Raw genomic sequence first — 72089 nt, 5'->3', positions numbered from 1 at the left:
CAAAGAGAAACCAACAACACTTCCTTGCAAATTACAAAATTCCAGCCCCTGGATCTCTTGGATGAGGGATCCATATATAGATGTTTACAGGAGAGTGAGTCAGCTTCCGGGATTTTGATTAGTGTCATTTCGCTGATAGTTCTTGGTTCCACTTAGAGATTTCAGATCTCTTACTCATCCCTGGGTGATTTCAGAGAGGCAAGTGTCATATGAGCAGTTTCTAGAAGATTCTCTGGGTTTCCACCTAGCACACTGCTTTTGCCATTTGTCTGCTCTCGCTCATCGTACCCTATAGAAGGGCTTTCCAGTATGCATCGCACCCCCCGTGTGTAATAGGTGAGATGCATCGCACCCTATGCATGGAGCAATCTGTATGGTCCAGTTTTGACCAGTTTTGAGTAGCTTTTCATGGAAAACTTTTGGGAGATGATGTAATCAGCTGACCTTGTTCCTTTAGGGTATGAAACAAAACTTTTAGGGGTTTAGAAGCCCTTGGTTTATGGACATATGTGATTGGGGTTGCAGTGCCCAAATATGTCTATAACACCTATAACGTTCATAAATCACTAACATCAACCAGATCGGTCTCTACCCATGTTTTCCAGGGCTCCTAGAACTAGTATCTCAACCCACAGCCTCCAGGGAACCTAAATTGTTCAAGGGCTCCAGAGCATTTGTCCCAACCCCAAGGCTCCAGGGACTATTAACTCAACCCATAGACTCTAGGGAAACCCAAGTTGTTCCAGGGATCCAGAGCCTTTGTTCCAACCCACGGCCACAGGGAACCTAAGAACCAATAAGAAAATCCAATAATTGGGAACCCACTACACCATGGCTATCTAGGAAATCGAAAGGAAAGGCTAGAACCAATGTCAATCTAGGAAAATCTCCATGCCAATGAAAACACATAACCAATGAAACATGTGCATATACCATGCATCCAAAAAATCAACAAGGAAATCACACATGCAACCTATTACTTGTAAAGTATCCTTGTTGTAGTAGCTAATCCAATTTCCCCCTTGCGCTCAACTCCTGTAATGGTGTAGAAACTGGCACATTCTGAAGGATTGCCATTGATTCACTATTAACCTGTGTCTCCCCATTTTCTTTTTTGTATTCTTCAATGTTTCTTCTTCTTCATTTTTTGGGAGATTTGGGTCTACACACTGCCACCTCTTTACTTTAAGTTACTTTTCTTTCTTTTATTCTTTTTAACCTATGGACAAGTATTCTCAAGATGACCTTTTTGGAAGCATAAACAACATCTAATGTTGTATTCTCGTAGTCAATAATTTGTGATCATTGGAGGTTGTTATGTTTCAGAATAATGTGATCAAGTAAACCTTTGCTAAGGTCTATTTCCACACAGATTCTAGCAAAGTTAAAGATACCTTTCTCTTGTTTTCATATCCCTATTTTTAAACTTGCCCAAAGTATTTCCAATACCTTCAAGGGCATGAGGGTGCCAAAAATGTAGTGGGATATTTGAGAGTCGCACCCAAACCGGTAGTGTTCTAACTACCATGTTTGTTGCATCGAATTTAGGGAACCATGGGGTAGTAAAAAGCCTCACTCTTCCCCAAAACCATGGCCCTTCATTTAGAGCAAAATCTAAATCCTTTTGTGTATCGAATTGTATAATAAAAAACCATTTAGAGCATAAATATATGTCACAATTGGTTGTCCATGTAGAAAAGACCCATTGATGTAAGGCATCTGATTTGGGCCAAAATACATTAAATCTACATATAATTGCTTTGGAAAGAAGGGATGAAAAAAGTGTATATACCCTAGGCAGGTCAACTTCGAAAGTTGGGGGTTGCTCCATCTATTCAACAATATAGGGGTCAGGTCACTTTGTGATTGCTCACTTGGAGAGGAAAACTTCCCCTTCACTGCATCTTTGAAGGATGCAAATTTTCCTTTTGCATTCCCAAGCCCTGAAGCTCCAGTGCTTGATGATCCTCCTCTCAATCTTGTGTTCATAACAAGGGTTGAGTTCCTTAAAATGTTGTAATTTTGAAGATGAGAAGAATCATATAGAGCTTTCCCTTCAAATTGTAAACTAAAACAGTTTGTTGGAATCCCCCAAAAAAAAATGAATTGATGGTTTTGAAAGGATAATAAGTTGGGAGCTACAAGACCAAATAATGAGTCTTCCCACAAAAACTGTAAACGCCTCCTCCCACACTTACCCACTTTTACAAGCTCTCCATGATAAACATGAGATGAGTGTCACTATGATATGACCTGACCTCCAAGTTCCAGTTATGGAAGTGGGGCCTACAAATCAATGATAACTTGACATCTTACAAGGACTACAAACCACTAAGGAGCTTGCAAACCACCCCAAGTGATCAATCCCCAAGTTGGAACTTTTTTTCACTAGGCTTATCCTCCAACCGCACCCATAAGACTACATGCATGCGATTATGAGACTCCAACCATACCCATAAGCTTGTCTTCATGTGGTTATGACCGAAATTTCTTAGTTAAGTGCATGCAGTCACGAGATATATGCCAATTTTTCTAGCAAGGCTCTAGACCACTGCCCAAAACTACCTATAACTTCCTATAATCATGATTAAGATGACAACAATGCCAAACATTCAAACTTGAATAAGATATTGACCAGGACATTTCTAATACACAACAGACATTTCGTCAAACATATGGTAAACATGAAAGCTACAAGTCATGAATGCATATATGATCATAAACTTCTGAATTTCATATAAGAATCACCAAGAAGGCTCCAAGCCCTCTTTAACTAGCTACAACAACACTTGTTATTCCATGCATTCATCGACCATTTGGTAACTTAACAGATCATGAACAAGAGCCATAGTTAAAGCACATCATATAACGAACATATAACCATAATAGAAGCCATAACAAATCATTCATGATGTCAACATGATAACCAGTACAAGTGCTCATAGATCACAGTAAAAAAATAGCTTACATTAACATATGAAAATGCAACTTCCACGTACCACTTGACCATAGATTGGGCTGAACTAAATCTCTCTTTCAACCAATCACTCCCATGCCATCTTTGAAGCATGAATGTGGGATCATATGGGTTAAACCAAAATAAAACCAACTAGGGCTTCCAGAGGCCAAACCATCGCAAACCTCAAGCATAGTGATTTCACCTATAACGTTCATAAATCACTAAAATCAACCAGATCGGTCTCTACCCATGTTTTCCAGGGCTCCAAGAACTAGTATCTCAACCCACAGCCTCCAGGGAACCTAAGTTGTTCAAGGGTTCCAGAGCGCTTGTCCCAACCCCATGGCTCCAGAGACTATTAACTCAACCCACAGACTCTAGGGAAACCCAAGTTGTTCCAGGGCTCCAGAGCCTTTGTTCCAACCCACAGCCATAGGGAACCTAAGAACCAATTAGAAAATCCAATAATTGGGAACCCACTACACCATGGCTAGCTAGGAAATGGAAAGGAAAGGCTAGAACTAATGTCAATCTAGGAAAATATCCATGCCAATGACAACACATAACCAAGGAAACATGTGCATATACCATGCATCCAAAAAATCAACAAGGAAATCACACATGCAACCTATTACTTGTAAAGTATCCTTGTTGTAGTAGCTAATCCAATTTCCCCCTTGCGCTCAACTCCTGTAATGGTGTAGAAACTGGCACATTCTGAAGGATTGCCATTGATTCATTATTAACCTGTGTCTCCCCATTTTATTTTTTTTATTCTTCAATGTTTCTTCTTCTTCATTTTTCGGGAGATTTGGGTCTACACACTGCCACTCCTTTAGTTTAAGTTAATTTTCCTTTTTTGATTCTTTTTAACCTATGGACAAGTATTCTCAAGGTGACCTTTTTGGAAGCATGAACGACATCTAATGTTGTATTCTCGTAATCAATAATTTGTGACCGTTGGAGGTTGTTATGTTTCAGAATAATGTGATCAAGTAAACCTTTGCTAAGGTCTATTTCCACACAGATTCTAGCAAAGTTAAAGATACCTTTCTCTTGTTTTCATATCCATCTTTTTAAACTTGCCCAAAGTATTGCCAATACCTTCAAGGGCATGAGGGTGCCAAAAATGTAGTGGGAGATTTGGGAGTCGAACCCAAACCAATAGTGCTATGACTACCATTTTGTTGCATCGAATTTAGGGAACCATGGGGTAGTAAAGAGCCTCACTCTTCCCCAAAACCATGGCCCTTCATTTAGAGAAAAATCTAAATCCTTTTGTGTATCGAATTGTATAATAAAAAACCATTTAGAGCATAAATATATGTCACAATTGGTTGTCCATGTAGAAAATACCCATTGATGTAAGGCATTTGATTTGGGCCAAAATACATTAAATCTACATATAATTGCTTTGGAAAGAAGAGATGAAAAAAGTGTATATACCCTAGGCAGGTCATCTTCGAAAGTTGGGGGTTGCTCCATCTATTCAACAATATAGGGGTCAGGTCACTTGTGATTGCTCACTTGGAGAGGAGAACTTCCCCTTCACTGCATTTTTGAAGGATGCAAATTTTCCTTTTGCATTCCCATGCCCTGAAGCTCCAACACTTGATGATCCTCCTCTCAATCTTGTGTTCATAACAAGGGTTGAGTTCCTTAAAATGTTGTAATTTTGAAGATGAGAAGAATCATATAGAGCCTTCCCTTCAAATTGTAAATTAAAAAAGTTTGTTGGAATCCCCAAAAAAAAATTGAATTGATTTTTTTGAAAGGATAACAAGTGCGGAGCTACAAGCCCAAATAATGAGTGTCTTCCCACAAAAACTGTAAATGCCTCCTCTCACATTTACCCACTTTTACAAGCTCTCCAGGATAAACATGAGATGAGTGTCACTATGATATGACCTGACCTCCAAGTTCCAGTTATGGAAGTGGGGCCTACAAATAAACAATAACTTGACATCCTACAGGGACTACAAACCACTAAGGAGCCTGCAAACCACCCCAAGTGATCAATCCTCGAGTTGGAACTCTTTTTCACTAGGCTTATCCTCCAACCGCACCCATAAGACTACATGCATGTGCTTTTGAGACTCCAACCATACCCATAAGCTTGTCTTCATGCGGTTATGACTGAAATTTATCAGTTAAGTGCACGCGGTCACGAGATATATGCCACTTTTTCTGGCAAGGCTCTAGATCACTGTCCAGAACTACCTGTAACTTCCTAGAATCATGATTAAGATGACAACAATGCCAAACATTCAAACTTGAACAAGATATTGACCAGGACATGCCTAGTACACAACAAACATTTCGTCAAACATATGGTAAACATGAAAGCTACAAGTCATGAATGCATATATGATCATAAACTTCTGAATTTCATCTGAGAATCACCAAGAAGGCTCCAAGCCCTCTCTAACTAGCTGCAACAACACTTGTTAGTCCATGCATTCATCAACCATTTGGTAACTTAACAGATCATGAACAAGAGCCATAGTTAAAGCACATCATATAATGAACATATAACCATAATAGAAACCATAACAAATCAATCATGATGTCAACATGATAACCAGTACAAGTGCTCATAGATCATAGTAGAAAAATAGCTCATATTAACATATGAAAATGCAACTTCCACATACCACTTGACCATAGATTGGGTTGAACTAAATTTCTCTTTCAGCTAATCACCCCCATGCCATATTCAAAGCATGAATGTGTGATCATATGGGTTAAACCAAAATAAAACCAACTAGGGCTTCCAGAGGCCAAACCACTTCAAACCTCAAGCATAGTGATCTCACCTATAACGTTCATAAATCACTAACATCAACCAAATCGGTCTCTACCCATGTTTTCTAGGGCTCCAAGAACTAGTATCTCAACCCACAGCCTCCAGGGAACTTAAGTTGTTCAAGGGCTCTAGAGCGTTTGTCCCAACCCCAAGGCTCCAGGGACTAGTAACTCAACCCACAGACTCTAGGGAAACCCAAGTTGTTCTAGGGCTCCAGAGCCTTTGTTCCAACCCACAGCCATAGGGAACCTAAGAACCAATTAGAAAATCCAATAACTGGGAACCCACTACACCATGGCTATCTAGGAAATGGAAAGGAAAGGCTAGAACCAGTGTCAATCTAGGAAAATCTCCATGCCAATGACAACACATAACCGAGGAAACATGTGCATATCCCATGCATCGAAAAAATCAGCAAGGAAATCACACATGCAACCTATTACTTGTAAAGTATCCTTGTTGTAGTAGCTAATCCAATTGCCCCCTTGTCTCACTTGCTTTCCTTCGCTTTCTTTCCCCAATCCAAGTGAATGATAGAGTGCTTCCAGCATGCTCCAATAATGCTCTAAGTGTGCAAGAGTATGAGAGAAAAATGAACAAGAGCTAGGCTCAAAACTATCAAAAGTTAGAATTGTAAAAAATAAAAATAAAAAAATAAAAATAAACACCATCAATTGTTTCTCTTATGCCTTTTTATTATTGATATTTCCTTTTTTCTTCATTTTCCGTCATTTTTCCTCTAATTTCCCTTGCATGTAGATTTGTGTCTCTTCATCTTCCTTTTCTCACATTTTCCTTTATTTTCATACTTAAATGTCATTTATTGTCTCTTTGCCTTTGGCAATTTCCATAGCCATCAATTAATCACAAGTGATGCCCACTATAATGTTTGCCCACCATTCAACTTGGAATACATGTCCCATGACCTTGGTATTTTTTTATCTACGTGGAAAATCAACCAGGGGTTGTTACAAAAACATCTCACAAAAATTTGAAAATTTCCCGACACCAAACCGTCCATGTGCACATTTTGGGCAGATCCCAACTATTGGATAGAAACACACAGAGGGAAAATCTTCTAGTTGGATACGAAGATGTGTTGCACAAACAACTGGATAAACCATGGACCAAAGCAGAGTAAGCGATCAACATTTGTTGGCCAAAGAAAAAAAGCCACCTTAAGCAGTAGAACACAACGATTCATGACTTTTAGCAGTAAAATAAGGGATAGATAGTGCACCGACCCCTATGCATTCGATGCAAACCGCCGTGATCTCCTCAATGTAGATGATTCGTCCATACACTCTAAAAGCAGTCCTATTTCTCTTTTGTGAAACCAGGCATTAGAGATGGATGATCCTCGTGAGAGAAAAGAGCTCGCAAAACGCATGCTTCCATGAGCTACAAAGACCCTTGATAGAGAATAAAGGAGGGAAGATTTTTGATCCTCTAAAATCGTGAAGGTAGAGGAGTAATTATCGGCCTCCAAATCGAGCTAGTTCAAAGCCTCATTCCATGGGCCCAAGTGAATACCAAAGGTCGACCAAGTGAGACAACAACTCGAAACTCTGTTCGACAACATAAACCTAACTAATGCCATCTCCTCAAGTAACTTTTGTGAATAATTAGTATTAGTTTGTTAGGTCCCTATAATACTAGTGTATTCCCTCATTGTTATTAGTGTATCCCCCTTATTGTTATTGTTGTGCCCCATAGAAGCCCACTATTCCCTCATTGTTATTAGTGTAGCCCCCTTATTGTTATTGTTGTGCCCCATAGAAGCCCACTATTGTTATTGTGGTGCCCTTACATTATTATTGTTATGTCGGCTCTGATTATATTGTGACCCCTTAGACTCCTATATATAGAAAGGAGGTTGTGTCATTTGAATCATCCAAGAATTGTTCATTTGTGTAATGTAAAGGAGGTTGCCCCCTTGAAGAGGCTTATTTCTAAGTCGTTGATCTATCTTTTATATCTTTTTGTGAGCTGGTTTCATAACATTTGGTATCAGAGCTTTGGATTCTAGGGTTTCGTTGCTCCGAACTAGTCATCGTGGAATTTTTTCTATAACTTTTTCTCTACGAATTTTTAGAAGCTAAAAGAAAAATCCATTTGAGCTGAAATCACTCTGAACCTCGGGTCCAAATTTCAAATCTTTTCTCACTATATTTTCGGAGATATGATTTGAGGAAGGTAGGGTTTTTGAAAGCCACAGAATTCCATCACAAACAGATTATCATGGCATTTTCACTATAATTTTTTTCTACGAAGGTTTAGACTCTGAAATTAAAACCTATTTGAGCTGAAATATTGGTGAAGCTTAGGGCTGAATTTCATATCTTGTCTCACTATATTTTCGAAGCTATGATCCAAGGAAGTTAGGGTTTTTGCAGGATCCCAAATTACATCCCAAACAGGTGACCTTGGGAAAATCGTCATAACTTTCTCTCTAAGTATCAGATTGAAATTTCATAAGAAGCCAGAAAGAGGATGAACTGTAGTTTTCGTTGTAGTATTTTCAGGTCTGAAGGTGGAAACAGTGATACGTGGCACTTCGTACAAGTATGCTCTACTGAAGAAGTCTATAATCAGGCCAGTGTGGGAGATTTGGCCTAACTCTTTCTTGAAGACTCCAATCTTGATCAGACCTATGGGGATGGAAAGAGGTTTCAGAGGGCTACCATAGGACGAAATTGCAAATATTGAGCTCCTACGAAGCAAAAAAAAAGCAAAAAGAAAAGTGTAGTCTTTTTAAAAATTTGCATAAGTTTGGTTTGAAAAATTAGTTTGAAGTGATTCAAAAGGGCATAATGAAGCATAATTATCATTAATTGATGCCCCAAAGAAAGAAAATGGAAACACATATTAAGAAACCCACAAGCTCCACTATGACACATGAAGAAGAGGTAGAAATGCAACATGGTATATCAAAATTGCAAGACCAAATGCTACAAATTTCGCTCTCGCAAAAAGTAACAAAAAATGAATTGGAAGCCATAATGAATGTTAAGATAAATGGTATAAAAAGGGACATGGTTGTTTTGAATGATGGTTTAAAATCAGACATGGAAGAAATGGTGAATGTCAAGATATAAGGATTGAAAGAAAGTTTGGCAAAGTTGCTAGAAGAAAGGTGTCCCATTGGTGACAAGGCAATCCATGAAAATAATGATGAAGACCAAAGAAATATCAATCATGGTTTTAGAGACTCCCATGTGGGGTTTAAGAACCACAACATTCCAAAGATAGAGATGAGGAATTTTGATGACAAGGATCTGGTAACTTGGATAATACAGATGGAGAAATATTTTGATCTACAGGATGTGAAATCCTCACAAAAGGTACGTATTGCATCTTTATATTTGGAACCCAATTAGTTTGTATGGTATAGATAACTTTGTTCTCGTAAACCACTTGTCACCTGGTCAATTTTTACAGAAGAAATAATAGCACATTATGAAGATACAAAGAGCAACACCTTCTTTAGTCAATTGATAAATCTCAAACAAAAGGGTTCAATGGCGGAGCACATTGAAGACTTCCAAAAATTGAATATTAGGGTAACCGATATTCTAGAGCAGCATAGGATTGATGTCTTCATAGGGACTTTAAAAGATAACATCCAACATGAGGTTCACCTTTGGGAACCTGATTCCTTGGAGAAGGCATTCAGGGTGGAAAGAAAAGTTGAAAGAAAAATTATGGCAACAAGGAAGTCTACCAATCACAACTATAAAGATGGAAGTGTTGCTGGTCCTAGTATTCCACAACCTACAAGGTTGACACCACAACAATTGGAGGAAAAAAGAGCAAAAGGGCTTTGTTACAGTTGTGATAGAAAATACACTAAAGGTCATAAGTGTGCTGAGAAGAAATTATTCTACATAGATTGTGAAGAGGAGGAAGAAAAGGAACAAGAAACATTAAAAGAGGAGGATATACACTAGGAATCAACCCCAGAGAAAGAAGAAATGAATCCGAACATATCTTGTAATGCATTGGTAAGAATTACCACTCCTCAAACTCTCAAGATAGAAGGACATATCAAGAAGAAAAAGGTAATATTTTTGATTGATTCGAGTAGTACCAATAATTTTATTCATTGTAAGATAGCAAAGGAATTAAATTGCTTCCTATATCTAGCACTAGAGTGTCAAGTGATGGTTGCAAATGGAGGAACCATAAATTGCTCTGGAAAGTGCCATAATATCAAGCTATCCATGGGAGAATATGTATTGAATAGTCCAATGCTTTCCATTCCAATGGGTGGTGTTGATGTTGTACTAGGAGTCCAATGGTTACAATATTTGGGTACGATAACTTTTAATTTTCAAAATTTTCTTGAATTTTTTTTGGGAAGGAAAGGAAGTTGAATTAAGGGGTATCGCAGGGAAACCAGGAAAGATAATCAACTCTAATAGCATGACAAAGCTTCTAAAGAAAGAACAACGGGGCGTAATTACACAATTATGTTCTTTATAGGTTCAAACATCGAAATCATTTATTTCTACAGACCTCCAAAAAGTCTTGGACAATCATTCCAAGGTATTTGAGACTCCAAAAGGCCTCCCACCTATTCATGATCATGATCATGCTATTCATTTGATTCCAGGAAGTATTCCTCCAAAAATTAGGCCTTACAGATATCCCTATGCCTAAAAGAGTGAAATTGAACGTATGGTTGCATAAATGCTAGAGGCGGGTATAATTCAACCTAGTCAAAGTTCTTTCTCTGCTCCAATAGTATTGGTGCACAAGAAGGATGGATCATGGCGCATGTGTCTGGATTATATGGAGTTCAACAAGGTCACTATTAAAGATAAATTTCCCATTCTTGTTATTGATGAATTATTGGATGAATTGCATGGAGCAATTTACTTCACCAAGTTGGATCTTCATTCAGGGTATCCTCAAATAAGAATGAAGACTGAAGACATTCCAAAACCAACATTTAGAACTCATGAAGGTCATTATGAATTTTTGGTCATGCCTTTTGGCCTTACCAATCCACCTTCTACATTTCAAGGTTTGATGAATTCCATTTTCAAACCCTTCCTTAGAAAATTTGTTTTAGTATTTTTTGATGATATTCTAATCTACGACGAGTCTTGGAAGGATCACGTTGACCATGTTGACAGGGTGCTCAAGCTATTAGAGGAGAAACAATTACATGCAAAAACCTCCAAATGTTCTTTAGAGTACAAGAGGTGGAATATATGGGTCATATTCCATCTCATGAGGGTGTTAAGGTAGACCATAACAAAATTAAAGCCATTAAGGAATGGAAAATCCCCACATCCATAATGCATTTGTGAGGATTTCTCGGGTTGACAGGGTATTATCGCAAGTTTGTTAAGAATTATGGAAGAATAGCAACACCTCTAACAACATTACTGAAGAAAGATGCATTTTCTTGGACTCCAGAAGCAACTAAGGCCTTTGAACATCTTAAAGAGGCAATGTGTCAAGCACTAGTCTTAGCTATATCAGACTTCACAAAAACCTTTATTGTGGAATGTGATGCCTCAGGAAATGGAATTTGTGTTGTTTTGATGCAAGAAGGAAGATCCAATGATTTTGAAAGTCGTCCAATCAAAGGAAAGTATTTACACAAAGCTATTTATGAGAAGGAAATGTTGGCAATTCTACATGCACTTAAGAAATGGTGACCTTACCTAATGGGAAGACACTTCAAGGTAAAAACAAATCATGATAGCCTTAAATACTTTTTAGAACAAAGATTATCTTCAGAGGAACAACAAAAATGGGTCACAAAGATGTTGGGTTATGACTTTGAAATCATCTACAAAAAAGGGAAGAAAAATGTTGTTGCAAATTCATGCAGGAGCATTCAACCCAAGAGAAAATCATTGTAATTAAGTAGACATAGGGGGTAATGTGTTTTAGGGAAATTAGTTTCCTAAGTCTCAAGTTAATGTAATATTTAGGCTTGTAAGTGATTTAATTAGATAATGTGAGATGTTTGTAAATGCTCTCAAATAAATGAGAACATGAGTGGGCAATAATGAAAAAAGAGTCTAAAGTCAATTAGAACTCTTTAAGCAGTTCCATGATTCGAGGAACTAAGGAGAGCTCTTAGGAATTAAATGAAGATTAGAAGTGGACGTAGAGGATAGAGGATTTAGGAGTCAGTTCAGTAGATTTAGGAGTCGAACCAGGATTAGTTCAACGAACCTTTCTGGTATAAATGTAAGCCTACGGGCAGAGTGCAAGAGGAGGCCACTGATAATTGAAGAACAAGCCTGTGAGAGACAAAGAAGTCTCGTTTGTAATCAGTTGTTCATATTTATATATACAGAGGTTCATTCCGGAACTATGTAATGTGTGAAATAAGTATGTAATGATTGATTTATGCATGAATTCGTAGGTTCTGTAACAGAAGGCTACAGGTAGAGTTATGTGGATACGTAGAGGAGGGTATGATTCAGAGGAATCATAAGGGATCTTTGAATCCAGCTGAAGGAACAGAGTAAGCTCTGTATAGGTAGTGAAGTAAGAATTCACAAAGTTAAGCTCAGAGGAAGCGGAAGAGCGAAAAGAATGAAACCTTGAAGAAATAACCAAAACCATAGAGAAACGATGAAGAGATAGCGTAAAAGAAAGGAAAAGGGTTGAGTGGAGAAGTAAAGAGGTGATACACAAGAACCATTAGATCTTATAGATCAATGGTCCAGATCAACCCGTGGAGAATCAGTGAAGAGCAGTTCTCAAAGGCAGAGAAGTGGATTTCGGGCGAAAGGAAATCCTTAAGCAGTTTTTACCGTTTGGCTCCGATTCCACTAATCAGAGGACACATAGCAGTGGAGGAGCGAGGGGAAACCACTTTATCAAGTGGTTAAACCCCGTGCCCGTTATCTTTCCGAATTCATGTTAGACCGTTGGATCTACTAAGTGTATATCAACGACAGAGGATTTTCGGGCAACTTTGCATCGGGAAAGAATATCGACCGTTGGATTGAGAAGCGATCAACAGTTGCGATCTAATCGAGATCGCATTAGACAGAGGTAAAAGGTTGGTGTACTGTGAAATGCCGATGCGTTGATAGCGATAAAGCATTGATCGGTGATCGGAGGTAGTTGGAGATTGGCAGAGCGCTAAAGGTAAGGTTTGAAAGTGCCGACCCGATGGAGTTATAGTGGCGAGTGTCTAATATTTGAGATCCGCTATATGTATGTTTAGAGCGATTTTCCCTTGTATTCCTTTGTATTGTGTTAAAGAGTTGTGCCAAGTCTTTTAAGACTAAAATGTTATTCAAATGCTCCCGATAGTCGCATATCGGAGGGGAAGGGGTGATGAGGCACATATGTAATGTGACCGCGGAAGAGCCGATACCTGATTGCGATAAAGGTGAAACCTCGATAACTATGCAAAAGCCTTATAAAGGAAAAAAGGTATGCTTTGGGGGGTTTTCATTTGTAAATGGTTTATAAAGGAAAAGAGATTTTATGCGCTAAAATATATGTAACCAATGGTTAAAGAGGAAAGGTTATATATGTGTGGTATAAGGGTTAATGAAGGTTATGAAGGGTTTTAAAGTATCGATAGGAAGGATTTAACGAAAGGCTTTAATAAAGTCTTATATGAAGACTCGAGGGTTGATAATAATTCTGATAAGTATATATGGGCTAGGGATTAGCCTATGTTGGGTTTTATAATCATTCCACATTGGAATGGATTAATGGGGCCTTAACCATTAGAGGTTGTAGATTTGACTCCTTTGAGAGTTAAAAACCTGGGACAAATGTGTGGATGCATTTTACATGCATACTGTGGGTGTAAGCGGAGGTAACCCTGCATCATTAGTGGTATTAGATCAAAATTGTAATCAGAGCAGGGAAAGATTTCCTATGAAAAGGTAATGTGCATAAGTTAAGTGAATGAATGGTAGAGACTACAACAGAAGATTGTAAGGGGAACTTTTGAAGTTCTTGGAAGATTGTAGTAGTTCCAGCAGAGGCTTGGAGTAGATAGGAACAGATGATTCCTTGAAGAAAAGTGAGAGCAAGATTGCTTAGTACAAGTTCTGAAGGAAAGAGGACTTGGAGACCAAACAGAGGACAATCCATTCAAAGTGCAGAAGAATGGGAGAACAAGATCATACATAGATATTGGAGGTAAGATAGTGTGTTTTGTTTCAAATTGAAATCGAAGATTGTGGTTGTAGATGAAACATCTCAGCAAAGGACAACAAGAGAAGTTGTGAGAGGAGAAGTAGATGTGTTCTTGAAGGCAGAGTAAGGAAAACACTCTGAAGAAAAAGTGGCAGTGAACCTGAAGAATCCAATAAGAGATTGGACAGAGAGGACAACTGAAGTGTTCTCAAGAGAGAGTGAGAGATTGCAGAAGCCTAGAAGGAGAAAAGGTGTTTCTCAAGAGGAGGTTCCGGACAGAGAACCCGTGCTTACCAAAAGATTGAGTGAGGAGAGCTTAGTGAGGTAAGATTATAGTGAGGAGGACTAGCTATTGCAGAGGCTTGTTGCAGATGAGTGAGGAGGTCATGAAGAAAGAGGAGAAGAAGATGACTACTGATAGTCATAGCAAAGGTTCAGAGAGAAGCCACAGCAGAAGATATGAAAAGAAGAATGCCAAAGCAAATTTCAAGAGGATGAGTCAAGTGGAAATTGAAAAAGAGATTGTATAGTTAAAAGAACAACTCGATGCATTAAGGAAAATACTTGAGGAAAGCTAGAGACTAGGTTGGGTCTTGAGGAAGAAGCCAATGAAGTGGCATGAGATGCAGAGAAGGCTACAACAAAAGCAAGTAAGGTAGCTGATGGAAAAACTTAAAGAAGCTGAGTTGGAAATAGAAATGGAAGAGTCCATTTGTAAACCAGAACAAGGAGAAATTCTGGGAGAAAGTGAAGATGGAGACTTGAAGGCTGAAACTTCAAGTGAGGCCAAAGGGTCACATGATTTTAAATCTGAAAAATTGTGTATGTTTGCAGGTGAAACATGTAAAGAAAGACAATTTGCTGATATTGTCATAAAGGAGGAAGAAGACAAGCAAAATCTAAATTCTATTCTGGAAGAAGATGAGATAGATAGGTCTCATATATAGTTGGGGAAAGATATCAAGCAACCAAGTGAAGGGCTTGAGGAGATTGAAGAGGAGACCACTGAAGAATTTCTGAGTCATAAAGAGAACTTGGAACAACAAAGAGATATGATGGCTGAAGCATCCAGTGAGACCATAAGGTCTTATGTTTTTAAAACTGATAGTTTGTGTATGATGGCAGGTATTGCAGGAGAAAAGCAACCTTTTGAAGATATCTTCAAAGTAGATGAAGATTTAGAAGTAAAAGGTGACAAAGAAAACTTCTCAGAAGAAGAAGAATTTGACTGCATACAGAAGAAAAAGTCTATGGATGAGTCTATAGAAGCTGTCATAGAGATGAAGAATCAGGATCTTATTCTGATGAAGAATGAAGGAATATTGTCTCAGAAAGGTAATCAAATGAGTTTGATTAATGTTATTGATGAAAACCAAATGCAGGAGAATGTTAATGCAGATGGTGAGACAAGGATAACTCTGGGAGAAGAGTTACAGAGGGACAACAAGGCAAAATGTACTGAAGAAAAAGAGACTATGTTAGCTGAAAACATAGTAAAAGATCATCAATTCACCATGATGATAGGCACAGTGGAAATAGCCATGGAAACTGTTGAGACAATCAGAAAAAGAGAAGGACATCTACTGAAAGATGTTAAGGAAGAAGAAGTCTATGCAAAAGACTTAGCAAAGGAAAAAGGGACATCTGATGATTTATCAGTAACAAAGGAAGGTATGGAGAATTGTGTAAAATTTTCAAAATCTACTCCAATTGAAATTATTGAGTTATATAGAAAATTAGATTTTCAAAGAAGGGAGTTGGAAAAACAAAGAATAGATGTTTAAGAGAGATTGCTGAAAAAGGGAAAACAAAACATTGTCATGAACTACAATCATAATAAAAAGGAGATGGATATGAAAGTTCAGCAGATTGACACTGCAAAGGAAGGAGTTCACTACAGTTGACAAGAACAGGAAGACATCATTAGAGCAGATGATGTGGAAGAGAGACTAGTTGACAGTCTCTTGAGTTCTTTTGAGAATTCAACACAACATACTGATGTGCTGACAAAGAAGAAAGAAACAGAGCAGCAAACTGAATTGTTGCCAAAGGGAGAACATGGACTAGTCCAAGGATGTGCTGGAAAAAGAAATAGAAGAATTGTGATAGTTGATGCTGAAATAGGCCATATGGAGGAAAATGGCAGCAGCAGGAAGAAAGATCAATCAAAACTTGAACCTGATTAACAAAGAGAAGATGTTGGAATAGAAGACAGCAGAAGTATAACAACAACAAAGGAACAAGATATTTGGACAGTTACAAAACAAAGTATGGGTTCCAGGAAGACAAAGACCAGAAGACACATGATCAGGAGATCATGAATATTTTCTACTTTGGGAGTATGATGCAGGAGCATTCAACCCAAGAGAAAATAATTGTAATTAAGTAGACATAGGGGGTAATTTGTTTTAGGGAAATTAGTTTCCTAAGTCTCAAGTTAATGTAATATTTAGGCTTTTAAGTGATTTAATTAGATAATGTGAGATGTTTGTAAATGCTCTCAAATAAATGAGAACGTGAGTGGGCAATAACGAAAAAGAGTCTAAAGTCAATTAGGACTCTTTAAGTAGTTCCATGATTCGAGGAACTAAGGAGAGCTCTTAGGAATTAAATGGAGATTAGAAGTGGACGTAGAGGATAGAGGATTTAGGAGTCAGTTCAGTAGATTTAGGAGTCGAACCAGGATTAGTTCAACGAACCTTTCTAGTATAAATGTAAGCCTACGGGCAGAGTGCAAGAGAGAGGCTACTGATAGTTGAAAAACAAGCCTGTGAGAGACAAAGAAGTCTCGTTTGTAATCAGTTATTCATATTTATATATACAGAGGTTCATTCCGGAACTATGTAATGTGTGAAATAAGTATGTAATGATTGATTTATGCGTGAATTCGTAGGTTCTGTAACAGAAGGTTACAGGTAGAGTTCTGTGGATATGTAGAGGAGGGTATGATTCAGAGGAATCATAAGGGATCTTTGAATCCAGCTGAAGGAACAAAGTAATATCTGTAGAGGTAGCGAAGTAAGAATACGCAGAGTTAAGCTCAGAGGAAATGGAAGAGTCAAAAGAATGAAACCTTGAAGAAATAACCAAAACCATAGAGAAACGCTGAAGAGATAGCGTAAAACAAAGGAAAAGGGCCAAGTGGAGAAGTAAAGAGGTGATACACAAGAACCGTTAGATCTTATAGATCAACGGTCCAGATTAACCCGCAGAGAATTTGCAAAGAGCAGTTCTCAAAGGCAGAGAAGTGGATTTTGGGCGGAAGGAAAGCCGTAAGCAGTTTTTACCATTTGGCTCCGATTCCACTAATCGGAGGACACGTAGCAGTGGAGGAGTGAGGGGAAACTGCTTTATAGGGCGGTTAAACCCTGTGCCTATTATCTATCCAAATTCATGGTAGACCGTTGGATCTACTAAGTGTAGATCAATGATGGAGGACTGTTGAGCAACTTTGCATCGGGAAAGGATATCGACCGTTGGATTGAGAAGTGATCAACGGTCACGATCTAATCGCAATCGCATTAGACAAAGGTCAAAGGTTGGTGGACTGTGAAATGTCAATGTGCTGATAGCGATAGAGTACTGATTGGCGATTGGAAGTAGATCGGCGGAGCGCTGAAGGGAAGGTCTGAAAGTGCGGACCCGATGGAGTTATAGTGGCGAGTGTATAATATTTGAGATCTGCTATATGTGTGTTCGGAGCGGTTTTCCCTTGTATTCCTTTGTATTGTGTTAAAGTGTTGTGCCAAGTCTTTTAAGACTAAAACGTTATTCAAATGCTTCCGATAGTCACATATCGAAGGGGAAGGGGTGATGAGGCACATATGTAATGTGACCGCGGAAGAGCCAATACCCGATTGCGATAAAGGTGAAACCTCGATAACTGTGTAGAAGCCGTATAAAGGCAAAAAGGTATGTTTTGCGGGGTTTTCCTTTGTAAATGGTTTATAAAGGAAAACAACGTTTATGCGTTAAAATATATGTAACCAATGGTTAAAGAGGAAAGGTTATATATGTGTGGTATAAGGGTTAATGAAGGTTATGAAGGGTTTTAAAGTCCCGATATGAAGGATTTAATGAAAGGCTTTAATAAAGTCTTATATGAAGACTCGAGGGTTGATAATAGTTCCGATAAGTATATATGGGCTAGGGATTAGCCTGTGTTGGGTTTTTATAAAGCATTCCACATAGGAATGGATTAATGGGGCTTTAACCATTAGAGGTTGTAGATTTGACTCCTTTGAGAGTTAAAAACCTGGGACAAATGTGTGGATGCATTTTACATGCATACTGTGGGTGTAAGCAGGGGTAACCTTGCGTCACAGATGCACTCTCAAGAAATCATGAGGATGTGGAAGCATTGCTTTGTGCCATTTATATTATCCAACTAGATTGGATAACCGAAGCAAGGGATGAATGGAAGAATGACGAATAAGTGTGGGCACTCATTCAAAAGTTGCAGCAAGATACTAGTACATCTGATACATTTAGTTGGAAAAATGATGCATTATGGTGCAAAGATCGCTTAAACCTTTGTAAGAATTCCCAACTCAAACAAAAGATTCTTCTGGAATTACACACCTCTCCCTTAGGAGGGCACTCAAGATTCTTAAAAACTTACCACAAGATAAAGAAGGAATTTTTTTGGGATGACCTTAAAGCCGATATTCAAAAGTTTGTTGGCAGAATGTTTGGTTTGCCAACAAAATAAAGTTGAGACAATTAAGACCCTAGGTCTGTTACAACCTTTATCCATTCCAAGTCAACGTTGGGAGGAGGTTTCAATGGATTTTATCACGGGTTTACCCAAGTCTGAAGGAAAGAGTGTTGGGTCCCTATAATACTAGTGATTACCCCATTACTATTGTAGTTATACCCCTTATTTATATTGTTGTGCCCCTATTACCCCCATATTGTTATTTCTGTGCCCCATAGAATCCCTCTATTGTTATTTTTGTGGCTTTATATTATTATTGTTAGGTCGGCTGGATTATATTGTGACTCCTTAGACTCCTATATATAGAAAGGAGGTTTTGTCATTTGAATCATCCAAGAATTGTTCATTTATGTAATGTAAAGGAGGTTTCCCCCTCGAAGAGGCTGAATTCTAAGGCGTTGATCTATCTTTTCTATCTTTTCTTGAGCTGGTTTCATAACATTTGGTATCAGAGCTTTGGATTCTAGGGTTTCGCTGCTCCAAACAGGTCATCGTGGCATTTTCGCTATAACTTTTTTTCTGTGACGTTTCAGAAGTCGCAAAAAAAACCCATTTGAGAAGAAATCGCGCTGAACCTTGGGTCCGAATTTCAGAGCTTTTCGCGCGATATTTTCGGAGATATGATCTGAGGAAGTTGGTCTTTTTGCAGACTCCTGAATTACATTCAAAACAGGTGACCTGGGGAAAATCGTCATAACTTTCTCTCTGGGAATCGGATTGAAATTTCGTAAGAAGGTACAGAAAGAGGACGGACTGTAGTTTCTTGTATATCATTTTCAGATCCAAAGGTCGAAAAGTGACTCGTGGCACGTCGTACAAGTTCGCTCTACTGAAAGTCTATAATAAGTCACTGTGGGAGATTTGCATAACTCTTTCTTGGAGAATCCAATTTGGATCAGACTTGTGGCATTGGAAAGAGGACACAGAGAGCTACTACAGGTCACAATTCAGAACTAGATGATTGGAAAGTACAGAGATACATCAGAGGCAATATCAAGCTCCTACAAAGTGAAAAAAGGTGTGTAGATTTTTTAAAATTTTTGCTTAAGCTTGGTTTGAAAATTTATTTTGAAGGAATTCAAAGGGCATAGTAGAGCATTATTATCGGTAACTGATGCCCCGAGGAAAGAAAATGCAAACACCTAGTAAGGAACCTGAAAGCTCTAGCATGACTCATGAAGAAGAGGAAGAAATGCTACATGATATATCAAAATTACAAGAACAAGTGCAACAAATGTCACGCTCACAAAAGCTAACAGATGCTAAGATAAATGGCGTGGAAGCTAAGATGGACAATTTGAAGATAGATTTGAACACAAATTTGAAGACAGGCATGGCAGATTTGAAGACAGATTTGACAAATTTTCTACAAGAAATACTTACTAATGGTGAAAAGGTAGTAAAGGAAACTCATGATGAGAACAAAAGAAATGTTAATCATGATTCCATAGATCTAATGTTGGATCGAAGAATCACCATATTCCAAAAATCGATATGAGGAAGTTTGATGGCAAGGATCCCGCCACATGGATATTACAGATGGAGCAATTCTTCGATCTCAATAATGTGCAAAACACACAAAAGGTACGTATGGCAACTTTATATTTGGAACCAAATCAGTTTGTATGGTATCAATGGCTTTGTTCTCGTAAACAATTTATCACTTGGGCAATTTTTACGGAAGAATTGATAGCACATTATGAGGATACAAAAAGCAACACTTTTTTTAGCCAATTGATAAGTCTCAAACAAAAGGGTTCAATAATGGAGCACATTGAGGAGTTCCAAAAATTGAACATAAGGGTAAAAGATATTCCAGAGGAGCATAGGATTGATGTGTTCATAGGGTCTTTAAAGGATAATATCCAACATGATGTTCGCCTTTGGGAACCTGATTCATTAGAGAAGGCATTCAGGTTAGCAAGAAAAATGGAAAGCAAAATTATGGCAACCAGGAAGCATACCACTCACAACTATAAAGACGGAAGTGTTGTTGCCCCTAGTCTTCCACAACCTATAAGGTTGACACCACAACAATTGGAAGAAAAAAGAGCAAAAGGGCTTTGTTACAATTGTGATAGCAAATACACAAAAGGTCATAAGTGTGCTGAGAAGAAATTATTCTACATAGATTGTGAAGAGGAAGAAGAAAAGGAGCAAGAAAGGTCAAAAGAAGAGGATATACTCCAGGAACAAAGCCTAGATGAAGAACAAATAAATCCGACCATATCTTGTAATGCATTGGCGGGAATTACCACTCCTCAAACCATCAAGATAGAAGGACAAATCAAGAAGAAAAAGGTAATAGTGTTGATTGATTCAGGAAGCACCCACAATTTTATTCATTGTAGGGTAGCAAAAGAATTGAATTGCTTCCTATATCCAGCACCAGAGTGTCAAGTGATGATTGCAAATGGAGGAACAATAAATTGCTCTGGAAAGTGCCATAATATCAAGCTATCCATGGGAGAATATGTATTGACTAGCCCAATGCTTTCCATTCCAATGGGAGGTGCTGATGTTGTACTAGGAGTCCAATGGCTACAATCCTTGGGTACAATAGCTTTTAATTTTCAAGAACTTTTCATGAAATTTTCTGTGGAAGGAAAGGAAGTTGAATTAAGGGGTATTGCAGGGAAACCAGGAAAGATAATCAGCTCTAATGGCATGACAAAGCTTCTAAAAAAGGAGCAAAGAGGTGTAATTGCACAATTATGTTCGCTAGATGTTTCCACATTGGAATCATCTATTTCTCCAGATCTCCAAAAAGTCCTGGACAATCATTCCAAGGTATTTGAGACTCCCAAAGGTCTCCCACCTATGCGTGATCATGATCATGCTATTCATCTGATTCCAGGAAGTGTTCCTCCAAACATCAGGCCGTACAGATATCCCTATGTCCAAAAAAGTGAAATTGAACGTATGGTTGCAGAAATGCTAGAGGCTGGTATAATTCAACCGAGTCAAAGTTCTTTCTCAGCTCCAGTAGTATTGGTGCACAAGAAGGATGGATCATGGCGCATGTGTCCGGATTATAGGGAGCTCAACAAGCTCACTATTAAAGATAAGTTCCCCATTCCTGTCATTGATGAATTACTGGATGAATTGCATGGATCAATTTACTTCACCAAGTTGGATCTTCGTTCAGGATATCATCAAATCAGAATGAAGATTGAAGACATTCCGAAAACGGCATTTAGAACTCATGAGGGTCATTATGAATTTTTGGTCATGCCTTTTGGCCTTACCAATGCACCTTCAACATTTCAAGGTTTGATGAATTCAATTTTCAAACCATTCCTTAGAAAATTTGTGTTAGTATTTTTTGATGATATACTAATCTACAGCAAGTCTTGGAAGGATCATGTTGAACATGTTGACAGGGTGCTACAACTATTGGAGGAGAAACAATTATATGCAAAAAGATCCAAATGTTTCTTTGGAGTCCAGGAGGTGGAATATTTGGGTCATATTGTATCTCATGAAGGAGTTAAGGTAGACCCTAGCAAAATTAAAGCCATTAAGGAATGGAAAATCCCCACATCCATAAAGCATCTGCGAGGATTTCTTGGGTTGACAGGGTATTATCGCAAGTTTGTTAAGAATTATGGGAGAATAGCAGCACCTCTAACAACATTATTGAAGAAAGATTCATTTTCATGGACTCCGGAAGCAACAAAGGCCTTTGAACATCTTAAAGAGGCAATGTGCCAAGCACCGGTCTTAGCTACACCGGACTTCACAAAAACCTTTATTGTGGAATGTGATGCTTCAGGAAATGGAATTGGTGTTGTTCTAATGCAAGATGAAAGACCCATTGCTTTTGAAAGTCGTCCAATCAAGGGAAAGTTTTTAAGCAAAGCTATTTATGAGAAGGAAATGTTGGCAATACTCCATGCACTTAAGAAATGGCGACCCTACCTAATGGGAAGACACTTCAAGGTAAAAACGGATCATGATAGCCTTAAATACTTTTTAGAACAAAGATTATCCTCTGAAGAGCAACAAAAGTGGGTCACAAAGATGTTGGGTTATGACTTTGAAATCATCTACAAAAAAGGGAAGCAAAATGTGGTGGCAGATGCACTCTCAAGAAAGGATGAGGATGTGGAAGCATTGTTGTGTGCCATTTCTATTATCCAACCAGATTGGATAAACGAAGCAAGGGAGGAATGGAAGAATGACGAAGAAGTGTGGGCACTTATTCGAAAGCTACAACAAGATTCCAGTACTTCTGATACATTTAGCTGGCAAAATGATTCGTTATGGTACAAAGATCGCTTATACCTCTGTAAGAATTCCCAGCTAAAACAAAAGATTCTTATGGAATTGCACACTTCTCCCTTAGGAGGGCACTCAGGATTTTTAAAAACTTACCACAGGGTTAAGAAGGAATTTTTTTGGGATGGCCTTAAATCAGATATTCAAAAGTTTGTGGCGGAATGTTTGGTTTGCCAACAAAATAAAGTTGAAACAATTAAGACACCGGGTCTATTACAACCTTTATCCATTCCAAGCCAACGTTGGGAGGAGGTTTCAATGGATTTTATCACAGGTTTACCCAAGTCTGAGGGAAAGAGTGTCATCATGGTGGTAGTTGACAGACTTACCAAGTATGCACACTTTTGTGCATTATCACATCCATTTAAAGCCAGTACAGTTTCTACTGCATTTATGGAAACAATTCAAAAGCTACATGGAAACCCAAAGATTATTGTAAGTGACAGAGATCCCATTTTCACTGGAAATTTTTGGACAGAATTATTTTCTTGTCTTGGTACTCAGTTAGCTCATAGCTCATCTTATCATCCTCAATCTGATGGGCAAACTGAGATAGTAAACAAATGTTTGGAAGGATATCTTCGTTGCTTTGTATCTGATAAACAGACACAATGGGTCAAATGGTTGCCTCTGGCTGAATGGTGGTATAACACTTCCTTCCATACAGCAACAAAAATGACCCCATTTATGGCACTTTATGGGTATCAACCACCATCCATCACATCATATTTAAGAGAAAATTCTAAGGTTCAGGCAGTGGAACATCACATCGAACATCAACAACAAGTCCTCCAACTCTTAAAGGATAACCTCGTGTTGGCACAAAATAGAATGAAACAACAGGCAGATCAACATCGCAGTGAAAGAAGTTTTGATGTAGGTGATTGGGTATTCCTACGGCTACAACCATATAAGCAAATGTCCCTAAAGCAAGCTAAGAAGGATAATAAATTATCACCAAAGTATTATGGTCCGTACAAGGTGTTGCAAAAGATTGGTACTATGGCATACAAATTGGAGCTTCCTGCAGCTTCTCGATTGCACCCAGTTTTCCATGTTTCATGTTTAAAGAAGGTTATAGGCGACAAGCTCCCAATTCAAACAATATTGCCAGAACTTGACGAGGAAGGAAAAATTATATTGGAACCGGAAGCAGTCACAGAAACAAGAACTCGACAGCTACGAAATCGATCAATTTCAGAGTATCTTATCAAGTGGAAGAACTTATCCGCTGAAGATTCCACATGGGAGGATGAGAATTTTATGCAGAAGTATCCAGAACTACTCAAGCGTTGAGGACAACACTTTTTTGAAGGAGAGGGGCATGTTGGGTCCCTATAATACTAGTGATTACCCCATTACTATTGTAGTTATACCCCTTATTTATATTGTTGTGCCCCTATTACCCCCATATTGTTATTTCTGTGCCCCATAGAATCCCTCTATTGTTATTTTTGTGGCTTTATATTATTATTGTTAGGTCGGCTGGATTATATTGTGACTCCTTAGACTCCTATATATAGAAAGGAGGTTTTGTCATTTGAATCATCCAAGAATTGTTCATTTATGTAATGTAAAGGAGGTTGCCCCCTCGAAGAGGCTGAATTCTAAGGCGTTGATCTATCTTTTCTATCTTTTCTTGAGCTGGTTTCATAACAAAGAGTGTCATCATGGTGGTAGTTCATAGACTTACCAAGTATGCACACTTTTGTGCATTATCTCATCCATTTAAAGCCAATACAGTTGCTACTGCATTTATGGAAACAATTTAAAAGCTACATGGAAACCCAAAGATTATTGTAAGTGACAGAGATCCTATTTTCACTGGAAATTTTTGGATGGAATTATTTTCTTGTCTGGGTACTCAATTAGCTCATAGCTCATCTTATCATCCTCAATCAGATGGGCAAACTGAGATAGTAAACAAATGTTTGGAAGGATATCTTCGTTGCTTTGTATCTGATAAACAAACACAATGGGTCAAATGGTTACCTCTGGTTGAATGGTGGTATAACACTTCCTTCCATACTGTAGCAAAAATGATCCCATTTATGGCACTTTATGGATATCATCCACCATCCATCACATCATCTTTAAGAGAAAATTCTAAGGTTCAAGTAGTGGAAGATCACATAGAGCATCAACAACAAGTTCTCTAACTCTTAAAGGATAACCTCACTTTGGCGCAGAATAGAATGAAACAACAGGTGGATCAACATCGCAGCGAAAGAAGTTTTGATGTAGGAAACTGGGTATTTTTACAGCTACAACCATACAAACAAATGTCCCTCAAGCAAGCTAAGAAGGATAATAAATTATCACCAAAGTATTATGGTCCTTACAAGGTGTTGCAAAAAATTGGTACTATGGCATAAAAATTGGAGCTTCCTACATCTTCCAAAGTGCACCTAGTTTTCCATGTTTCATGCTTAAAGAAGTTTATAGGTGACAAGCTCCCAATTCAAACAATATTACCGGAACTTGACGAGGAAGGAAAAATCATATTGGAACCTGAAGAAGTCATGGAAACAAGAACTCGACAGTTATGAAATTGATCATTTTGGAGTATCTCATTAAGTGGAAGAACTTACCCGCGGAATATTCCACACGGGAGGATGAAAATTTTATACAAAAGCATCCAGAACTACTCAAACATTGAGGACAACGTTTTTTTTTAAGGAGAAGAGCATGTTAGGTCCCTATAATACTAGTGTATTCTTTCATTGTTATTAGTGTAGCCCCTTATTGTTATTGTTGTGCCCCATAGAAGCCCACTATTCCCTCATTGTTATTAGTGTAGCCCCCTTATTGTTATTGTTGTGCTCCATAGAAGCCCACTATTGTTATTGTGGTGCCCTTACATTATTATTGTTATGTCAGCTCTAATTATATTGTGACCCCTTAGACTCCTATATATAGAAATGAGGTTGTGTCATTTGAATCATCCAAGAATTTTTCATTTATGTAATGTAAAAGAGGTTGCCCCCTCGAAGAGGCTTATTTCTAAGTCGTTGATCTATCTTTTCTATCTTTTTGCAAGCTGGTTTCATAACATAGTTACTATTTGTGAAGGTAAATTGATTTCATTTTTATGTTTCTCAATATTTAGTTATTAATTTATTTCATTACATTAAAAAAACAAACTCTCTAATATATATACATTTATTTTATCTTATTCTTTTTATATATGAATAATTTGAATGATTTTCATTATTCTTTTATATATATGAATAATTTGAATATATATATATATATATATATATATATATATCCAACTGTGGTTCATAGTGATTGAGTGGCCACTACATCCACGGGAAATAATCTAGATAGATCCATCTAAAGGGATCTACCTGGCGGCCTAAAATTTTGGGCCTAACCCCAAAAGTGTCGAGGAGATTTGACCCCGTGACCTCCCAATTGGCAAAATACTTGGCAATAGGAATTCGACCAACTAAACTATAAAATTATAATTTGAGTTATATAATTCATATTTTAAATATATATATATATATATATATATAAAATTCAAATTATATATAAAATATTTTATTAGAAAAATAAATTTAAATAATCTTAATAATTCAAAATATATACATATATATATTATTCAATATATATATATTATTAAAAAAACATAATTTCCAAAAAATAATAATAATAAAATAATTCTAATTAATTTAATTATAAATTTATTAAAAATCATAGCCATTTTCATAAATACTCGAAAAACCTATGTTAACATCGAGCCGAGTTTATTGTAAATTTGATTTTTTTACCTCTAACTTAACTATAACATCAAACATATAGCGTCCAATTTCAAAAATAAAATGGGAATAGGATATTTTGTTTTGTCCATGGAGAAGAAAATGGGATTTATTAGAAGTTTATTATATTAAAATATTGGTTAAGAATTTATTTGTATTTGTGAGAATTAATGGGATTTATTAAAAGTTTATTATATTAAAATATTGGTTAAGAATTTATTGATTAAGAAGTTGATTTTGTCTTTACGATAAATCACACTTGTTGGTTCGAAATGGGATCACAAATGGCTAAAAACTTGGCTCAAAGTGAAAATTAAAGTTATATAAAAATAAATTGTTAATATTATATTAGTGTATATTATCTATTAAATTAAATATTATATAAACATAAATATGTTAATTTATAAAATTTAAATATAGATAGGAAAATAAAAATTATTTTATTCAACCATCTAAATTAAATTTAAACATATGAACTATAACGTGAGTGGGAAGAATTACCACTATTATACTCAATAACCCAAGTTAAATTCAATTGTTTTTTTTTTCTATGTTAAGACTAACCTAAGTACCCACGGGGGATTTGAACCGGTGACCTATCGCAAGGAGTGTCTTAACAAGGCACCCATTCACCGTCAATCCAAAGCCCCGTTGGCAAGTTAAATTCAATTGTTATAATTACTAGCTTTATATTAATTTTTTGAGAATCTTTTAAAAAAATAATTAGATTATGATTTATTTGATTATTTTGAAGGTACAAATAGTTGAATTAACATAGACGATCATAGACTTCCTAAGCTAGCTTTAAATTCCAGCGAAAACCACCTAAGGCTCAATCGAGGGTGGCATAAAGACAAAGGGCCTGGTTAAACTATTGGGAGATCAACGAAAATGATGCATTGCAAAACATAAATAACATTAAAGATATTGTTACTTCTAAGTTCAAAGAAAAAATGTGGTGTGAGAAAGATTTAGCGGCTAAAAGAAAATTAAGTTATTATAAGAAGGTCATCAACCCCACCCTAGAAGATCAAAAGTATCTCTCTATTTTAACTAGCTCAAAAAAGAAAATTAATATAGCAAAGATTAGAACGAATTCTCATGAGCTCCATAGTGAAACAGATCGTTGGGCGGTTCCTAAAACGCCATGGATGGAAAGGATCTGCCATATATGTGGGAATAGGAACGTCGAGGATGAAAACCACTTCCTCTTAGAGTGCCCCGCGTACAACCACATTAAATCTCAGTTTCACAATCTTTGTTACAATATTGACCTTCTTAGCCTTTTACAATGTCAAAATTATAGTGAGCTCGGGAGGCTTCTCTCCAAGCTTTTTGAGCATAGGAATAAAATCTTAAATCAAAATAAATAATTTGTTTCTTTAGGTCCGATAGATCATTGTTTGGTCTCAGCAGACGTTAACCACCACCATCATCATCATCATAAATATCAACAAATAAGAACAAATTAATATATACCAAAAATTACTTTTTGAGATTACAGTTTTTTAATTTAATTTTAATAAAAAAATATAATGCTTTATTATTTTAGAATATATTTTGTTGAAAAAATTTCAAATATTTTTATACATTTATGGATAATATCTAATATAGAGTCCATATTAATTACAACGCTTAATTTGACATGGAAAATGAATAATTATAGATAAATTTAAAATGAATAATTATAGATAAATTTAAAATGGAAACTAAATATATTTCAGTAAAATGAATAATTATAGATAAATTTAAAATTAATCTTTTAAGTATTTGTACTCTATATAATAATCCGCCAAAATATTATTTTATGTTTAACACCAAGGTTGTCGGTGAAAGCTCGGAGGCATATAAGCTATCCTTGCGGGGCAGACCTGTCGCTCACTAGGTATGCAAGTTGTGTTGGAGTGGGGGACAAGATGTGGTGAGGAGATATGCAAGGAACGCTGTGAAGATAGAGGTGAAGCTCGTTCATTGCACTTCACCATTTATGTTTGTCCCTTAAAATAAGAAGTGGTTCCCTCGCTCCATCATAACATTTATTTATTATACCTTTCCTTCTAGAATGGGAATATAATCCCTCACTCCATCATAACATTTATTTATTATACCTTTCCTTCTAGAATGGGAATATAATTTTAAAATAGTGGGCAAATTGTTTGTCTTTTATTATTATTTGGTGGTGGGGCTTTATGTTTCTTGACTTTCATATAGGACAAGTAAGAGGGAAATGCATTGTATGGTATATTCATAACATATGAAAAAGAGGATTTAATATTTAATTTTCATACTCTCATTATTAGAGTATATGCATCATGTAAAAATAAGGATTAAAAAATATATTTTTTCATTATTAGGTTTACAGTGTGATGTATGGAAATTATATATGTATATATATTTGTTTCTCCACTTTCATGTCAAGATAAGTGAGGGGCAAATGCATCGTACTCTAATTATGAGAGTATATGTATATGCATGATGTAAAAATAAGGATTACAAAAATATTTTCATTATTAGATTTTCAGGGAGATGTATGGAAATTATAATTTTATGTATAAAAGTTAGATTGGAGATATATAAATATTAATTTAAATGAAATTGAATTATAATTATATTGAGTTGGTTTATTAATTAAATAGTGATTGTGTTGTTATTAATTAGTCTAAATGATGGTTTTGTATATAGTTTTGATACATGGGGTAATAGAAGAGGAGTTAGTAGATTTTTCGAAGGGTTTTTAGATTTGGTCGCTCTCTCTAAAGCTAGTTATTTTTAATGATATGAGCGACATGTCTCTGGTTTATCATCCCTTCCTCATTTGCATGCAACACATGTTACTTTGTCAGATGAAACAATCGAGGTGGCAGCTCTACTAACAATTTTTTTACTTTCCTTCATCATCATTCCCTCTTTCTTTTCTCATACCCTAGAGGGACCCCCCACCCCTTTACCGCCTTTGTAAATACATCGCTTCCACAAGGTTTCTATTTGGGATTGGTTTTAACTCATCCTCCATCTCCATGATCCCCCATTGAACATGTTGTGAGGGAGGACCCAACAACCCTTCTTTTTTCTCGTTAGTAAACAACCCTGATAGTGATACACTTGCCTCACTCATTGGTTTCCTCGATGAATTACTCACACTCGAGTTGCATAGTGGCGGTATGTCCTCCCATAGTCGGTTGCCTTCCCTCTAGTTGGCAGGCAAAGATGCTCTCAAAAGTAGTAAAAAATGTGTGAAGAAGAAAATTGAGGAGCCAAATGTTATTCTAGGGGAAAACATAAAGTTAAATGATATTTCAAAAATAGAGGAAATGGTGGTTGTTAGGTGACTTGCTAGTAAGCGCATGGTTATGGCAATGATGTGTCTTGGACGATGAAGCATTTCACTCCTATTTTGGGATATGAACCACGATGTTTGATACTAGTGAAACACTCAATGGGATAAATCATAGCCTTAAAGGAATATGTGGACAAACTTTTGTAGAGGAGGTGGCAATGGGGCACCTAAGACCTATATCTGAAGAAATGGTAAGTAGATTTCAATGCAAGAATCGAGCGACTTTCTGCAGTATTGGTCTAATTACATTTTTCGGGAAATGGGAAATCTTCTTGGCCTTTTCTATGAGGTGGGCATTACATTCAAAGTTTCTGATTATATGGAAATGGAAAGGATCTTGGTTGGGCTTAATCTAGCCTCGAGGCTACCTTACTCCATCACTATTCAAGCAGGGGAAAAAACCCACAAAGTATTGTTGGATTATGAGGGTATACCCTATAAGTGTTGCCGTTGTCATTCTTATGGTCATTTGGGGAACGAATGCCCATAAAAAAGATTAATAAAAAGGTGGGTAATAAAATATCTTTGGGGAAAGGAATCACAAAGCTCACCTCTTCATGAATCTAATAGAGCTACTCACAATCTGAATGCAAAAGAGAATGCTCATTCATTAAACTCAAATATTCGTGGACTAGATATATCTAAAAGACTTGTTGATCCTCCTGAGGCTTCTGCACCACCAATCACAAAGCATGTTGAATCTCCTCTTACAATGATAATAATGATATCCTTAGTGGGTATGCAATATGAACAAGCCCCCTCCCCTTCTTTTGCCTTTGAAAATTTGATATCATGTGTTTCTCCTAAAGGCTTTTCAATTCAACACTCACTTTACAAAATTCCCATTGTGAATCTCCCTTGCCTTTCAGTTTCACTTCCCTCATCTACTCTCTCCTTCGGCCCCCCTCTTATGCCAGTTAAGCCCTCCCCCCTACCTCACTTTCCTTCATCTCAGAATATAATTTCCCCTTTCCACCCTTAGAACATCCCCTGCACCCTTACAATTTTCATTCTCCCTCCCGAAATCAGACAGACTCTCTAACGATCCACTCAGAAATGTTTGCACCAAAACCAACATGGGGACTAGATTTGATTGAAGATTCAGGACCTTTAGGTTTTGACAGAGGTTGCAAGTCTTATATTTCCATAGCAATGAGGTAATTTTGTTTTAAGGTTTGTCAAGGGAAGCAAATGTCCATTCTCGGTGCCCTTAGAGTGACAACCCCTCCCAAGAATTCTAAATGAGATTTATGTCTTATAACATCAAGGGATTAGCCAACATTATAAAAAACTTGGCCTTGAAAACGTTAATTTCTTTACACTCCCCACAAATTATCTTCATCCAGGAAAGTATGTTAGAAGGCTCCAAGGAAACTGCTATCTTATCCTCTCTGTTGTAGGACTAGTCTATCCTTTATACAAATGCAAATGGATGCTCTTGGGGGAATTACCACAAGTTGGAAAGGCCCCCTATTGTGTTTTATGTCAACTTGGACCCCACTAAGATAGGAAAAACTTATGGAAAAACACCTTCAAACTTCCCTATTTACAAATGAACATATCATTATTGGAGGAGATCTAAGCTTCACTGTAGATCTCTCTAAAATTGGGGGTTTTTCAGCACACTTAGATCCCTTGGAATATTATTTTATGGATAATATATATTTGGTAGAGTTGGTGGATGTTCTCCCCGCAAAAATATTTCCAACTTGGTCGAACAACCATCCTAGAGATGCATATATTTCTAAGTGACTAGACCATTTTCTTATATTAAAAACCTTGTTGGATATGAAATTTTAGAACATACAATGGGTTTCCCCCCAAGGGTGATTCTGATCACAGAATAATTCTCCTAGACATAGGCCTAGCTACTCAAAAACATTTTGGGCCCTTCAAATTAAACGTGCATTAGTTAGAACACCTAACTCTTATAGAGAAGATAAAGGATGGGTGGATTCCCTGCAACCCATATCGTAGGGAATTATCTCCTATTCAATTTTGAGGAAACTTGAAAAGGGCCAAAAAATCCATCATATAGAGGGCCAATAAAAAAAGAGACAAGATGAAATTCTCCTTGAAATTGAAGCTAAATTACAAGAGTTGTTAGTCTCATCATATTACACTGCTTTTTTTGAGGATCAAAAATCGGTACTAAAGTCTCTTGAGGAGAAATAAAACTCCTTGTTGTTAGACACAGAAAGAGAGTGGAGACTAAATACTAGGTCTCTATGGCTTCAAATTTGAGATGAGAACTCAAAAATATTTTCGTAGAATTTCCAACCACAGGAAAGCCATCAATGTTTTTTTTCCGAGGAAATAGAGTTCGTAATTTCTATTAAGAAGATAACAGAGATTACATGTTGTTGATGCCGAAGCATATGCTGTAATGTGGTATAAACCACTGATCAAAAGGTTACAAAATAACATCCAGAAATGTCCAATACTGTAGATACTGTGTTTAGTATCCATCACAAAAAGAAACCAAAAAAACAGTGTATCAAGTATCGGTAAATAGACAGGTAACTGAGGCATAACATCCTCCATCAAAGAAAAGATAGATATAGTGCTGAAATAGTGCATAGCTGATATATACAAGAATTATGAACATGTAGATCAAAAATTTCTAAGTAGAGGGGGGGTCCCCCTGCTGAAGGCCGTCGATGTATGGTTGGTGGTAGAATCTGTGCATGCCTTCTGGAGTGTACTCTTCAATCTGCCAGTCTCCTATAGGCCGATCCAACGCCTCTTTCGAGAGCCGGTCAGCAAGCGCATTTCTTTCCCTGTAGATGTGAGAAACAGTGATCTGGTCAAAATGTGTTTTTAGAAAAACAATTTCTTCCAAGATATGTTTCAAAGAATATGCATGGCATAAAGTTTTATTGTTTGCCCAATCAATCACATTCTTTGAATCCCCAAAAATTTGTATTTGTCTGCAATGTTTGGTAAGAGCAAAGTAGAGAAGATGTCTCAGAGTGATTAGCTCAGCATAGTTATTTGAGCCTGTCCCTAAACCCAATCTCAGGTGAAAATAATGAGAATCTGTTAGATGAAAAACAATACCCCCCCCACATCCTTGTAGGGGCGCAGCCTCGTCAAAAAAAGCCCAAGGAAGTTCCTTGTTGATGGTTTCAGGCTGGATGTTCCGAGGAACATTAGCTTTATGCTCAAAAGGAATTTCAGTGTAGGCCGCGCAGATAGATGGCGGAAGATGATTCCAGTTTACTCTATAATCCTCAAATATAATGGCATTGCGGTTGTTCCAAATGAACCAGGACACCACCGGAGGGAGGTTCCTAGCCTTTTTGGAGGACACCGCAGACCACCATTGATCCCAGGCAGAAGGCATATCAGCACCCTGCCAGACAGTGTTAATATTGAGCGCCTGTGTGACTTGAAACCATATGTTCTTTGTAACTTCGCAGTGAAGGAAAAGATGGGCCGTCGATTCCTCCTCATTTTTACAGAGGACGCACCAAGAAGGTCCTGAGAAATTCCGCTTCCTGAGAGTGACACCTGTTGGAAGCTTATCAGCTATGATGTTCCACATCAACAGTCTGGCACGGGGCTGTGCTTGTAGCTGCCAGACATCTCTCCACCAGCTTTTGAGAATGTCCAGCTTATTCTCTTCGATTAACTTTAAGTAGCTGAGCTTTGGTGCATATGAACCGGATTTGGCTGGTGCCCAGATTAGTTCATCTTCCTCGTCCTGTAACTTGATGTGAGTTTCGGTAAGAGCCTGAATGTAACCTTGCCAAAGTGAAGACCAAGCCTCTGGTAGATGCCATTGCCGATCCGTAACCCAAGCTTGTGTAAATATGGTTGATCGATGTGGGTCACCGATCTGTGCCAAATATTTGATGCCTCTGTTGTTGAGATGTTGGATTAATCCTTCAGGCATTAGATGAGCATTCCCAGAGCCAGGCCATGGATCTAAACCAATGCGAACCTGTGCACCATTCCCTATTTTCCATAGCAGGTTATCGCGAATTAGAGGCATAGCTTTTAGAGTGGCCCTCCAGATTGAGGATATGCCTAGGTGGTTCCAATTAGGCCTGCGGAGCCATTCCGTAATGCTGGAAGGCCATATGTATTTGTGGTGTACAACTTCTGCCCATAAACTGTCCATCTTAATGAGTGACCAACCCTGCTTTGCAGTTAAGGCTTGTGCAAAAGCTGACAGTGTTTTAATCCCCCATCCTCCCCATCTCTTTGGCATGGAAACAAGAGACCATCTGGTCCATGCGAAAATCTTACCCTTTTTGTTGCCATTCCACAGGAATCTATTGCAGATTTGTTGAATTTTTTGTAGTATTCCTTTTGGAATCCAAGTAAGCGACATCCAATAGACAGGTGTAGCCTCGAGCACAGATTTAATCAATAGAAGTCTGCCCGCTTTTGACAGTAGACGGTGTTGCCAGCCAATAATCCTCTTTTCAATTTTATTTACGAGCCATGTCCAGTGCGCCACTTTGTAACCATCCGACCTTAATCTGAAGCCAAGGTATTTTATGCCATCCATCAACTGGCTTTCCAAGAAGGGAAAGTGCTGTGCAGCCAGCAGAGTTTCCTGTTGAGAGCAATGCATCAAAGATCTAGTGGATTTGTCCTTGTTTATTTCCATGCCCGTGGCTTTACAAAAGAGCAGCAGAATATCATTTAAAGCAATAATGTCTCAGACACTTCCATTAAGGAAGATTAATATGTCATCAACAAATAATAAATGGGTAAGTGAAAACTGTTCAGTGATTTTGAGACCGCTGATATCACCATTCCTTTTAGCTTCCGCTATGAGCCTACTCAATCCCTCCATGACAATGAGAAAGAGTAGAGGGGAGAGGGGGCATCCTTGCCTGATCCCCCTACTGATATTAAATTTGTCCGAGGCTGCACCATTGATAAGAATAGCAAAGGAAACAGAGGAGACACATCCCATAATCCAGTTAATAAGAAGGTGAGGGAATCCCAGATGTGTAAGGATCATCTTGAGATAGAGCCAATTAACTTTATCAAATGCCTTTGAAAGATCAATCTTTAATGAGATACCTTTGAGATTCTTCAGTTTTATGGAGTGTAAGGCTTCCTGGGCAGTGCCAATGGCCTCGTGGATGTGCCGGTTGCGGAGAAAAGCAAATTGTTCAGCCGAAATATGCGAGGATAGGATAGGTTTGATGCGATTAGCAATGATTTTGGCGATAATTTTATAGAGGCAGTTGCATAGGGAGATAGGGCGAAAGTCATTAAAGGATGTGGGGTCATCTGATTTAGGTATCAAGGCAATGAAGGTCTGGTTCATAGGAGGATGAATGTGCCCTGAGATCCTGCTTTCCTCGACAACAGCCAAGAAGTCATCTCCCAATAGATCATAAAAGGCCAGGTAGAACTCCACTGGCCATCCATCTGGCCCTGGACTCTTATCCTTCTTAAACCATTTGAGAGTACTTTCCAGCTCTTGAGTTGTGACCGGTTGACTGAGATCTTCTCTGTCTTCCTGCCCTACAAATCTAGGGAACTTTCCAGCAAGTCTGATAATATCTGGCAGGTTGACAATGTTTGGGGCCGTGAAGAGTCTCTTGAAGTGATCAACCCCCAATCTAGCAAGTTGTTGGTGTGTGGTAGCCCATCCATTTGGTTACTTTGGTAGCTTCCAAATGGTATTGGATGCCTTTCTGCCGTTTGCAAGATTATGAAAATACTTTGTATTACTGTCCCCGACTTTGAGCCAGATGGCCCTGCTTTTGAGTCTCCATAGTTCCTCCTTTTCTTGCAATAATTTCGATTTTTGCTCAAACAACTGGCATAGAAGTGTTTTTGTGGCATCGGATTGAAATCCAGCGCCTCTCTCATCAGTCAGTTTAGCAATCTGTTCTTCCGTATCCTTCAGAATCTGATCATCTCTATTCCGTTTTGACCTTGCCCATATCTCAGTCATAGATTTGAGATTCTTTAGCCTTTCGCAAAAATCCATCGCTTTCCTCTGCTCTCTCAATGGGGGTTGAGATGCCCAGAAATCCGTAACCAGCTTGATATATTCTGGTTCTTGGAGATAACCAGCAAAAAATTTGAAAGGAGAGCGCGGCTTAGGATTGTTGTCACTAATCTGAAGAAGAATCGGGTGGTGATCAGAGAGGCCCCCAGTGCAGACCCACTGTCTGTATAGGGGGAACATCTGTATCAGAGCTTCATGCATCATATATCTGTCCAGTCTCCTTCCAAGAGCAGCCTCTCCAGTTCTTTGGTTGTGCCAAGTGGGAAGCTTCTTATTCATGGGGATATCCACAAGGTGGTGAGCATCAAGTAACATGCTCATCTGCACCGCAAGAGGATCACTCTGCGCCTGATGACCCCAAGTTTCCCCAGCCCCCAGAGAGAAATTGAAATCGCCCCCAATTACAGTGTTCTGAGTGATATGGTGGCCGGATAGGAAATGTTGCCAGAAAGTTAATCTGTTCTGGTTTGGCCCATAAATATTAATTATTCGGATTGGGATGTCGAGCTCACCCATAATAATGTCCATCCCAAGAAATCCACAGCCCCCCATGCCGAGAGAGGCCTGCTTTTTCTAGGGTTTAAACCGATAAGCAGTCCACCAGATCTTCCACAGGCGTCCATCCCATGTAAGACCCATCCAGGGAGCATAGCTTGAAGAGTTTTCACTGCCAGCTCAGCAGTGCAGAGGGTTTCCTGAAGGAAGATAATGTCACATCTAGATTCATGAATAAGCCGCTTTAGAGCCAGTCGCTTTTTGGGGTTGGCTAGTCCCCTGCAGTTGAAGGAGAGCCAGATCATGGGGTAACACAGATCAGGGGCTCATTTGCTCTAAGTGCCCGTTCAATAGTAGACTGTCGTCCCATGGCGACATCCGCAACCGCATTAAGCTTTGCTGAAGAGATATGTGAAGGCCGACCGCGCTTCTGCTTGCGGTGACGGCCAGGGGAAGATCCCAGGCCCAGAACTCTGGTGCGTGCCCGGGACCGCAGGTGGTAATGATGAGCTCCGGAGACGACCGGGGAGGGAGGGGAATCAGGCCAATCCAAGGCAGGATTGTGGGAGGGGGGGGTAGTAGAGAAGGTGGGCAGAGGAGGGGCAATGGTACACAGAATAGAGGGAAGGGAGACATTTTCAGTGAAGGAGGTCCGAAAGGAAGAGTGCATAAAAGATTGCAATTCATCTGAAAAAAAGGATTACAGATAGGGGTGGAAGCATTACCCGAATGAGTAGGTGCTGCCTCCGCCGACTTTGGTGCAGCCTCTGTAGTCTTAGAGCGAGTACGCGGCGGCTCTGATGAAGATAATGCCTTTCTTCGAGAACTCTTTTTTGCACTATCACCCGGCTGTTTTGTTGGAATCTCCTGATGAGCCTGTCCACCTTCAGAAGGTATGTTTTCTCCGGCATTTCGGTCCACAGAAGCCTGCTGACGAGGTCCTTTGGGTTCCTCCGATTTCACCCCTGTAACCAATGGGCAATCCTTATACAGATGGCCAATTTTATGGCATCTGCGACAGCGGAAGGGGACGCCTTCATAATCCAGTAGCTGTTTCCGGGAAACATGGCCGTGGTGCAGAGTAATTTTCTCTGCTAGGCCAGGTTTGGTATCCAGGTGTACAAGTATTCGAGCCAAGGTCCTTTTGCCCGTATTCTCATATGAGCGGTCGTGCTCCAAATATGTGCCCAGAGTGTTCCCTATCCTTTTGAATGCATACGTGCTCCAAAATTGCCATGGCAGTCCAGGTAGTCGAACCCAGATGGGGCCGGCCCCCAATTGTTCTCGTTCAGGATCAAATAAAGGATCCCATCGCTTGAGCATGACTGGAGCTAGCTCAATGTGCCAATATTGTGAAAGAATCCACTGTGTGAGATCAGGCCGACTGAAGTGCAAGGCAAACCAGCCCCTTGTGAGGACCATAACCTCTGGTAATTCCTTAAGCAGTGAGCCCCAGATCTCCTCTACCCAGAGCTTTAATCGTTCTGCCGTGTAGGTGCGTCCACGAACCCTACCAACCAGGACCTTGCGAGAGGCGTCCATCACGTCTGGCAGCGTGGCTTCAGGCCCAAAGATAACACTGAAATCAGTTTCAATAACCCGTAGGCATCTGCCTTTCGTCACCTTCTCAAAGCACTTGCCAAAGGGGGTCTCCTTCAGCAGTTTGCGGCAAGGGTCCGAGGAGCTGTGCTGTGCAGAGCCCGCGGAGCAAGCAGGTATCAGCGGAGTAGTGAAACAGCCAGACCGGATAGGGGAGCGGGGAGCCGAGGTACTAGTACCCGGAGGGAAGGGAGGGGAGGAGTGGGGGGGGAGCCGATGGTTCTGCGACATAAAGGAGACAGAGGGAGAGTGAGAGCTAGATGGGGGCGGAGGCGGCTGGGGTGAAGGGAGATTAGGCCTGATGTGAAGCTGAAGCGGGCCGTCCAGAGATGGCGAGGTTTGTAAACACGAGCCCAGAATCTGTAGCGTGGCAGGAGATAACGGTGGGCAGTCCAGTGGGGCGGCGTCCGCGAGAGAATACTCCGGGGTTTTATCCTTCCCTTTGAGCGGCAAGTGCGGGTGCTGCGAAGAAGCACCTGTCGCGACCCCGAGTGCTACACTCCTCGGTATCATAAGAGGCCTACTAGTATGTGCCCAGATTTCCTGGTGGGGCAAGGGGTCCGCTTCATAATCCACTATGTCTTCGTCACCCATAGTTGTTGTCGGAGTATAGCGCCTGAAATGGAGATCGAGCCGGGGACCCTTCAGCGAGAAGAACGGAGGTCGGTGCGCCAGAAAGTATCCAGGAGGGGACCGCAGCGCAAAAGACAAAAAGAAACCCGTGAATCGAAACCTCTGTCGGAGTTCAGGTGGTCAGTGCTGTCGGTCCCAAGTAGCTCCAGGTGCCAACCGCCATGAATCGTGGACTCTGTAACAAACCCTAGCTAGGGTTCCACCATGGTTCTTCCTCGCGGTCGCGCTCCTCCAGATCTCAATCCTCAGGAAAGCCATCAATGTTATTTGGGAAATAAAAAATATAGACGGGTCCAAGGTGAAAGCCTTCAATGACATTGTTGAAGAAGGATGCAATTAATTTAAAACCATTTTTAAAATGCCTTTCATAGTAAACATTGACAAGGTTCTTCAAATTAAAAACTATTTACCAAGTTTCATAGAAGAAAGTGAAAATGATGATATGATGGCAGAAATGACCAAGGTTGAACTTGAATTAATTCTTCATAGCTTCCAAAAGGATAAGATCCCTAGTTTAGACAATCTCACAATAGAGTTCCATTTATCTTTTTATGATTTCATTAGGGATGATCTTTTGAAAGTGGTTGAATATTCTAAGATAAATGGGCAAATTTTGGCCCCTTTTAACATCACCTTTATCTTCCTCATTCCAAAACCAGACAAACCTAACTCCTTTGATCAGTTTCACACTTTCTCCCTTTGTAATGCCATATACAAAATCATTTTTAAAAGCATTCCCCTATGGATTAGCCTTTTATCTCAAACCACATTTATCTTAAACAACTTTGGTTTTTAAAGGACCACTAAATCCATGAAGCGATCAATTTAGCATAGGAAGGTCTCCACTCCATTCGCATCCAAAATCAAAGGGACCTCATCTACGAGTTAAATATTTCAAAGGCTTTTGATAGAGTGGACATTGATCCAGGTAGATCTTCAAAAAAACACCAGTGGCATGACAACAAAACTCAAAGTGGTAGAATCTGGATAAGCTTAGCATCGGATTGAAGTGCTCGTCATCTTAATTCCAACGTTGTGAACGAAGCTCAAATCCGAGTCCAAATGACAAAGTTAGAGCAAGTCAATTTTTTATTTTGACTTGTCCAAGTAGCAGGGAGAAGTGAAATGGCATAGTTTCAGCGAATAAGGGAGTGCCACATGAAAGGATGCCACTGGACCCCGCATATCACATATCAGCAAAAAGGAGGAGCACTTAAGTAAGAATCAACCCCTGGCATTCCTGGTTGCGATTGTGATATCGCAGGCTGGAGGAGTTACGAATTGGCCCTGACATGACTTAGTTGCGATGAGATATACATTGCATATCACAATCGCACGAAAAATCTAGTTCTTGCAATATAATTTAGGGGAAAAGTGTCGATTGCGATTTTGCAGTGGGAACTGATTGTGATACTGCGATAAGGGGCCCAGACCCGAAATGTTATACAGTGTGATTAATAAACCCAATGGGTCCACAGGTGTTGCAGAGTGCTAACCATTGCGCCAAGGGTTTCACGTCGATTGTGATAATGCGATGGGAGTGCCGGACGCAAAGACATTATGTTATATGGTGAATCTTCCTGTCGGGTCCATAGTTATCGCAGGATGTTGTGTCTGGGCATTAGAATGTTTGCCAATAAGTTGGAACTATTGATGAACCCGCCGCCGAGAGTCATGCACTATTGAAATGGGTTGCTGGACAGTGGCTTACTATTGCGGAAGGGTGGTTTCCATGAATCCTTCAAGCCCGCTCCCGCCTGCTAACCTTGGGTATTATGTTGAAACTGCCCCAATTTTGAGGGATGCCACCATGATCTTATATATATGACTATTGTGTCGGAGAAAGGAGGGGAGGATTGGCCAAATACATAGATTTACTGCATACATTGGACCTTGACCTTGGCAGCAGGGTGGAACCTTGCCTTGAGCAGTAGGGAGGTTCCAAGAAGGTTGCAAAAGGCCCAATTATCCAAATTGAGAGTTTGGATAGGCGTTTTTGCACTATTTTTTGCCAGGAGTTCAGTGGTTCTATCTGTTTTCAAAGTTGGGCTCTCCATTCTCTGCCCATCTATCAACTTGGAGGTATAAGGGTTGAAATTGCTTGTTGCTGTACTTTTATCTCTTTTATGCCACTAATAAAAAAGAAGGCCTCCCCACTATTGAGCAAGGCCCGAAGATGTAGTCCAAATTGGACGAACTCCATAATCAAATCATTATGTCATGGTTTTTGTGTTCTTCTGATTATTTCTGCATTGTTTATGTGCTTTTAAGTTCCATGGTTAATTAAATCTGTTATATGTAATTCTAATGCATCTGTAAGTAAAAGATCTTGGATCAAGTTTGGTATCAGAGCAAGTCCTTGTAGATGCGAATTGCATGAGTTTATGCTAACCCAGAACAAGCCGCGAAGAGGAGAAGTAATGTTTAATTCCTTTGTCCTGAAGTACGACGTGCACAATTGTTTTGGAGAATTTAGCATCTACAGATAAATACTAATTCCCTAGATAAGTAGCTGTATCTAGAACAACAGTTTAAAGTGTTTTAGAATTTTTCTATAAGCAATAGATAAGATGAGAAGATAGAAGGACTACCTGTAGTTCTGCTTTCCTCTCGTCTCCCTTGTATCGATTCTGTCACTCCTTCTCGTACTTAATCTGCTTGAGAAGTACCTTGTAAACACAACAAGAGACAAAAACTGATCAAAGCATACGATTTATTGAATATAAGTGAAAGAAATCAGATACAATTCACACATAAGCATTATGAAACAATACAGACACATGGAAAAAGGTTCAAACACTTTATTAGATAGAAGAAGGAAATACAACCATCGATGTCTAATTCAAAGCCATTCCTCCAGCTTGGATCCCGTCCATATCACATCAAAATCATGACAAACTTGTAGCATTACAATACTTGCTTCAAAGCCAAATCTCATAACAACATTATCTCATTATCTCCTTACAATTCAACATAATCCAGCCCCTGATCACTTAGATGAGTGGTCAATTTATAGGAAGATGATGGAGGTTTTGTCATTAATGGTGGCATTCAATGGCCTTCCATACTTAGAATTAGTTCCATGGAGGAAGGGATGAGAGGATAGGATGCACCTTAACTCATTCCTCATCCATTTTCGAGCTGATAGGAGTTGATAAGTGAGGGGACCTTCTAGATGACTCCAAAATATAAGAATATTCCCCAAACCCTACGTGAATTTCATTCATTCTAACCCAGTGCAGGTGAAAGGAATCCTAAGTGCTCTACACAGCACCCTGGCAGTGGACTCAATTGCTCTACAACGCACCTTCATAAGGGCTTACCTGCGCTAGTCCCTCTAGAGGCTATTTCTTGATGTCTTAAAGTCATGACATTGTCTAGGAAGGAGGCATTCAAAGGGGTGACTTGTTTAGGGCATGAAGCAACTGAAATTAGAGTTTGATGAGCCCAAAACACTGATCTGGATGTTGGGATTTTATGTGCCCAAATGGATCTGTAATAGCTGCCCCCTAAAGCATGAAGTCAAAAAAATGCCAATTGTTACTGGGAAAACTAGCGTCTATTCAGAACTACTAGTCCCACTAAGACGGGTAGCTATCTTAGAAACAAACAAACTAAAGTTACTTGTATTTTCCTTTATGAGAGATAGATGAGAGAGAAGCAGAGAGTACCAACCTCAGTCTTTTGCTTGGCTCCATGCTTGTTTCCTTTCCCCTTTGACAGAATTTCACCACTGCTTCCTTACTTGTCCCGCTTCAAAGAACATCTGTAGAATCACAGCAACATAATACCATCAAAGCATAGAGATCTATCACTATAAACAATATAGGATCAGACATCTATTGACCATACAAATGCATATATCAACAGAATATTCAGAGATACACAAGAATATGGAGGAAAACTCAAATAGCTTTATTGATAAAAGTAGTAGAAGAGAGGATTACAACCACTTGGTCTGACCCAGTGCCATCCTCCCAGCTTGCAAGCCCTCTTCACCTCATACAAAGCAAGATCACCCAACAATGTATTCAAAGAGAAACCAACAACACTTCTTTGCAAATTACCAAATTCCAATCTCTGGATCTCTGGGAGGAGGGATCCATATATAGATATTTGCAGGGGGGTGAGTCAGCTTCTGGGATTTTGATTACTGTCATCTCTCTGATGGTTCTTGGTTCCACTTGGATATTTCATGATCTCTTACTCATCCTTCGGCGAATTTAGGGAGGCAAGTGTCAAATGAGCAACTTCTAGAAGATTCTCAAGGTTTCCACCTAGCAAATTGCTTGCGCCATTTGTCTGCTCTCGCTCATCGCACCCTACAGAAGGGCTTTACAGTATGCATTGCACTTTTTACATGTGGTAGGTGAGATGCATCACACCCTTAGCACTGGGCAGTCTGTATGGTCCTGCTTTGACCAGTTTTGAGTGGTTTTTCATGGAGAACTTCTGGGAGATGATGTAATCAACTGACCTTGCTCCTTTAGGGTATGAAACAACACTTTTAGGGACTTAGAAGTCGTTGGTTTATGGACATATGTGATTGGGGTTGCAGTGCCCAAATATGTCTATAACAGTTTCCCCCTAAAGCATGAGGTCATAAATCTTTTGATGTTGGGTGAAATGCTTTATAATGAGGATATGAGGTTTTTCGAACTTGAAGGTGACCTGTAATAAGATACAATACAATACATTATCTTCATAATATTTTCATGATCTAGTTGAGACGGGCATTCCCATGCTCAGCTTGATAAATTCATTTTCATGTACATAGGGCAGACAACCGTGTGTGTGCAGACTGATGATTCTAGTAGAGCCATCATCCCTTAGTTTGGATGATTATCTATGCAGTAATGATGTACATTTGATGTCTTTATTTTCCTGAATATATCGCAGCCCGGATGGATGAAACTAGATCCGGGGTCTTCAAAATTCGTTCAATCTTCGCCTGAAAGTAGAAGTCGATCCATGTGAAAAGATGTTCTGATGTCGAACATGGAAGGACATCGCCTGATTACCAGCCAATGATGTAAGCTGTTAACAGGCGTGAGAGGAATCACTGATGATGATGATGACCCTCAAGGTACTGCAATACAATTCACGTGGTGTGAATACATGAGTCGATGTTGAAGACCATGCAAAATCTTTCAGTCGAAGGCCATTAATGTAAACCTGTTGCCAGAAGTGAGAAACTTGCCATTGAGGCATGCAAGCTTCAAAGTACTGAAAGGGTTGTTCCTAGGTTAGCTTCTTGGATAATGAGCTGATGTCGACAAGAAGTGACCCGTCGTAGGAGGGCATTGATGGATCCCACATCTACGACACGGAACAGAGCAAATTATTTTGTAGAGGTGAAAACGATCTGATGATACAAGGTTCAAGGTGGCAGTCATGAAAGAATGAAGCGTAAAGGTATTTCAGTGGATGAGACACAAGCTGGGTAGGTGAATTCTCTGAACGACTTCTCTTGAACATATCGGTGGCACTGAAATGGATTGGTAGCGTTAACCCCAAAAGTGGATGGTACGGTGGACCAATGGTGATGTGACCAGTGAACGGAATAACCCAACCCGACTTAATCATGGTGATGGAGTGAAAGTGTCATGTTCAAGAGCGACCTGCTACCAATAAAGTTTCTTCAAGTTTTCTTCCCAATTTTCCCCAGTCATTTCTGACCAGTACCTCTTTATTTTTTGTCAAGCTTGAGGAGGATAACATATTCTTGTTCTATAATTTTCCCTTCGGGAAAACCTGTCGCTATGTTTTAACTAGCCTAACGACAGTGAAACTCGCTCTTGTCTGAATGGACAAGTTTGTTGCTATTGTTTTAACAAGTTTAACGACAAGGATAACTTGGTCCTTTTCAATTTTAGAGAGTCTGAAAAGAGATGGAAAGGAAACTCCAATATTCGTTTTTTGTAGTATAATCCCTTAAGTCCGAAAAAGTATAAAACAATGCAGAAGGGATGACTTTTAGATAGTTTTAACGAGCTGAACAAGACAAATGCTCAATATTTTTGTGTAATAATCCCTCAGGTCCAAAAAGATTAAAATCTAGAGGAGAGATGGCACTTCCAATCACTTTAACGAGCTGGAGAGGCCAATTGCTCGACAATCTTTTCATATTTTATGAGTCAGATGAAAAGAGCTTAAAGGAGACTCGTTTTTTAGGAACGAGTGATATTTCGGGTAGCAGCTAGTTCCAGGTGAGGGTTGGAACTTTCCAATCACGACAGTGTTAAGAAGATGGCTAACAGAATCACTTGTCACAGCTGTTCCTCAAAAGGGGTAAACAATCAAATGGAGGCATATGATCGGCTAAAACAGAGTGGAGGTGATAGTAAGAACACGACCAAGGCTCAAAAGCTGATGATAATGCGTTCGCAATGGTTATTTACTGGAGGTGGGTTCATTTTTTAATGAGCTTAAACTCTGGTGGAACATATGCTCATTGCTAGGTTTAATTTTTAATGAGCTTGAACTTCGCGTAAAACTGCTCGTGATAATGGTCATTGATATTTGATTCACCATTAACACTATGTTCTTTTGACGGTCGTACTACCTGTTCAATTACTCCATGAAACTGATTATAAATGAGGACATATGCTTGAAAAATGAGTTAAAAAACTAATACCCTACTTTAAATTACGTGAAAGGTAACTTAAAAATAGTTTTTTACCCCTCATTTTACCATTTCATTTGGAGTTGTGATTGTTGGAGCTCTATAGGTGTTTTCCCCCTTGATTTTCATCAGCTAATTCCGAGAGATTTTGTGGACGATTTTCGATGACGTCTGGACCAGGTAGGAGCTAAGCGTGAGCTCTTCAATTGCATTCTTTCCTTTTTGAATTCCGAGCATGTTTTCCTGCTTTTCCGGACCCCTGGGGTTTGAACATTTCATTTTGCCCCCATCGCACCTAGTATACATCGAAAGGTGCGATGCATCCTAGGCTGGCCATTGGCCAGTCAGGATGCATCTCACCTAGTACACAACTAGGGTGCGATGGGCGCAAGGAGGAAAACTTTTGCACTGATTTTTCATGGAAATTTTGCCTGTTTTTTTGCCAAATCAGGATCCTAATTCTTCCCTTGTTTGCTTTTCAGAGATCCATTGGAGCAAAAATGGTTGTTACATGGCGTGAACGCGAGCATGAAGAAGAGGACATGGTTTCCTTACATGATCCGAGTACGGTAACTACATTGTGGAACTGTGGCTTGCTCAAGTTCTTCCGCATGTCTAGCATGAGGCAACAAATCAACTTGTTGCAATATTTCCTCGATGCATGGGATCCTACCAACCAAGTGTTCTAGATAAGAGGCAAATCCATCCCCATGACTGTTGAGGACATCTACTTTTTGACTGGTTTATCGAGGCATGGTTCCACTCTCTCATTATCAGGTTCTGCTTGTGGGGGTGAATCTGTGAGGGATTATATTCGCCGATACTGTAGAGAAGGATCTCAGCCGAGCAGAGACAGCAAGATCAACATCCGAGATGTCACAGACCGGTCCTTGAGGACTATTTTATTCACCTTTGCTAGATTGGATGGTAGCGCGGCCCTTCACTTGGCCAACAGGTCCTATATGCAGTATGCCTTGGAATGCCTCGAACCCAAGGTATTCAACTGGTGTGATGCAGTACTTCTAGTGATCAAAGAACAAATTACCAAGGTGAAAAATGGAAGATCTAAGAACTTTGGCTATGGTTCTATTCTGACCACTTTCGCCTTGGAGAGGATCCCACTGATGCAGCCCCAGTACATCTCACTTGGCCTACCACCACCGACTGAGCCACGGATGCAGAGATGGGTCGACCTTATGGCCAGACATGCTGGTCAATCACAGGTTTCATTCTTTGATGCTTTCTTCGAGTGGTTCAACCATCAGCAGATGGTTTATGCCGAGTATCCATATGCTGGGATGGATTTCTGGGGTGACCCAGATTTGGTGTTGTCGGCTGGCGAGTAGTGGGGTGTCATAGGTAAAAATCTCTGACCATATCTTTGTTTATTGTTTTTATAATGTTCTTGTGTTTTTTAAATATTTATCAAGACTAATCAAAACTCATGTGCTTATGCAGATATCGGGCCAGTGCGACCAACAGTGCGCCCGAGAGCAGCAGTTGTCATTCCAGCAGGAGAGGTTGTAGGGAGGGCCATTCTTCGCAACCTAGATGTATCCGAGACCCTTACAGTGTTGCAGGATCAGATCGAGGGTCTCACCCTTGGTATTTCAGACGTGAGGACTGATGAGCTGCCTTTGAGATTACAACGCCATACCACTAGTGTGCCAAGCCGATGGACTAAGCTCTTGCGCATGATTGCACAGGCGGTGACTAGTTATCACCAGCACTAGTAGATTAGGGTGCCCCCTTGCATTTTGAGTTTTTGGGTCATATGACCGATTTGTCCCGGACATAGAACACTATGTACAAACTATAAACAGTTATATATATATTTTTGATTTTCGGAGCTTTATTTCGGTTAAGTTATATGATCCTGATGCAGTTATTGATAAAATGCTTTTCTTTTACAAATGTTGCAAATGTCTATCTAACACATAATTTACTAATGAATGGTTAATGTGTTTAAGTTTATGGAAATATGTTGATATTGAATAGAATTGAACTGCCTTTCCAAAATATTGACCCTTAGGAACATGCGATAGATAGCTGGATTCCAAATGGAATAGATGCCCATAAGCTATAGAATGACGAGCTATGAGTCTAGCCTGACGAAAAGTCGGCGTATGCCATGCACGATGGCATCACAGAGGAGTTCTATCAATGCACTATATTCAACGATATTGTACATTGATTAACCAATACAAACCCCTCTGAAACTCACTAACTCACCGCATGGATCAAAGATGGCCCAAGCTGCAGAAGATAGGTTTCGCGTACTATGGCTCGCCCTGTCGACGTATCCAAAAAATGATTCCAATGGGTTCGACATCTGCAACAAAATGCAAAAGTGGATTACCTAACCAAAAATATCACTCTTAATGAAAACAAAAATGTAACAAAAGCATATGAAGAGGTTACCATGCCGAGTCAAGCATAGTAACGCTTTAGGTACAACCCATTTCGGGGTTGCGACAGTGGAATCCTGTCATAATCTACTAGCTCGTAGGCTCCTTTTGCTAATGTACGCTTAACAATGTAGGGACCCATCCATAAAGACTGGAACTTACCTGCTCCCAATTTATCAGATTCCTGATCGTAAAGCAAGACCAGGTCACCTTCTGAGAAAACATGGGGTTTGACATTCTTGTCAAATTGTGCTTTGAATCGTTTCTTATGTGCTTCGTTAGCCAAGGCGGTGTCACGACGGGTTTCATTTAGTTGGATTAACTCTAAGAAACGAGCCTCTTCCTCTGAAGTTCTGGGGAGGAGGTCAACTGTGAGCTTGAGAGATGAAATTTCGCACTGAACTGGTAAGATCAATTCCAGGCCATACACCAGTTGAAAGGGCGTAAATCTGGTCGCATTTCTTATCGATGTCCAGTATGCCCACAAGGCTGAGTACAGGATTAGGTGCCAACTTCGTTTATGGACTCCAATCATCCTTTGCAGCATGCGTTTTAGGACTTTGTTAATCACCTCAACTTGCCTGTTAGCTTGCAGATAATACGGAGTAGCGCTGTCATGGGACAGTCCTAATTTGGCAGCCAATTAAACCATCATGTGATTGCGGAAATGTGATCCATGATCTGTGACTATAGCTTGTGGAATGCCGAACCTAGAGACTACATGATTGAGAAAGAAAAGAGTGGCCGTTTCGCCGCTGTTGTTTAATGTAGGCATTGCCTCGGCCCATTTCATAAAATAGTCAACTGCGACTATGATATACCCATGCCCCCCGGCCGAGGTGGGGTTACATTGCATGAAATCTATGCCCCATTTGGCAAATGGCCCAACAACAACTACTGGCTGCAGAGGTGCGGGTGGTATTCTGGTTTTGCGGTCGAAGATTTGACAAGCATGGCAACTTCTGACTGCGGTTATGCAATCTTTGAACATTGTTGGCCAGAAGTATCCCGCTCGTAAAATATTTTGTGCCGTAGCATAACCAGATTGATGCCCCCCACATGCGCCTGAATGACAATCATTCAGGACTTTTTCAGCCTCCTCATGGGTGAGGCACCTTCGCAGAACTGTATCGACACCACGACGATAAAGCGTATCACCGATGATCATGTAGTCTTTTTCTTGGTATCGAGTACGTTGCTGTTCTGAGTGAGAGGTACTAGAACTATACGTTTGGGCTTGGAGATAAATGATTATGTCTCCATACCACGGATCGCTTGAAGATATCAGAAACAAAAATTCATCCACGATTGTTGCTTTAGATGTTGAATTGTTGGACGACGATGGGAAATCACATAGTAACTCCGTAAAAACTAGAGCTTTCTTTGATTTGGATTTTACGAATTCCAGATCAAACTCTTGCAAAATTGCTATCCACTTCAAATATTTGCCCCCAAGCAACTGTCTCGACAAGATGTAAGTCATGGGGTTGCAATTTGACAAAATGGTAGTTTTTCGAAAGAGAACATAGTGTCGAAATCTCTGTATTGCTTGAACTGCTGCGAGAGCCAGCTTTTCAACATAGGAGTATTTACTTTTTGTATCATTTAAGTTTCGACTTAAATAATAAATAGGATGTTCGATTCCATTGTCTTCTTGAACTAAAACCATTGCGATGGTCGTATTCGCTGCAGCCAAATACAGGTTAAAGTCTCTTTGATAATCAGGAGCGTACATTAATGATGCTTTTATTAGGGATTCCTTTAGAGCATCAAAGGAAGTTTGCGTGACCTAATCCCAGTTGAAGGGTACTTCTTTTTTCAAGAGACGCGTATAACCTTTAGCAAGTTCGGTGTAATTTGGAATGGAACTCCTTAGAAAGTTTGCTTTCCCTTAGATTTTTTGAATCTGAAGCAAATTTGAAGGTGGAGGCAAGTCAATGATTGCCTGAACCTTTCACGGGTCGAGACGAATCCAGTCCTTTGAAACTACAAAGCCAAGTAAACGACCAGAACCAATGCAAAACACACACTTGTGCGGATTGAGTCTTATTTTGTAGTGTCGGCAACGTAGAAATATTGCTCTCAAATGCTGCGGATGATCGGTCCGCTTTCGCGAGTGAGCCGGAAGATCGTTAAGGTATGGTTGAATGATGTTCTTGATGTCATGGAAGGCATAATTCATTGCCCTATGAAAAGTTTCCCCTGCATTCTTTAAACCAAAAGGTAGCTTACGGTACACGAATGTGCCCCACGGACAGATAAATGCAGTCTTTGACTGGTCCTATGGGCAGATATTTATTTGATTATACCTGGAAAATCCATCCATAAACGAAAATATTTCGCATCCGGCGCATTCATCAATTATCTAGTCGATGAAGGGTGTAGGGTAGTTGTCCTTTGGACAAGCTTGATTTACATCCCTGTAATCAACGCACACTCTAATTATTCCTTGCTTTTTCATCACAGGAACAATGTTTGATACCCAATCAGTTAGAGGAACCGGGTAAATGAAACCAGCATGGAGAAGTTTTTCAACTTCTGCCTTGATGGCAGCGGCTTTCTTTGGGTGCACCTGCCGAAGCCGTTGTCTTACTGGTTTGACATCTGGATACATCTTAATTTCGTGTTCAACTATGCTCGAGTCGATGCCTGGCATTTCTTCATATGACCATGCAAAGACATCTTTGAACTCGCGAAAGAGAGCGTAATATACTTCTAGTTCTGAAGAAGAACAAGATTTGCCGACATGAATATTTTCTACAACATCTGTTTTGGTCGAGATATTTATGGCGATAGTTTCTTCAATATTGGACAGATTTCACTCAGAATCCACCGTATTTACAGTATTTGATAGAAAATCAAAGACTGATGGATGATTAAGGTTGTCGGAGTAATCTTCATTGTAATCTGGAAGACGAGAACGATGGTGGTGATATTCCCATGGTGCCCCCTATATGTTCATTGACTGAATGATTCCTTCGTCTGTAGAATGTACATGCGACCAAGGATCTGAAGAGGTGCCATATTCCTTAGACCTATCTATCCAAACACTCGATGAGCCTTGATTTGGGTTTGCCCCCCAAGGCCAAGAAAATTGATTGCTACAATATTTCTAAAATGGCGATGATCCATGCTGACAAAATGTTTGGGAATCTTCTGAATCTTTTAGATATAGAAGATATCATATTGCAGGTTTCCACAGTGGCCACTTCCACCAAATTACTCTGAGGCGGTAGGGCAAAAGTACCCATAAATGTAGGGTCTTTTAGCAGGCCTACTTCGATATTTTGAAGCGAATGAGAGCTTCCATGGATCATCAGGTTGCTTCCCGTAACTTGTGAACTGTTGGGGAGAAAGGTTTGTTGGTAGACGATTATAATTCCTCCTTGAAAAGGAAATGCAATCTTTCTGAAGTATGTCGACACAATAGCAGCCATAGCATAAATCTAGGGCCTTCCCAGTAGGATGTTGTAGTCAAGGTTTCCATCGATAACTTCAACATCAATTTCTACTGTTTTACCCCCCAATTCAACTTGTAAGTTACTCAAAATCCTGTATGGAGTGTATGTTCGTCCATCGAAATCTTTTAACGTCGTTGACGATCGTGACAAGGGTGGTGATCCTAAATTTTTCCAGCAACTCATTGACATAATACAAGTAGATGCCCCCTCATCAATAATTGTTCAATGAACAGTTTTGTTGAGGGCTTTCACTTGAATGAGGAAAGCGAGTTGAGCTGGTAACTTAGGTTCATATCCTTTATGATTAAAGGCCACAAGATTGGAATCCGTTGGGTCAATCCACCTATTGCTGATAATAGAGCCTTCTTTTGGGAGGGGCAATTTTTCAGTACTTCAAGTGTTGACATAGCGGACGGTGATTGGGCCAGGTCCTCTACTATATTATAATTATGTGTCGTTCTAGCACGAGGATTAAATGTCGATTTGTGTACTACTCCCTTTGGCAACTTTATTGTTAGCTCAGGAATGATGGGTGGTACAACTTCGGTCGAAGTTGTTGTCGAACTACTAGGTTGATTAGTAGCCTTGTTGTTTGACAGTTGTGGATTCCTGTAATCTTTACTCCTTGTCAATATCAAAGCATCATTTTGCTATTTTGAAATGGACAACATAAGCACTTGGGATGGGAAAGCATTGTCACTAGCAACCAGATTGGTTCCTGGGTTCAGAAATGGGCCAGTCAATACTGCTGAAGTGCAAAAGATTTTTCGGGAGACGAATCGTCTTGTTTCTTCTTTTTGCTCTTCCCTTTCTTCTTGCCCCCTAGTTGCTTCGGTTCTTTGCCTTTGTCAGTCGACACGGCATTAACCTCTGAGGCGGGAAGTTCTTCATCTGCATTTTGACCAGAAACCTTACGGGCTTTCTTAGATGCAACCTTTTTCGATTTCGTGCTTGTCGTACCTATCACGCCATCGGCGGCATGAGAGTCCTTGTTTGATTTAGGAGGAGGAGGAACGAAAAATTCTGGCCTTGGAGCATCAGGGATTTTGTCATAGAGCGTGCCAGACTGAGTATAGATCAAGTCTAGATATTGCGCACGAGCAATGACCTACTCTTCAGTGACGACTCCTCCCTTTGCCACATCTTCTGTAATAGAAGGTAACAAAGACTTAATAAACCATTCAGCTAGTAGCTGATCAGGGACATATGTTTTTACCATTCTACGACGACGTCGCCATTCATGAATATGATCAGATATGTGAGTGGCTGTTGTCTATTTGAAATTGGTAAGAAGCTCTGTTCCTGTTTTATACCTTATTGGTAACTAAAAATGGGTTAAAAAGGTGGTGGCAAGGGCACCGAAGTTATCAAATGAAGCTCTAGGCAATTCGATGTACCATTTTTCTGCCAGACCAGTTAACGTTCGCTGAAAAAGGCGAAGCCTAATCGAATCATCATTTAGAGTGTTGGAGGAACACCATAGATGGAAGGTCATCACATGATTCGATGGATCTTCACCCAGATTTCCATTGAATTTAGGAATATCTGACGGAAGTTTATGAGGAATCGCCGGCCACCAAGGGGCATAAGCGATTGGATCGTTCGTTAGCCGATTTAGATCTGGTAACTCTAAAGTCGCCACGAAGGGCAACTGTTGATTCAGGTTCGGCGAAGCATACCCAGGATAAGATGGGATCGCCTAAGCAGTGGGTCTTTGCATACCAGCATAATGCATTTGATGCTGATAACTTTGATAAGGTTGCTGGGCATAACCAATTTGGGATGATTGATGATAACTGTTTTGAATATACGGCTGCCCATTACCTGTAAAGCTTTGTTGCTCACATCCTTGGTAAGCTTGCTGGAATTGCGGTTGTTGATGTTGCACCAGCCATGGCTGTGAAACCATTTACTGTTGCCTGATACTGGATATTTGACCAAGATGAGGGGTAATAGTACCCGTTTGAGCTTGAGTCGCTCCAGTTAAGGAGCCACTAACCGTGGATTGCGGTTGCGTCATGGAGACAAGAGGCTGTTGTATTACGACCTGAGAAACTTGAGGCTGGCATACAACAGGGAACGCTTGTACTTGCGACACTGTTACAATAGCTGGTGTAGTGGGGATATTCGACATAGGTAGACTCAGTTGCATTGAGTATACAATTCTTGGTTGTTGAGGCAGTATTGGCACCCAACCACTGGATGTGATTCCATGTTGACCCGAATTCAGTTGAGAAATCTCATATGGTTGTTCTCTCGGAGGGAATAATGAAAGGGCATACTTCCCTCCATATGGTGGCAATCTAGTGCTGACATGAAAGATTGGCCTTCGGAGACCGGATTTCCCAAATTGATATTGTTGTGAAGGTTCAATTTGCTGAGACTCAACTTAAGAAATTCCAGATATTATTCTGGACGAACAAACGGGAACAGACCATACTGTCGAAACAGTCCCTGGGTGGACTCCCTCTAGCGGTTGAGAGCTAGTTGGGACAAATGGTATGCCAGCGAACATCGTCGGAGTGGTGGCAGGAGGTTCTGCTACTGCTGTATCGGAGGACACAGTCCTAGATGTCGATGGTTGTCCATACATATCGAGTCTATGCAAAAGACTTCCTAGCGATTCTACAGGAACTTGCGATGAAGGGGTATTAACTTCTGAAGTAGAAGGATATAGGTGGATCCCAGTTCTGAAATGTGATGGAGTATTGGATGGAAGATTTTCCGTAATCTCTTCTATAGCAATCAATCCAAGTGGAAGAGGTAGACCGTCAGGTCCGTAAAATACTTTTGGTGTCGAAGAAGGTATAGATTCTGTAGCGACAGATGCTGGAGGGGTAACACCTTCTGAATCATCCCTAGATGGAGCTGTTTCAGGAATAGAAGTGTTTACTGTTACACTAGGATCAGTTCTAATGTCCTCTTGTAACTGCGGAACTTCTTCTGTAGAGGCAGGGATACCAGAAATGGTTGGAGTAACTGGAGTCTCAAGGGATGTTGAAACACAAGTTTCAAACAAACCAGGAGACTTTGACCCAGTTAAACGAGTTTGCTTGGCCTAGAATGGTTTCGTTTCCGGAGCCAAAGATGGTTGACTCGTCAGTCTTTGTGAGCGATGGGGTTTTGATTGACTTTCTTCCACGATTGCGGATTATTTGATCAACTCAAAATAAGAGGGGAAAATTTTATTCCAAATTAAATGAATTTTAGATGCTTTGACACAACTTGTTTTTTCAATTTTTAAGAGTCGAGAAAAAGCTAAATATGACTCTAGTCGCCTTTGATTTTTTATGAGCTTGAAGTGACAAGTGCTCAGATGGACCTTTTCCTTTAAGGAGTCTGAAAAGGAATGAAAGAGACTACTCTGGAAATCTAGACAGAGGGATTTCCAAACCAATCGAAAAACTGCTGAATACTTTTTACAGTACGACAATCAATCTTCCTGAATGCTATGTTCAGTGCATTGCGATCGATAGGGCGGTAGACACGGCTTCCTAAGGATAAATGATATAGCCTATTGTGGTCTCCCAATATATACTTGACAGTACATGGGAGCACAAGTCTGTACTGGCACTTGTCGTCTCAAAGAGGAGGAATCACCCAACCTACGATGAAAGTGACAGTTACTAGGCTTTACGACACCGGAATACGTCTCTAGCCTAGACTTCTAGATGTTGTGCGTTAGGTTCCAAAGCGTTTTTATGTTCATTGAATTTATTTTACAGTTGATCTTTCTTAAGAAGTTTGCCTTTAAGGTTCACCGTGTGATTTAGATATACAACTCCTAAATATGCAATCTAAGATGATAAACAGTCGTTTACTCTTCTTTTTGCAATGAAAATCCTAGCTACTAAGGAAAGAGAAGTGAAATCCTTTCAACATAGAGCATAGAGCACACACTAGATGCACTGTGCTAAATATAAATCAACAAGCAGTCTAAATGCAAATGCACATGCATGTATTTGTTTTCCACTTTCTTAATGTATGAATGAAAAAAAGAATGCTCAATACAAATCTGAATTATTTCTTCTTTCAAAGCGACAGTACTAACGATTTTCTTTTCAAAAAACGAAAGGGAGACAAGACGACACTTTGCGATTTTGAATTGAAAACTGCTTTCGACACTTGAAATACTATAAATTCAGATCAAATACAAGAGTAACAGTGTAATTGACTATAAAAAAGAGAAGGATTCTTTTCTTTGACTGAAAACAACACTTTCAAATCAAAAGACGACAATTCGGTTAAGCTACTTTTTTTTAAAGGAGAACTGTAAATGGCGAAAAATACACAAAAAAATTCACAATTCTTTGTACACTGGAGGCTAAATAATGCAAAGGAAGGGGGTTTCAACAGTTGTCTATTGATCGCAGACAGCAAAACACCTGAATAAAGCTGAAGACAGTGAAGAAAAAACCAAAATCTGGAGGCAGAAACAGTCTTATCTGATCATCGCACCTGTAACACAGGGAAACATGGATGCATCTCACCTACTGCACACGGGAGGTGCAATGCATCCAGATTGCCAAGAAGAGAGGGTTTGATGGTCCAGGGATGAGACTTTAACTTGGTTTTTGGTCACAGTTTGCAACTTAGTTCAGGGATTTAGGCCGAGCTAATGATAGTTAGTAAATACAAATTATAGGGGCTGATCTAATGAGGTTACTTGAGATACCTCTAGGGCACTTAGGATGTTTGCAAGTCAATTGTTCAGTTCATAAACAAACCTGGAGATTGACTGAAGCAGCGTTGATCTACTTTGCACTTGCATAGCAAATGCAGTTCGAAGGCTAGCTGGCTTAACTTCAGGCTCTTTCTGTGGTTTATGAATCAAACAAATAGAGACAAGCAATCAAACTAATTCATCGCAAGCGGAGTCACCATTTTGTTACCAGGAAAACTAGTGTCTATTCAGAACTGCTAGTCCCACTAAAACGGGTAGCTATCTTAGAAACAAACAAACTAAAGTTGTATTTTCCTTTACAAGAGATAGATGAGAGAGAAGCAAAGAGTACCAACCTCAGTCTTTCGCTTGGCTCCTTGCTTGTTTCCTTTCCCCTTTGACAGAATTTCGCCACTGCTTCCTTACATGTCCCACTTCAAAGAACACCTGTAGAATCACAACAACATAATACCATCAAAGCATAGAGATCTATCACTGTAAACAATATATGATCAGATTGCCATACAAATGCATATATAAACACAATATTCAGAGATACACAAGAATATGGAGGAAAACTCAAATAGATTTATTGATAAAAGTAGTAGAAGAGAGGATTACAACCACTTGGTCTGACCCAACACCATCCTCCCAGCTTGAAAGCCCTCTTCACCTCATACAAAGCAAGATCACCCAACAATGTCTTCAAAGAGAAACCAACAACACTTCTTTGCAAATTACCAAATTCCAACCTCTGGATCTCTGGGATGAGGGATCCATATATAGATATTTGCATGGGGGTGAGTCAGCTTCTGGGATTTTGATTAGTGTCATCTCTCTGATAGTTCTTGGTTCCACTTGGAGATTTCATGATCTCTTACTCATCCTTGGGCGAATTCAGGGAGGCAAGTGTCAAATGAGCAGCTTCTAGAAGATTCTCAAGGTTTCCACCTAGCAAACTGCTTGTGCCATTTGTCTGCTCTCGCTCATCGCACCCTACAGAAGGGCTTTCCAGTATGCATCACATTTTTTGCATGTGGCAGGTGAGATGCATCACACCCTTAGCATTGGGCAGTTTGTATGGTCCTGCTTTGACTAGTTCTGAGTGGTTTTTCATGGAGAACTTCTGGGAGATGATGCAATCAGCTGACCTTGCTCCTTTAGGGTATGAAACAACACTTTTAGGGACTTAGAAGTCCTTGGTTTATGGACATGTGTGATTGGGGTTGCAGTGCCCAAATATGTCTATAACACCAATGTCGAATGAAATGCTTTATGATGTGATGAGGAGGTATCAAAGTGGAAGGTGACCTACATCAATTACAACACATATACCATGATATTTGATTTTACATGAATTGTTGAGGGAAGGCATACCCATTCTCAACTTATAAAATTTCATTACATGTACATAAACAGTCGTCTACAGATATAGAGCCATGATCAGAATGACCATCAATGTAAAGCCATTGTACATACGATTTAGTACTCCTGAAATCGCAGCTCGGATGGATGAAACTAGATCCAGGGTCTTCAATATCATTCAACCATTCACTCAAGTATGAGTCTAACCATGTGAATATGTGATCTGAAGTCGAACATGGGAAGACACCATCTAATGACTAGCTAATGATGTAAGTTGTTAACACATGTGAGAGAAATCACCGATAATGATAATGATCCTCAAGGTACTGCAGTACATTCTACATGGTGTGAATGGATGATTTGATGTCAAACACCATACAAAGAATTTCGGTCGAAGTGCATTGATGTATGCCTATCGCCGGAAGCTAGAAACCTGCCATTGATGCGTGCAAGCTTTAAGGTACTGAATGGGTGTTTCTAAGTCAACTTCTTGGATAATGAGCTGATGTTGACAAGAAGCGACTCATCACAAGAGGGACTTTATGTATCCCACATCAACAACATGAAACGAGTGTATTGATTTTATAGATGGAATTTGATTGACGACACAAAGGTTCGGGAATGGCGGTCATGAAAATGAAGGTTTATGGTATTGCAAAATATGACTTCTCTTGAACATATCGGCGACACTAAAGTGAATTGGTAGCATTAACCCAAAACAAAGTGATGGATGGTATGATAGACCAACGGTGTGATAACCATCAAGCTAATAACCCAACCCAAATAGTCACGATGATGGAGTGAAAGTGTCATGTTCAAGAGAGACCTTCTGCCATAAAGTGTTTTTACCCTTTTCCCATTTTCCCTAGTCATTGCTGACTAATACCTCTTTATTTTTATCAAGCTTGAGGAGGATAACATATTATTGTTGTATGATTCCACCCTTCGGGTGAATCCATCGCTATTTGATGTTTTAATGAGTCTAGCGAAGGTGAAACTCGATCTTGTCTAGATGGACAAGTTTGTCGCTATTTGATGTTTTAACGAGTTTAACGAAAAAGATAACTCGGTCCTTTTCATGTTTAGAGAGTTTGAAAAGGGACAAAAAGAAAAATCCACAATTTCTTTTTTGTAGATTAATCTCTTAAGCTCGAAAAAGCGTAAAATAATACAAGAGAGATATTGTTTCCAATCCGTTAATGAGCTGGAAAGGAAAAGCGATTGGCAATCTTTTCATGTTTAGATGATCCAGGTGGATGTTGGTGGCCACCCACCTATCCCATTTGGACCCCCACAACTGGCTCTTTCAGTTTTTCTGTTTCCTTAATTATAGCACAATTTACTATTTTTAGCAGTTTTTCGGGCCCTAAACTTCCGGAGCCGTTTTGAGGCCCTAAACGACATTTTTTGGGAAATCCACTGCAACGATTTTTCTATCTAAAAATCATCTTTTCCGTCGTAGTCCTCGGAGAGATCTTTCCAACGGGCTATCATGCGCGTCAAACGGAGATAGTACAACCAATTCGCGACCCCGAGAAGTTGATGTACCAACTTACCCAAAACTCGGGGCCCACAATTTGGCGTTTCATCTTCTAGGGTTAGGTTTTGGAATGTGAAGGGTTTTCCACTGTTTCTCAACAATAAATAGGCCCTTGAGCCTCATTGTAACACAGTTTTTGGAGAACAGTTCAGAGGCATGTAGCCGACACATCTCTTCTCAGAGATAAGCTACCATCGCCCTAGTTGGGTTATTTCCATTTCTATTTGTAAGCATATTTCAGTATTTTACAGTAATGAAATGAAGTATTATTTCCACTGCATATTTGTCTTTATGGTTATCTCTATATTTTATTGCGTTCCTGTTTAAATCCGGATCATGTTTTAACGAGTTTAACGACAAAGATAACTCGGCCCTTTTCATGTTTAGAGAGTTTGAAAAGGGACAAAAAGAAAAATCCACAAGTTCTTTTTCGTAGATTAATCTCTTAAGCTCGAAAAAGCGTAAAATAATACAAGAGAGATATTGTTTCCAATCCGTTAATGAGCTGGAAAGGACAAGTGATCGACAATCTTTTCATGTTTAGACGTCTGAAAAGAGCTTAAAGAGGACTCCACTTTGATGAACGAGTGGTGTCTAGGGTAGCAATTGGTTCCATTGATGTTGGAACTTCTCAAAACATGTTGATTTATGTGAAGAGGTTGGCTAATAAGACCACTCATTGCAACTGAGGTAAAACATCCAAGTGAAAGTGTATGATCAGCCAAAGGGATGGTGGCGATGGGATGAAATCAATCAAGGATCATCTAACAAAAGACACTGATAGAATGGAAATCACGAGGGTTAAAATGGAGATGGGTTCATTTTTACACAAGCTTGAACCATAGGGAATTATGCTTGGATTCAGTTTCATTTTTACACAAGCTTAAAATGAAAAACTATACTTGAGATTGGTTTACATGCCCCCAGCATGATGAAAGGGAGAGTCTCCTGTAACCAGATGGAAGTCACTGCGATGAAGTAGGATGGTTATCCAACACATTTTTGGCTTTGTCTAGATAGGGACAAAGGTGAATGGGGTGATTCCCTTCACATAACATATAGGTAAACTTAACTTTACCATTAGTTGCATGCCCCCCAAGCTTCATTACATTCACCTAAGTAGACTACTCATGGCTGTCAGGTGGATGGAATGAAGGTTCATTTATGAGAGCAAGTGAAAGACTCGACTGGGAGTTTACGAGATCTAATCAAAGACTCGATGTGGAACTTGCTCTAGGGGACCTTGTTTCATTTTTTAATGAGCTTGACACAAGACAAGGAACTCTGCTCAAATTCCTTGTTTCATTTTTTAACGAGCTTGACACAAGACAATGAACTATCCTCATACTCCTTATTTCATTTTTTAATGAGGTTGACAGAAGACAAGGAACTGTCCTCATGGGAGTTGTTTCATTTTAATAATGAGGTTGACACAGTAAAAGAACTATCCTCATATTCCTTGTTTCATTTTTTAACGAGGTTGAAAAAAGACAAAGAACTATCCTCATATCCTTGGTTTCATTTTTTGATGAGGTTGACACAAGACAAGGAACTGTCCTCATATCCTTGGTTTAATTTTTTAATGAGGTTGACAAAAGATTAGGAACTATCCTCATATCCTTGGCTTCATTTTTTAACGAGGTTGACACAAGACAAGGAACTCTCCTTATGGCTCTGTTTCATTTTTTAACGAGGTTGACATAGTAAAAGAACTATCCTCATAGACCTGTTTCATTTTTTAACGAGGTTGACACAGTAAAAGAACTATCCTCATACCCTTTGTTTACGACCCATGATAGGAGGTCATGACTTCCAAGAGGTTCTCATCTGATGGGAGAAAAATGCTTTGGAAGGAGAGATCTGGTTCCAATGCCTCTAGTACATACTATAAAACATCATGGAATTGATCATCTGTTGATGTAGGCATGGAACGGGTTGCCACCTAATTAACCCATGGTGGGGATGATACCATTGGTACAAAAGGACCATTTAGGGAAGATGGTTGACTGGAAGCCATATTTGGACTGGGAAATGAAAGCTGGTCAATGGTGACAATTCCGCCTTCATGCGAGAAACAAATCACTCGGAAGAGTGCTGAAATAATAGCTCCCATGTCATAAACATAGTCACGCCCAAGAAGTAATTTGTAATCTAAAGGGCTTGGGACCACCATCACATTTAGATAAATGATTTTTCCTCCCAAAGTAATAGGTAACTGAGGGAGGATCCCTAATGGTTGACTGGTTCCTCTGTTAAAAGCCAACAGTTTCTGGGTAATAGGCACAAGTGGCGGCGAACTGAGCACTTGCCAAGCAGTTGAGGAAAGGATACTCATTGATGCACCTTCATCTATAATAGTGCTAGATACAATCATATTACAAACCTGTACTATGATCTGGAAAGGCACATAAGAAGGAAGACAAAATCCTGCCAACCGATTCCAATCAAATGAAGTAACCAGACTACTTGGAGGGGGTACCATAAGAATGGGAGAATTAACCCCTAGAGTTACGAGAGCTGGAGGATTTTCCTCCTATCTTGATGGAACAGGAGGATTGACCCCAAGCTCATTGGAATCTGAAGAAACAAAAAGAACTCGAGTGGTATCGTATTCACTCTCTTCAGGAAAGGTACGGTGAAATCGGGTCAACTGTTACCTCAACCTGTTGATTTGGGTCGGGTATAGACTCATAGGATTCATTTTCAGAGAGAGTGGGTTTGATCGATGGTTGATTTTGGTCAGTAAATTCATCAACAAGTGAAGGATTTAGGGAGAGTTTCCTATAACCAGATGGAAGTCGCTGCGGTGAAGCAGGACAGTTATCCAAAACTTTTTTGGCTTCATCTAGATAGGGAAAAAGGTGAATGGGGTGATTCCCTTCACATAACCTATAGGGAAACTTAACTCTACGCTTCTTTCCATGAACTTTACTACCACTAGTTGATGGCGTCTGATCAATATGATCTCCAGAAGTTGATGATACAGGATGATGTGAACGAGAAGACCATTCTTCTAGGATCTTAGGAATATCAACACAATTTCGAAGAAGATGGTCTCCCGCACAAAGTTTGCATGGATATTAAACTTTGTGAGGCTTGAAGGATGGTTTCTCATCAGATTTTGCATTCAAAGCAATGGTTGCTTGGTTGCCCCTCTGCTGAATTTGCTTCTTATTCTTCTTCTTCCCTTTCTTCTTCTTCTTAGCCACCTGGTTACTAATACCAACACTTTCACCAGGTGAAGAGGAAGAAGGGGAGGAAGAAACAACTGAGGAAGAAGGCAAAGGGTCAACTTTAGGATCAATTGGAGGTTGGATTTGTCCAATTGGATGTGTACTCGATTACAGAGAAATCATGACATTTTGAACCAAGAAGGTTGAAAAAAACCATACTAGCAAGCCAATGGTAAATCCTGGTAGGGATAATGTAGCAATATAAGGAGCACCAATATTTCCGAAAGAAGGAAAAGGACTAGGATTCCCATCAAAAGGAATTCCTTGATCAATGGACTCCAGATTTGTTGCCATATGTTTCAACCTAAGATCAACTAAGGAGAAATCATGGAGGATGTTATCCGTGATAATCTAGGAAAAATGTTTACCAAGAAACTGTGAACTACAAAATATCTCCTGGTGAACTGAGAAGTACGGGCAGACAATCTCCCCGAATGCTGTGTTTGGTGTATCACAGTGTACAAGGCAACCGACTTGGTTACTTAAGGATGGATAACAACCCAATGTTGTCCTCCCATATATACCCAAAAGTACATGGAGGCCCAATCTGTATAAGCGCTGTCTAATGCAAAACCACACAGTGAGAGCATTCCCATATACTTTACATACTGTAACACTGCCTTATATACCCGAAGGTACATGGACGAGCTACGATATACTCACGTACGTGGAATGACGTATCGCACTTGGGATGTATTGCAGACAAGTTAGTGACAGCTGCTTTATTTTACGACGCTGGAACACGTCTCTAGCCTAGACCTCTAAACATTTTTTGTTAGGTGACAATGCTCCATTAGGTAAATTCAAATAAAGTTTAAATTGATCTTCTTTAGAATTTGCCTTTCAAGGTTCACCACGGGATGTATGTTTGCAATTCCTAAAATGCAACTAATAGGATAAGAATTATTTTCATTCAATTGAACAATGAAAACCCTAGCTAGTAGGGATAGAGAAATCAGATCTTTGACAAAGAGAAAAGAGCACATCTAATGCAATTTCCCTAGCTATTCCTTTCAAGCATTCACAAACTACAATATGAACGATGTAAGGTTTCCTTTTTGAATCCCTTAATGTTATGATGAACAAAAAGGAAATATGCACATACAATCAATCAATCTTAAATAAGAATGAAGACTTTAACAACAGTTTCGTTTTAAAGGAAAAGAAGACTTTACAACACTTTCTTTCGAATGAAGATTAATCAACTATATTCTAACTTTGACTATAGACTGATAATGACAATGTAAACATTAAAGAAATATTAATCAATCAAATCAAAGTACGGCTGACAAAGGAGATAAAATCTTGTTCTCTGAGACATAACATTCATTGATCAATCAACAAGCAAACAAACAGAGGAAATTTGGTAAAAAAATCAATCCAAAGGTGGGAATTTGACCTAAGGTGGATTAGCGCAGGTCAAAGAGGGCCTAACTACGCTACAGAGCATTGTCTCTCACTCAAGGGTGCTCTGCAGAGCACTGTCCCCTGACCAAGTCTGCGTTGATTTCTGAGAGGCCACTTAAGAGTCATCTAACCTCAAATTTTGACCAAAATTCAATGAAAAAGAGCTGAAATATGGTCAACGAACACAAGTAGGGTCTACAAGAATGTCCTAGGAGGTGAATAAGCTACTAGGAAAGGTGATATCTCCCCAACAAAGTCACCAATTTGTTTTGGAGAATTTAGCATCTACGGATAAATACTAATTCCCTAGATAAGTCGCTGTATCTAGAACAACAATTTAAAGTGATTTAGACTTTTCCTATAAGCAATATATAAGATGAGAAGATAGAAGGCCTACTTGTAGTTCTGCTTTCCTCTCGTCTCCCTTGTATTGATTCTATCACTCCTTCCTGTAATTAATCCGCTTGAGAAGTACCCTATAAACACAACAGAAGACAAAAACCGATCAAATCATATGATCTATTGAATATAAGTGAAAGGAATCAGATACAATTCACACACATAAGCATTATGAAACAATACAAACATATGGAAAAAGGTTCAAACACTTTATTAGATAGAATAAGGAACTGCAACCATCGGTCTCTGATTCAAAGCCATTCCTCCAGCTTGGATCCCTTCCACATCACATCAAAGGATGACAAACTTGTAGAATTACAATACATGCTTCAAAGCCAAATCTCATAGCAGCATTATCTCCTTACAATTCAACATAATCCAGCTCTTGATCACTTAGATGAGTGGTCAATTTATAGGAAGATGAAGGAGGTTTTGTCATTAATGGTGGCATTGAATGGCCTTCCATACTTAGAATTAGTTCCATGGAGGAAGGGATGAGAGGATAGGATGCACCTTAACTCATTCCTAATCCATTTTTGAGCTCATAGGAGTTGATAAGTGAGGGAACCTTCTAGATGACTCCAAAAGATAAGATTATTTCCCAAACCCTATGTGAATTTCATTCATTCTCTCCCAGCGCAGGTGAAAGGAAGCCTAAGTGCTCTGCAATGCACCTTCATAAGGGCTTACCTGCGTTGGTCCCTCTAGAGGCTATTTCTGGATGTCTTCAAGTCATGAAACTATCTAGGAAGGAGGTATTCACAGGGGTAACTTGTTTAGGGCATGAAGCAACTGAAATTAGGGTTTGATGAGCCCTAAAACACTGATCTGGATGTTGGGATTTGATGTGCCCAAATGAATCTGTAACAACAACGAAGAAGAAACATGGCCAATGAAGAAGCTCGTTGGGAAGAGGAACATAATTTCCGAAAGGTATCCTACAATATGGCAAGAAAAGTGGACTAGTTGTTCGCAAAGTATGAGAAGGCACGTGGGCATGAGAAGAAGGATGTTGATGATCATGGATTAAGAAATAAGGAAGGTGGTGGATAAGATCCTCCTCCCTCTCCTTCTTCTAGAGATAGTTCTCATCACTCTCAACAAAATTCGAAGAAGACCTCTAAGAAACCGTTCTTCAAGTTAAACGTAAAGTTCGACTTGCCCATGTACAATGGAGAATGTAGTGCAAAAAAGATCAATAATTGGATTAGACAGATAGAGGTTTACTGCCGAATCTAGCAGATCGAAGAAGATGAGGTGAAAGTCCAGTTAGCATCTCTTCGGCTGAGTGACACTACTCTCGTTTGGTGGGAGAGAAAGTTACAAAAGGGTAGCACGAAGTTAGGTAACCTTCTGTCCTCTTGGTCTAGTTTTATTTCTGCATTAAAAGACCAATTCTACCCTCTGGGTTATAAGAAAAAGGCACTTATGGACTGGAAATATTTAAGGCAAGGTAAGGGCCAGAATGTACAAAGCTTCATGGAAGAATTTCAGAAACAAGCACTGAATCTGGGCATCTCATTAGATGCACCCAAAACTGTAACTAAGTACATAGTTACATCAGACACTCGTTATTACTGTTCAAGCCTACTTCAATTGATACAACCAACGTTAAAGCTATACATCTTGAAAGTCGAGGCAAGAATGATTGAGATGACCAAACCAAGAATATGTCATTCAAACTTCAGCATGGAAAAGTCTAGAAGAAAGGAAAAGGGAAGGACAAGAAGACCATCACAACCAAGAAGGGGGACATAGCAACATCGTCGTGCACTCACTACAAGAAGGATGGGCATGACGAGGACCACTACTGGAAGCTGCATTCGGAACTGAGGCTGAAGAGATTCAGTGTAAAGGGGAAGCAAAAGACAGTGGCAACAACGCATGACCTTGGATCGAATTTGAGCGATGAGACATTTATCACAACCATGGGCATAAGACGTACTCTTTCTATTAATGGTATTTCTTCAGTTGCAATCACTAGTTATTTGAATGACCCTATGAGTTGTGAGTAAAAGAGAATTGAGTTGTTCCACATTAGAGTTGTCATAAAGAATACAAAGGTGGAAACTCTGTTTGATTCATGTTCCTAAGAAAACTTAATCTCGGAGTCCTTAGTGAAAAGGTTAGGCCTTGAAACTAAACCTCATCCGAGTCCATACCCGCTTGGTTGGGTAAGCGATAAAGCCAAATTGTAGGTCACCAAACAGGGAAGGGCCAAATTTGTAATTGCTTCTAAATTAATTGGTGAGGTAGAGTTAGATGTAGTACCTTTGGACATCTATGGAATAATCTTGGGGAGCTAATATTTATATGACAGAAATGTCGTTTTCTTTCGACATGAAAAAAAATACCACCTCACAAAGGATTGGGTAGAGTATATAGTTAGAGCTCATCATGCAAAAGTTAGTGTTAGCCTTGTCAGTGCATGACAAATTAAAAGACTTGTTAATTCCAACAAAGGGTGCATGCTCATGGTAGTGAGGGCGAAAGAAGCCAAGACGGCTGGCGCTTTCAGAGGTTGTGATCCCGATCATAAGAAGGAATTATTTGAAATTGTTTCTAACTATGATGAATTTTTTCAGGAACCGAGAGGATTGCCCCCTAAACGAGAAATCCAACATGATATCCATTTGCAACAGGATGCCCCTTTACCAAATGTTGGCATGTATAGGATGACTTCTATCGAGATGGAGGAGATCAAGAAACAAGTGCAGGAACTATTAAATTAGGGAGTCATCAGACCGAGTTCTTCTCCTTGCGGCTCTCCAATTGTGTTGGTGCCCAAGAAAGATGGCACATGGAGGATGTGAGTAGATTATAGGGCACTGAACAAGATCACGGTGAAGAATTGATACCCTCTCCCTCACATTTATGAATTGTTAGATCAATTAAAAAATGTTTTTTATTTTTCTAAGATGGATTTGCGTAGTGGTTAGCACCAAGTGAGAATTGCAGAGCAGGACGTCTGGAAAACTGCGTTCAAAACCAAGCTGGGGCTGTTCGAATGGATGGTGATGCCATTCGGGCTGTGCAATGCTCCAACCACATTCATGAGTGTAATGAATGATTTATTTCGGCCATTTCTTGATCATTTTGTTCTTGTGTATCTAGACGATATTCTTGTGTACAGTAGGACATGGGAGGAACATATGTGTCACATAAAGAATTGGAGGAGCATATCCGTGTTGGCTTCAAGGGAATGCATCCAAGCAAAGCTCGATGGATGGAGAAGGAAAAAGTGAGGGAGTAATTTCCTCTCTTTCCAATTGACCAAAAAGTATTTTGGTGGTCCAAAATCTCTTAGTGGGGAGGATTGATCTAGGTGAATCTTCAGAAAAGTACCAGTGTCATGACAAAAGTCTTAAAAATAAAAGTGGCAGAATCTGGATAAGATTAGCATCAGATTGAAGTGCTTGTCATCCTGATTCCAATGGTTTGAATGACACTCAAATCTGAGTCCAGATGAAAAAGTTAGAGAAAGTTAAAGTTTTAGTTTGACTTGTCCAGGTAGCAGGGAGAAGATGACATGGCATAGTTTCAGCGAATAAGGGAGCACCACATGGCAGGATGCCACTGGACCCCACATATCACATATCGGTGAAAAGGAGGAGTGCTTAAGGAAGAATCAACCCCTAGCATTCCCGACTGCGATTGCGATATCGCATATCACAGACCGGAGGAGTTACGAATCAGCCCTGACAGGACTTAGTTGTGATGCGATATACATCGCATATCACAATCGCACAAAAAGGCTGGTACTTGCGATACATTTCAGGGGAAAAGTGCCGATTGCGATTTCGCGTTGGGTGTCTATTGTGATAATGCGATAAGGGGCTCAGACCCGAAATGTTATACAGTGTGATTAATAAACCCGGCAGGTCCGTAGGTGTTGCAGAGTGCTAACCATTATGCCAAGGGTTTCACGACGATTGCGATAATGCGACGGGAGTGATGAATAAGAAGAAATTATGTTTTATGGTGAATCTTCCTATCGGGTCCATAGTTATCATAGGATGTTGTGTTTGGGCATTAGACTATCTGCCGATAAGCTAGAACTATCAATCAACCCGCCACCGAGAGTCATGTGCCGTTGAAATGGGTTTCTAGACAGTGGCTTACTATTGCAGAAGGGTGGTTGCCATGAATCCTTTAGGCCCACTCCCGCCTACTAACCTTGGGTATTATGTTGAAATTGCCCCGATTTTGGGGATTCCACCATGATATTATATATATAACTGTTGTGTCAGAGAAAGGAGGGGAGGACTGGCTGAATACATAGATTCAGTGCATACAGTAGAACCTGACCCTCACAGTAGGCCGGAACCTTGCCTTGAGCAGCGGGGAGGTTCCAAGAAGGTTTCAGAAGGCCCGATTATCCAAATCGAGAGTTTGGATAGGTGTTTTTGCACTATTTTTCGCCAGGAGTTTAGTGGTTCTATCTGTTTTCAAAGCCAAGCTCTCCATTCTCTGCCAATATTTTAGCTTGGAGGTATAAGGGTTGAAATTACTTGTTGCTGTACTTTTATCTCTTTTATGCCACTACTAAGAAAGAAGGCCTCCCCACTATTGAGTAGGGCCTAGAGACATAGTCCAAATTGGACGAACTCCATAATCAAATCATTGTGTCATGGTTTTTGTGTCCTTCTGATTATTTCCACATTGTTTATGTGCTTTTAATTTCCATGGTTAATAAAATCTGTTATATGTAATTTCGATGCATCTGTAAGTAAAAGATATTGGATCAGACATGCTTTAATGTAGGTTCATTTTACTACATTTGGGTTTTCAACCTCTATTTTTGGATTGGATCTATAGTTGCATAAGCACCTCTTAGATGGATTTTATTATCAACAGATTTACTTCTCCATTTTTTAATCCATATAGAGGTATTAAACAAGGTTGTCCCTATCCCCCCTTCTCTTTCTTCGTAGCAGAAGTTGTCAACAAGGCTATTTTGGATGCAAAACGAAGGAATGCTATGGCTGGAATAAACATCACTTGGGATTTCTCACTCACCTACCTACTATTTGTGGATGATATCATCATCTCCTTGACCACATATATGGGCATTCTCAGAATATAAAAAATATTTTAGATATGTTATCATTGGCCATAGGTATGATGATAAACCATGAAAAATCATCTCTCTATGGGAGTGCCTTGAAGGAAGTGGACAATGTGACAATAACCAAGATTCTCACAAAATATAATTTGCCTTTGGGAGACCCTTTAAGATACCTAATTTTTCATTTAAAGCCAACAAATTATTTGAAAAAGGACTAGACTTGGATCCTCATAAAAATTGAGCTCAAAATTTGAAGTTGGTGTAATTGATGGCTCTCTAGAGTGGGTCAAATAGTTCTTTGTAAGGTTGTAAAAAAATCCATTCCTGTTTACTAGGCTTCATTATTCTTGGTTCCTTTGGTTATCCTACATAAAATAAAGAAACTTACACTGCATTTTCTATGGGTTGGAAATCAAGAAAAGATGCCCTTAACCTTAATTTCTTGGTCCTCTATAGCCACTCCAAAATCTCTAGGTGGATATGATTTAAAAAACCTCATTTGGTTCTCAAAAGCTTTGATAACCAAAGGAGCTTGGAAATTGATCAAAGGAACAAGTCTTTGGGCCCTAGTGAAGGGGGGAACATATATTTATCCCTCTTATACTATGGAGTGGATTAGATCTCTAAGGAATTCAATTTTATGACGTATCTATCACATGAAAGGCCATCATTAACTCATTTAATATAATTGGGCAAGGGCTCAGATGGAAAGTAGGGGATGAATCTAGGCTTATCATTAGGAAAGATCCTTGGATTGGGAGCCAAAATTATTATATTCTATCAGATCATTTGATTCAAACTCTCAATGCCTAGGGAGTCATTTTTCTTCATCAAGCCTCCAACAAGATTGCTTATATTGGTGACCTAGAAAATGAGTGGATGGCATATATTACCACCTTGCAATAATCCCTTGTCTCTCTATTGCCTATTAAGGATCTTCTCGTATGTTCCTAAGCCCCTTCAGGAGACTAGAACCCAAAATTTGGATATTTATATTTGTCTCTTCCATATATTCCTCAACCTCCCCCTTGGTGGGCAAAAAGATTATGGAAATTTCATTATCCACCAAAGACAAAGTTTTTTATGTGGTTGTTACTCAAAAACAAAGCACCAATATGGGACACACTACAAAAAATATATTTTTGTGGGCTTGGCCAGTGTTTGATTTGCCTTGAAGAATCAAAATTTATAGCTCATCTCTCCATTCATTGCCCCTTCTTGAAAGAAATTTGGAGAGAGATTCAAAGGAAGGTGGGGAATGGGTATGTTTGGCAAGGAGACTCCATATAATACTGTCTAAAAAAGTGGTTGGAATCTAAACCAAAAGGGAAATTAAAATACCTTCCATTAATTATAACTATGGGATCTGGTTGGAAAGAAATAGCGCAATTTTTGAATAAAGGATACTCATATATTAGGGTGGCTATGAATAGCCTTATGCTACAAGATACTTTTCCATTCAACACAACTCCACCACATAAAAATATTACTGAGGTGAATATTCAAAAACGTTTCCCTTGAGCATTCTTCGATGGAGAAACTCAAAAAACTCCATCCATAGGTGGATCAAGAGGAATACTTTATCTTTTGTACACCCATTACTTCTCCTTCTCATGTAACATTGGGCTTCAAACAACAAATAGAATTATTTTCTCTCAAAATTATTCTACAACTAGCACAATATCTTCATATAACATCCCTTCATATGTATGGGGATTCCAAGTTAGTGATTGATTGGATGAATGGAAAAGCAAGATTGAGGAACCACACTTTACTTCCAAAGTTCCAAAATTATTATTCAGAGACAAGGAGCTTTCCTCATACTCCATTTTCTCATATTCATATGATACAAAACAAAGAAGTCGATATCCTTTCAAAAATAGGATTGGATTTGGATAAAAGGAAATGGGAAATCTTAGAAAAAAATGAAGGCATCTTCACCAAACATTTTGAAAACTGATGGTCATGATTGTTTTTTCTTCTCTTTCTATGAGCCACCATTTGCACAAATCTCAAATTTTGTTATTAACATATATATCAACCTTATTATTGTGGCATGTTACCTCATTTTTGATCCAACGTACAAGTTCCTTATATTGACACAACATTAGCCATATATTAAAACGACGATTTATCATGGTTCTAACTTATGATCAGGGGTTGTTTTTTGTTATATATACACACAAGTTGTTGATAGAGAAATCTCAGGGTGGGACATCTAACAGCGAGTTACATGATCAAGTTTTTGGAACTCAAGAAGATGATAGGATTTGTTGTTGTTGTTGTTTTTGATGTTGTTGTGTCAATTCCTGCAAGTTTTTTGAAACTAAAATGTATTGAAACAAAAAATAGTGATGAAATTACTAGGACAAGCTCCATATGAATGCTCTGACATATACAAATATGTATTTTTATTTTGGATATAAATAGAAATACTTGATTTTTTTTCCTTTAAAAAATATAATATAGTTTTCATAAATTGTTAATATCTCTTTAAATAGAATCTAAGTTTGTGAGACATTTTTGAGTTTTTTTTAAAATATGTTTATAGTTTTTATACCAAAAAACACACATACCCACATTATAGTTTGTGAGAAAAGGTGAATCTTTAAATAATTGTATGCCCATTATCAAATTTGACAATTTTTAAATTTGTTATGATAAACACTGATTATATCTACAATTGCAATATGAGCATTTAATATTTTTGGTCGTCTCCTGTTGAAAAATGCGTAACTAGGTTCGGTCTTCATAAATATGAAATGTACTTTTGATTCTTGTAAATTGTAAAATGAAAGAAAAATATTATTATTATTTTTGGAGCATGGGTTTCATGGTCAAGTTCTTTTATTTTATAGGTCAAGCATCCATTGAGTGCTTTTAGGGTTTGTCCTAGGTCAAGAAGTCAAAAGAGTCATTGTCACAAGCTGAAGACCCCTTCGGGCACATTGTAACTTATAAATAAAATTATTTTTGTCCTTAAAAGTGTCAAAATACCCTCCAAGATCAAGTCGGCTTGGCAGTTAGCAAGTTGACCTAATTTGAGGAGTCACGTCCACCTTTGAGAAGCCTATATAAAGGAGGAAGTTCGACCTCCTTGGATAACATTCATCTCTCACTTATTCAAGTGAAGGAAGAAGAGGAAGAAGGCAGCAGATAAGGAAGAGGATGAAGAAGACTTGTTTTGGGATATTTCTGTCTCACATG

At 39.3% G+C, this 72089-nt stretch overlaps 1 protein-coding gene across 1 annotated transcript; it reads right to left on the bottom strand.

Moving 5' to 3' along the window:
• Nucleotides 1–35629: 35629 nt before the first annotated feature.
• LOC149175339 (uncharacterized) lies at nucleotides 35630–36538 on the bottom strand. Its single transcript, XM_089421116.1, has one exon. It carries the CDS (start codon nucleotides 36536–36538, stop codon nucleotides 35630–35632), a length of 909 nt encoding a protein of 302 aa, XP_089277242.1.
• Between the last annotated feature and the right edge of the window lie 35551 nt (nucleotides 36539–72089).

Source organism: Pinus tabuliformis, chromosome 4_1 (assembly GCF_031772625.1).
Source record: "Pinus tabuliformis cultivar Carrire ecotype Pingquan chromosome 4_1, CPIR1, whole genome shotgun sequence".
Classification (NCBI taxonomy): Eukaryota; Viridiplantae; Streptophyta; class Pinopsida; order Pinales; family Pinaceae; genus Pinus; species Pinus tabuliformis.
The sequence above is the reverse complement of the archived record's forward strand: the minus strand, read 5'-3'. Positions and strand labels throughout refer to the sequence as shown.

Bases quoted from the DNA above. Each gene is read 5' to 3' on its own strand.
- LOC149175339 (XM_089421116.1), bottom strand. From the start codon at position 36,538: ATGGGGGGCTGTGGATTTCTTGGGATGGACATTATTATGGGTGAGCTC.